This window comes from Pantherophis guttatus, chromosome 1, assembly GCF_059756535.1.
Source record: "Pantherophis guttatus breed Tessera chromosome 1, ASM5975653v1, whole genome shotgun sequence".
Classification (NCBI taxonomy): Eukaryota; Metazoa; Chordata; class Lepidosauria; order Squamata; family Colubridae; genus Pantherophis; species Pantherophis guttatus.
Window position 1 is genome coordinate 43,155,812 of NC_142063.1, and position 72,089 is coordinate 43,227,900.

General features: G+C 36.6%; 1 long non-coding RNA gene across 1 annotated transcript; it reads right to left on the reverse strand.

The window, feature by feature from the left end:
- Positions 1-6,591: 6,591 nt before the first annotated feature.
- LOC117665967 (uncharacterized) lies at positions 6,592-42,076 on the reverse strand. Its single transcript, XR_004591534.2, has 2 exons — positions 41,935-42,076; positions 6,592-6,802 (listed from the first exon to the last, which is right to left on the reverse strand). It is a non-coding gene; the product is annotated as an uncharacterized LOC117665967 (long non-coding RNA).
- Positions 42,077-72,089: the final 30,013 nt, after the last annotated feature.

Genomic DNA, 72,089 nt, shown 5'->3' on the forward strand with positions numbered 1-72,089 from the left:
CTGCATTGTTACATATTTGGAAATTGACATGGGGGGAAAAAAGGTTCCTAATCTCCTAATTGGGGGTGGAACTATTTTCTATTTATTTTTCTTTTTTAAAAATGTTCCATTTAACAAATGTTCCATTTGCCAAATAATTGGTTTGTAGTTGAATTTTAAGTGACCTAATCTGTGGGCTCCATGCAAATCAGTAATCAAAAGGAGACAAAGCTCCCATCATCATGCTCAGGCTTAATCTGTCAAAAGTAAACCCTGTCAATACTTGGCTTACAATAACTCCACTTAATGTCCACTCTATCGCTCTTTCTTAGGATCCTGCTGATAAAGGAGTTGGTTTCATAGAATCAGAGATTGTAAAAGGCCATAAAGACCATCCGCTGCAACTCTCTGCCCAATGCAACCATCTCAACAGATGGCTATTCAGCTTCTCTTTATATATCTTCAGTCAAGGAAGGTTCACCAGCTCTAAGATTATTTATTCCTTTGCTAATTAGCTCATACCATTAGGAAATACTGAAATCTACTTCCTTATAATTTAAAACCATTGTTTCTTGCTCTGCGTTCTGGAACAACTTTGAACAATCCTGCACCATCTTCTACATGACAATCCTTCAGAAATTTGAAATAACTGTTGTGTCTTCCCAGGATCCTCTTTTTTTATGCTAAATCATTTTGAATGTTTCCAGATATCTCTCACTGCAATCTTCCAGCTGTGGTCTGAGCAACAGAGAATGGAGAACCATGAAATTTACCACCCCATTTTTTTCCATTAAATAAGAAACTGGTATTTAGTTCTGGCCTCATATTTATATGCAACTTTAGAAGCAGACCAAGTATACAGAAAGGATTGTGCGGCTCTATGATGCTAAATGAAAATAATCCTTAGGTTTTAATCTAATGCTTAGAATAAGAGTGGAATGTAATGACACTTGCTTTTAAATAATCATGTATAGTGCTGCTTCCAAGTAAAGCATTTGTACAGTTCAAATTATAAATACATCTATAATCTACATCTATAATATATTATTTGTTTATTAAAGATGTCAGCTGATCTTCTAACAACTATGCTCAAAGTGGCTAATAATAATAAAAAAAGCACAATGAAAAGTACAAATTGCATGCAGTGTTAATATTCCAAATGATTTCAAGGTTTTGAGCTTTCACTGAAAATGTATGAATACTCCAAAAAAGAAGCTTAAAAAGTTAGAACAAGTTAAGCAAACTTGAACACTGGGCGCTAGCTAACAAAATGAAATTCAATGGTGAAAAAAAGTAAGGTTCCACATTTAGGCAAGAAAAACAAAATGCACAGGTACAGTATATGTACAGTATATGTGGTACCTCACTCAACAGTAGTAACTGTGAGAGGGATCTTGGAGTCCTAGTGGACAACCATTTAAATATGAGCCAGCAATGTGCAGCAGCCAAAAACAGTTCTAGGCTGCATAAATAGAGGGATAGAATCAAGATCATGTGAAGTGTTAATACCATTTTATAATGCCTTGGTAAGGCCACACTTGGAATACTGCATCAAGTTTCGGTTGCCACAATGTAAAAAAGATGTTGAGACTCTAGAAAGAGTGCAGAAGAGAGCAACAAAGATGATTTGGGGACTGGAGGCTAAAACATATGAAGAATGGTTGCAGGAACTGGGTATGTCTAGTTTAATGAAAAGAAGGGCTAGGGGGGACAAGATAGCAGTGTTCCAATATCTCAGGGGTTGTTACAAAGAAGAGGGAGTCAAGCTATTCTCCAAAGCACCTGAAGGTAGGACAAGAAGCAATGGGCAGAAATTAATCAAGGAGAGAAGCAACCTAGAACTAAGGAGAAATTTCCTGACAGTTAGAACAATTAATCAGTGAAACAACTTGCCTCCAGAAGTTGTGAAGATATTGAATAACCATTTGTCTGAAATAGTGTAGGGTTTCCTGCCTAAGCAGGGGGTTGGACTAGAAGACCTCCAAGGTTCCTTCCAACTCTGTTATTCTGTAATCCTTCTGAAAGGCTGGTAAACCTTGTTTATGTACAAGTAGTACTCTGTTTGGTGACTTTGCCTTACTAGAAAATGTTCCTAGTTGTTATTGCATGGGTTTTCAAATAAAATCCATACCATTAAGGTCCTACTACCCTGGAAAGAAAAATAGTCCTTTGGTTTAGGACAATTTGGATAAACAAAACAGGGTGGTTTGTGGAGTAGAGGATATGGGGAAATTAGTTACCACTGCTTGCAATCAAAAGTATTTCTCATTTAGGCAACCTTCTTTGGACTTTAATACATTTCAGTGACCTCATTCATTTTTGCACAATGTAGATAAAATGACTCAATTAATAACAATAAACAACACAATAGAATATTCATTAAAATATTTGAATATTCATTAAAGCATATCTAGGGTTTTAAATGCATCTTCCTTCCAAGATGTAAATTAAAGTCAGGAGAATGCTCAAGAAAATAAAATTATATTCACTCTATTGCCTTAAAAAAATCAGTTGATGTCAGGTGGACTTCCATGTTGAAAAGGTTTGATGCAAGAAGCCTATACATTTAGTATATAAAGTAATTTATACTGCTTGCAATCTAAGTCTAACAAGTAGGAAAGTGCTTAATTTCCTAAATTGCAAGGCCCAAAACGTAAGATTATGGCCTGAGAAGGGTTTAACAATGCAAGATGATTCTTCTGAATTGTGGTGAAATGGGTAGGAGGAAGATCATGTTCAAGCTTGCTCCTGTCCCTTTTCCCTGTCAGACAAAGGACCACATGCAACCACAGGTTAGGTGAGTGCCACAGATATTTTTACATGCTTAACATGCTTTATTTCTAAGGGTCCTTTCTCAAAGTAGAGTATTATGACTTCCTGTGCTGCTGATGCACCAATGTTCTCCACCGTCACCATGTTCACAGGATCTTCTCAAGATACATCCCTAAGATCTAATTACTCCAGAGGGAGAACAAGTGACAAAAAGTGTGTCGTGGCACTGTGACACAGATTCTGCCTCTTCCATAGTTGCATGTGATGCTGTAGTACAAGTATGAAAGGATGGAACATGTGACATGATACAAAAGATGTTTTCTCACTTTGGCGTTCAGTTGTGGATGCCTCAGCCTGAGAGGAAAACAATGAGGGCATAATGGCAGATGCGACAGTGGAAGTACAATCAGAGATGCAGCTGGGTAGGAAGAGAGACATTGGCACACCAGTACTCCCCAAATCCCCAATGGAAAATTGACTTAGCAGGTGGATCATGAAGAAAATATTCCAAAGGCCTTGATAGCATTTGTTGATGTTATGGCTCTTATCCCTGCACATCCCAAGAGAGGTGTTGGGGCCCTGGGCAGTAAGCAAGGCATGAGAAATGATTGTTATGAACATTTTGGGTACATTTTCATGGCATTTCAAGGAAGGTCTTCTGAACACTCCTAGCGTGGAAGCATAAACTTCTTTAGCACTGACAGTAATAAAATGCCTGTATACCTCCAGAATAAAAGTGACCCCCCTCCCCAAAAAAAGAGCAAGTGAGAGCAAGGCAATTAGAAGACGATAATATTCCCCCAAGTAATTTTTAAAAGGATGCAGGTTGATGGTGGGAAGCAGAGGCTGCCAAAATGTTCATAGCATGTAGCATTAGCTCAGTCCTGACAATGAGTACAGTATGGCATAATTTGAGAGCTGTAAAATTATTTAAAAGATTATACCTTCTCCATATTTTCCAAAGTATACATTCAACCGTACACTGAATATCTCCTGAAGTCTTGCTTCAGAATGCGACACTACCTTTTTTCTTCCAATTACTTTGTCACTCAGAATCCCTAAGTGTAAATCTCTAGCACACATTAAAGAGAAAAATCACGCTATTATACCATTAGAGTTAAAGGAAATGAGGTGAGGAGGAGGAAGAGGAAGAGGAAGAAGGGAAACATTCTCAAAAACATATATAGGTAATATTTTATTTGTGAAAATAGTTCCATTTTATTATTTTTCTCATTACCCTAGGTAGCTTCTTTGGCCCCACAAGGCAGATACCCAGACCACAAAATATTTAGGCTTTTGTAGTTATACCAGAATTTGAGAACTTTTTTGACCAAAGATTCTCAGGACCACAGGGAGAGTGACTGGTGACGCAGTAATGTTACTATAGTGAGGAGAGCCAATCTTCCTTTGCTGGATTTTGGAGCCTGTGAAAGGAGTGCCCTTAGAGAAACAATTTGTGTTAAAATAGACTCACTAAAAAGAGCCGTAGTGGTGTAGTGGTTAGAATGAAGCAGTTTAATCCTAACCAGTTCAAGGTTGATTCCCTCAAGCGTTCCATCTTTCCGAGGTCTGTAAAATGAGGACCCAGTTTTTTGGGGGAAATATGCTGACATTTGTAAATTGCTCAGAGAGTTCTATAAAGCGCTATGAAGCAGTATATAAGTCTAGGTGCTATTGCTAAGCCCATAAAAACTTCATTTATGCTGAATGGAGTATTCTATGCTGCTCTTGGATTGGCCAGCCTTGTTTAAACTGAGTAGCCCTTTCTGACAACACTGAGATGCCTATAAAGGAAACAGCAAGGAAAAATAAGCATGTTGCCAAAATATTTGCCACCCTTCCGCCTGCTTCCCTGCTTTTAATTTTAAACAGATCAAGTCCTTGTCTCTTCCTGTATTTATATATATTAAACATTATACACACACACACTTATACACACACATATACACTCTATGAGTTTTCTTTTCCCTAGAATTGCCACAGGAGATCAAAGTGACACAGAGTGGTCACTTCTGGAACTTCTGAAGCTGCTAGTCAGAGAGTAAATGCCTCCAGATAGAAAAGTCAATTCAAAGCAGAATTGTTCAAATTACAATCTTTGAATCTAAGATCTTTGCCAAAGTGTATTGGGACACAGGGAAACAGCAGATGGGACCCTAGGGAGTCTTTTTAATAAGTTTCTTTTATTAATGGTTACATCTAGAATAGTTTATTATTTAAATTTCATGTAAAAGTTAAAGACTCTCTGGAGCTGAGGTTGTTTCCGTGTGACTATGTTTTCCTTTTCAACAGTGCAAAGTCATTTACCTCTGCATCCTCTCCCTCCCTCTCTTTCTCTCCCTCCCTCCCTCTCCCTCCCTCCCTCTCCCTCTCTCCCTCTCTCTTCCTGTCTCCCTCTCTCTCCCTCTCTCTCCAGTCCAGTCTACAATTCTCCTGTTTCCAGGTGGTTTCCCCTGCAAGTACTAACTAGTTCTGAATCAAATTGACCTTTTGGTCTCAGCAAGAATGAAAACATAGATTATAGAAAATAGATTACAAAATAAGGGTTCAGCATGTCAATACATAATTTAGATTTGGAAGTTCAACAGCAGGTTCTACTTTAGCTACTCTATAAGGAGAAAATGGATGCTACACAGAAGTCACTTGAACTAATCTTAAAATCAACATAGTTTCTTCAAAAGCGAGAGCAGTGAGAGAAATACAAAAGACTTGGGAACTAGAAGGGCAGAGAGCAAGACAAGCAAGCAGCTGAGTCGGTGGCACATTCAGGAAAAAAAGGACGATGTGCAATGCTGAGAGCTGATATCACTGCCAAAAGGTGAGAGTTGAATCTCCATTCTTTACTGAAATTAATAAAGTCTCAGCTGAATAATGGGAAATCGTATCTACATAGGGATATTTTCCACCATAAAACAGCAGAGCTGTAGAGATGAATTCCTTCCATCATTGGAATAGTTCTCATCAATGGAATGAGTTGGTGATTCCCCCTTCCATATCTTTAAAATATGCTCCTCATGACAAGGAGGAGCATATAGAAGAATGTTGCAGGGTAAGTGCAGCTACAGGCTAAAAGGATGGAAAACTCTTATCACAGTAGCACACATGTAATGTTGGATTTGCCTGCCTGCATCTGTGTGAGGGAAAAAAAGGGGTTTGAGGAAATGCTAGGAGGAATGAGCAAATCAGGAAGCAGCTGCAGAAAAAACTTGCATTGTGGCATGTCCTTCTTCAGGTTTTCAGCTGTGCAATAAAGGCTTTTTCTGGAACACCAGATTTCCTGATCCCACTTCATGTATTTATCCTCTCTTCTGATATACCACAATTCTAAGGCTTCTGAATTTGTGCCATTCTCATCAGTACAATCTGCTTCTTTATTATACTGTTGGAAGAATTTCCATGTGTTTGTGGTTATTCTTCAGGTCCAAAAGCTGCTTGTTTAAAAGCCGTGTCCCTCTCCTCTATTTAACTGTCTCTTCTTTGCCTGATTTGTGGCTCAATCAACATGTATTGTTGACCTTGATTCATGAGTGACTTCCTCAGTCTGTAGTAACTAATTGTAAAATTTGCACTTGTTGCACTAGGGCCATGGTTAAATTAACAAAAAATGCACAAAGCAAAACAATTTGGGAGTTTGCACTAGAATAACTCCAGTGCTATTCCCACCCCCAATCTCCTCCATATTTGCATGGGAGAAGCAAAGCCTTTCGTCTCAGCAGTTCAATGAAATGCATTAAAAACATGAGTATTTTATTTAATGGCTTTCGTAGATTTTTGTTGTTGTTAAAATATCTTTGATTGCAGACTATTAGCCTTAATCAATTTCTATACTGAGACCAGAGCTCATATTAGCACAATCCTATTTTAATCAATTCAGGTTTGCATTTTAAGAGTAGCTTTGAGGTTTTTGCTTGGTTTATGCATCACATTTACCTCCACGTGCCGCAGGTAATGCTCATCTGAAATTCCATAATCAGAGCATGATAGAAGAACTGTGAGTGAAAGCCTGGGTAATAGGTTTGTTTTCATTGTTGACCACCGTGGAATATCATCTCTGCCAAAAAAAAAATACCTGAATCCATTATTAAGTACTCTACATAACTGCTCCGTCATATAAAACAAGCCCAAACTACAATTTTCAATAACTACTTATCCGCAACCAAAATAATGCTATTTGACAGACGCAGCCAGTTTTATGATGAGTAAACATTAAAAAAAAAAACCTCCTTACAAGCTGATAAATATTATAGTAGGTTGTGGCAAGTTGCAGTCTCATTTTCTGATGCTGCAGTGCATGTATGCTATTCTAAGTTCAGTCCTTTTTATTTTTGCAGAAGACTCTGGCCTAAAATGTTGGAGAAATCACAGATCTATCAAGGTAGAAGCTTCCCGCTGGGAGGATGGTGGCAGTAGTAACGTAAAAGCCAAGAGATGATCACAATCACAAAATAATCAGAAAATCAGAATGATAAAACAGAGAACTCCTAAAACTACGAAGCTGTGAGTTGAAAATGTCTGGGAAGTTAAAATGAATCTTTTCACTCAGAAAATCATGTAAACGAAACACTGGCATTTTTTTTTTTTTTGCTCTGGGTTTAAATGTCTTCCACCTTTCCAGAACGTTTATTGTTTGAATGACAATTTGTAATATCCCTCTTCTTTAAAAAGTTTGGAAATCAAGCCATCTAAGGGCCCCCATAGGGGAGGGGGGCAAGAAAAAATCAAGGTGATAACTGTATGATTAAAGTTTGGCCTTTTTCTATGTGCCTGATATGTGTAACCCTTGTAAAAAGGGTCTAAGGCTTAAGTTATATGAACAGGCCCATAATCTGGACTTTTTGATTTCTGCAGATGCTCCTAAACTTCCATTTCAAAATCCTGATCTTATAGAATCACTGGTTGGCAGAACACAATAAACATATTATTGTTATGCATTTGCATGCCCAATTTTGGGGCTTTCCAAAAAATGATAACACTGTGCATTTGTCCTCATTCAGTTTAATATATGAGCATCTGAATTTGCTTTTAATATTGCTTTTTTTAAAAAACTGTCACCTGATTTGGGGCTTTAGCTTTGTCTCTCTCTCTCTCTTTTAATCCTCTTTGTTTTCTTTTAAATTAGGAGTTGCATATAAATGGCAGAAATAAACAAAACCAAAATTCAAAAGATTTTGATTAATTTTTTCCTGAATGAAATTTGCCATTCATACACTTTGTTAGAAGGTGGCCAGCGTATATGTATGTCCTGTCTTTATGTAATTATTTTTCCAGAAATGTATATTTTTCTAAATCTCCACAACTTTATTTAAAACTTAAGAGATCACATCATGAGAATTTTCCTCCCATTATTTTTTTTCCCAAGCTGGAAAGAGTGAGCAGACAGGGAAGCTTGCAAGAAATGGAAAAATACATGAAAATCTGCAGGAAAGTTCAGAAAACAACAGTGCCAATAATCTCAATGCTATTGTAGCTTCTTTCCCAGCTCTGAATAAATGCACTGATGTTGTTCTACACCAGGGGTGTCAAAGTCACATCATCATGGCAGATTCATGTGATGTATCATGACCTTTTCCCCCTTTGCTAAACCAGGTGTGGACATGGCCAGCATGTGATGAATCAGCCCTGCAGCTCACGAGTTTGACACCCTTGCCCTACACAAATTGGCCAGCTTCCAGTAATACTGAACGTGATGCCATACTGACTTTCTTTACTCTTTTGGTAGACACTGCTGGAAAAATGCATATCAGAAAATATGAATAGCATATACCACCACCGATAATCAAGCAAGCTTACAAACATTGCCGATAGAACTTTGAAAAAAGTTCTCCAGCACTTCACAATAAGCATCTTTCTCATGGGAAGAAAATGTGTGGCTGGGTGATGTGCAAAACAGGATGCTGGATTAGACTAACCATTAGATCAGTCAGTGATTCTCAAGTTCAGTGCCTTTGAGATGGGTGGACTCTAACTCACATTCTGGGAAATCAAGTATACCCATCTTAAAGGTACGGAGGTAGAGAAGAAGCACTGATTTAGATTGAACAAAGAAGAAACTATATTCTTAGGAACGAGGTATATAGAGATTGCAGGCCTCTCTGCAAAAGACCAGAAATGCAAAACTAAGCAAACAGCTGAAACTAAACAGCTCTATTCAATGAATATAAAAGAATGTGAATTGTGTTCTGTTCCCTTTATTTCAGAAGTAAGTGGCATCAATGAAGGCCTAATACAAACTGGGGGCGGGGATCAGGAAACAGGAAAATTTAAAAAATCACACCAGTACTTCCTCCAGCAGTCCATTCACTAAAATGTTTTATAGGGTTTACCTTGCCTATCATTCCCCCCATCATATTTACATTTAAATTACTTCTTCCTTAGCATTATTCACACAGTTTTGTTAGAATTTTCCCCCACATACGGGGTTGTCAAATAAATAAATAAATAAAAACCAGCCATTAGATCTGTATCTTAATTAATGGTAAGCTGTTTTAAGTAGTGAAGAAATTAATTCATTTCAAAGTCTCGTATTTTTCTTCATTTCAAAGATGTAAATACCAGAAAGAGCAGTTAGACTTTAAAGGAAAAATTTATGAATATTTCCCTCTTGGTATTTCTTTCAGAGCCTTCTAATTAAGGACAAGCGGCCAACATAGTATCATATACCAATCTGGTATTTATTAACAAAGCTTGTCGTGATTTTTAACTGATTATTGCTCAGAGAACCCTCCCCTCATTAATATAAATGAATTAGGAGGAATACAGCCAAATATTTCAAATGGGAATTAACATGAGACTGCAAGGTATAATTAGCTAAAAATACTAAATACATCAAAGTATTAATTTATATGGGTATATGTCAAATTTGTCTAGTGTGCAATAAAATATTACAGTGACATACAGAGAGATAGATATAGATATAAAGATAGAAACAGAGATGTAGGTATGATATATCATTCAGTTGGATATACAGTATATGCTTATTTTGCAGTTTTATTATTTTGCAAAAGATTGGAACTTCGGAGTTAAGATTTGAACTCAGCACTCAGCATTAGTAGACCAAGTAAGTTAGTTATTCTACTTTTAAGATACTGATCCAGCAACGTTCTGAATTTATTTCCCCCCAGATTGGAGTGCTATACAAATTAGTATTGCACCTTTTAGTGTTTTTAAATTTACAAGATAGTTAAACAATTTGCTTCCTTATTTTTAAAAAATGACTAAAAACCTTGCCCACTTGCAATAGCACCAGGTTCATTGAAGCCTGGAGGTTTTCTTCTAACAGTTCCTGAAATAAATCATTACAAATGAATTACTTATGAAGTGTGTGGTAAAACCAGAAGAGGCAGGGTTAAAATATAATGGGGCCAAAATAAATGTGAATTGAATACAATAGTGAGTGGTCAATGCTAAAACAAAAACAATTGGCAACTCCAAATCTCAACCAACAAATGCTCTGTTTTACACAAAAAAACTCAGAACACAAAATACATGCTGAGTAGACACGACCTTGTAGGTGACCCTCACTCTGTCAAGGATCTTGGAGTACTCATATCTAATGATCTAAATGCCAAAGCCCACTGTAACAACATTGCCAACAAGGCATTAAGAGTTGTAAACCTAATCTTGTGTAGCTTCTTCTCCGGTAATATCACACTACTAACCAAAGCATACAAAACATTTGCTAGACCAATTCTTGAATACAGCTCATCTGTCTGGAACCCACACTGCATATTGGACATTAATACAATTGAGTGTGTCCAGAAATATTACACAAGAAGAGTCCTCCACTCCTCTGCTCTCAACAAAATACCTCATGCCACCAGACTTGAAATTCTGGGCTTAGAAAATTTAGAACTACACCACCTTCAGTATGACCTAAGCGTAGCTCATAAAATTATCTGCTACAATGTCCTACCTGTCAATGACTACTTCAACTTCAACCACAACAATACACGAGCACACAATAGATACAAACTTAAGGTAAATCACACCAAACTTGATTGCAGAAAATATGACTTCAGCAACAGAGAGGTCAATGCCTGGAATACACTACCTGACTCTGTGGTTTCATCTCCAAACCCCCAAAATTTTAACCTAAGACTGTCTACTTTTGACTTCACCCCATTCCTAAGAGGTCTGTAAGGGGCATGCATAAGAGCACCAGCGTGCCTACCGTCCCTGTCCTAATGTTTCCTCTATTTGTATCTATTTTATGTAGCCAATCCATGCTTATACTTATTACCAAATACGTTCTTGACAAATAAAATAAATAAATAAATAAAATAAAAAGTACATTTGGGTGATTTGGAGTTATCCAGAGAATGAGGATCAAATAGCAAAACCAATGTATAAAGGAAGCATGACTTTTCCACAGCAAAGAGAAAACTGATCTAATTAGGTTTAGATGCAGTTGAAAAAAACCCACAAAACAGAAGAAATAAATAGCTTAAAGAACAAATGTAGCAAATAGCGTATAGCACAGCCATAATGTAAGTGAGGGTGGTTTGCAAAGGTAAAAAAATATGGAAAGATGTTAAATGGCATTGCTGTAAACTGTAACTAGCTATAATAACTTTTCTTATCTCATATCTTAAACCCGTTGGTTTACTGTTCCTTATTCTGGTTCTGAACTTTGTGTAACACTGCTTAACCCTAAAGAGGTAAGACTGTGTGTATCTATGCTGGATTCACTGTGCAGTCACAATGTATATCTAGATTTCATTCCAGTAAGATTTTAGAGGACTACTGTATCAGTGGTGGGTTTCAAAATTTTTTACTACTAGTTCTGTGGGTATGGCTTGGTGGGTGTGGCATGACTGTGCTAGGGATTTGAACCCCGAACTGCCGACCTTTCTGATCGACAAGCTCAGTCATTTATTAAGATAACTCTAATTCCTATGAGCTCAGGATTGCCTGATTATACTTTGAAGAGGGACTGTAGGGATAGACCAAATTAGCACAAAAATATAGCTGCATCATGCTGAAAGAAATCATATAATCCCATTATATCCAAAAGTCCTTTGCTTGCCACACAGATGTTTTCAATTATACAGTAGTAAGATATTACCAGTCATTGTCTTACATTGTAATGGATTTCACTTTTCAAATACATTAAATTTGAAATGTTCCAAGGGGCTATGGAGAATTATTCAGGCAAGCACTGTTCCTCAGATGGTGATGTATGTTACAGTCATACACCAGTGCTGCTGTTTCATCAGCAACTTTTTAAAAGAAATCTAAAGATAAATTCAGAAAAAAATATTTCTTCATTTATAGAAAATACATTGCTTGTTTGCTTCCTTCCTTCCTTCCTTCCTTCCTTCCTTCCTTCCTTCCTCCCTCCCTCCCTCCCTCCCTCCCTCCCTCCCTCCCTCCCTTCCTTCCTTCCTTCCTTCCTTCCTTCCTTCCTTCCTTCCTTCCTTTTTGGAATTGTAAGTTTATTTATGGTGCATTTAAACTTTTCCTTCAATTAATTTCCTGTTGGGCATCAGCAAAAGGAAGTTGATCAGTAAATCAACTCCAAGGCAGTTGGCAATTAATTAACTCTTTAAAAATAATTAGTGGAGAATTCTAGTATGTATCTTAAGGTAAACAAGAAGGGAAAAAACCCAAGAAAGCAAAATACATTTTAAGCACATTACAGTCAATCTGATTTTACAATACAATATATAGAGGTTTTGAAAAAGAAAATAAATGTAGAAGTAAGATATCAATATGAAAAGTTCAATATTTTTATTTAACATCTTATTTTGAAATTGACAAGTTTTTGTTCTCAATTTCCTCCAAATATTCAGTATATTTCTTATTTAAACAGCTCTCATAAAAAATCTATATCAGCTAGCTGCCATTTCTCCCCTCATATATAATAGAAATAGATGTCGTTATTTTTTTACAAATATTATTTATATAGTTATTTACAATAAAAATGGTAGAACTATTAAATTTTAATCTTCTGAATAGCGTATTTTTAGTCATGTTTTAATAGTGTGGAAGCAATAAAACACATGAAATACAATAGTTCAGAAAATACATTATGAGCTTATATCATTATATCACATTTCTTTCATATTATGTCACATAGATAAGAGTCTGTGTTTATTCCTATTTTACATTATTTTAGACTGTGCCTCCAGTTTATTTTAGGGGTTTAGTGCTTATTGTAAGCAAAAATATATTGGGTATTTGGATGTAGCTCTAGCTAAGTTTGCTATTGTGAGAATAAAATGAGGGAAAATTCCTATGCATGCCACTCTGAGTTCTCCCAGTGGAAAACACTGGATTAAAAATAGACATGAAATATCTGCTTATGTAGTTACTTGTTACAAAGAAATCCAGTACAACCAGGTATGTATTCACACATACATAATTAAGAAAATACCTTATAAATGAAAAACAATTAAGAGGGGATAAATCCCTTTGTTCCTGCCCCCTCAAAAATTGTTCCAGAGGTTCCCCTATCTCCTTGGAGCAGGTTTTGTGGATGGAAAGATGAAACTGAAAGCAATGGAATATGAGAGCAAATGCAATTGCAGATTTGTCCCTCTCTATTAGATGTAGATTCTAAGACCATGTTGTCAAAGGGATCAGCACCTCACCCATCAATCTCTTCCCAAATATCTGCCTTCTATTTATATTCCTGCCTTGCATGGTCACTGAAATATCAGAAAGGAGATACTACTTGCATGTTATTTTAGAGAAGTAGGTTCTCCAGGATGCAGAGCAATTTTCTCATGGTTGAACAGTATATTGATTACAAAGATAGGCTCACATTTGTTATGTTAAACTCAACGATATCAAAACACGTGGTTGAATATTATGTAGTATTCAACCATTCCTTTCATAAGAATGGCATGTGTGTATGTGTCTCTGGGTGTGTGTGTGTGTGTGAGTGAGAGAGAGAGGGGGGGAAGGGAGGGAGAGATAGTATGAGTAAACAAAGACATCTGTAACTCAGATGATGGATATGCATAATATTATAGGCTGTGGTAAAATAGAGTTGATCAATTTGTGGTTTATATACTGAGGAAAACCTGCTATAGTCTCAAAATATGCATCAAATTTATGACCAGGTTAAATAATTTCCTTACATTTAACATGTTTTCCCAACATATCATTTCTATTTTGTTAAGATAAGTTTATGGTTTAATATGTTGAGTTAAGTCAGATAGTGTAATAAATACAAAAGATATATAAAAAATATTAAAAAATCTAAAAGCTATGAGAACCAATATGATGTAGAAGTTAAGACACCAAGTTAGAAACAGGGAGATCATGCATAGGAGTCCCAGCTTAACACAAAGCCAACTGAGTGACTTTGGTCCAGTCATTCTCTCTCTTGGCTCTAGTAAAGAGGTAATAAATAGCAAACCACTTCTGAAACACTTTGTCAAGAAAACTACAGACACTACTGGAATCAAGATTGACTTGAAGATATTAAATTCTATCTATCTGTCTCTCTGTCTCTCCCTCCCTTCCTCCCTCCCTCCCCCCTCTCTATGTATGTATGTATGTATGTATGTATGTATGTATGTATGTGTATTAAGTGTTTTTCTGTCAAAGCACCTGGTCTACTCCAATATGGGAGGGAGCAGACTGCTTCCCTTTCACCTTTCAGCTCCAATCCAGGAGCCCTCAAGCAGTTGCATTCATGACAAACCATTTTTATATTAAATTTATATTTGCTGATAAAGAAAAACAAAGGAAAACTAGTATAGATCTATTTCAAGCTATTTAGCTCTCATCAGCTAGCCATACCCTTACTCGGATTCGAACTTGGGCTGCCTGCAAGATTATATATATATATATAATCTATTCATCTTTATCTGCTCCCCAAATTTTTGCTCTAAACCATGAGACAATTTATCTTCACTATCTGCAATGCCTTTTTCCAGTTAACCTTTAACCTAAACAGTACCTACTTCTCTTGCTTCTTATGCTTTTTATTGTAGCTTGTTGCTATGCTTTGGCTGTGACCAAATTTAAGTCAAGTTACAGCCCATTTTTCCTAGTCCACCAATTGAAAACTAATAACAATTCTGTAGAATTCAATACATTACTGTCTGGCATTTGTGAAGGAGACATGGCCCAGAAAAGGAAAAGTTAATCTATCTCATCCCTAACTTCCAGTAATTGAAATCAATCACTGACTTTTTTTTTTTATTTGATTTATATGCCGCCCTTCTCCGGAGACTCAGGGCAGCTTACAATGCGTTAAGCAATAGCCTTCATACTTTTGTATATTTTATACAAAGTCAGCTTATTGCCCCCACAAACTGGGTCCTCATTTAACCTACCTTAGAAAGGATGGAAGGCTGAGTCAACCTTGAGCCTGGTAAGATTCGAACCTGCAGAAATTGCAGGCAGCTGTGTTAATAACAGGGTGCATTAAACCACTGTACTACCAAGGCTCAACTTGATTCATTCATTCCCATAATAGAGATCAGCTATCAGAAAGAGTAAGTGTGATATACAAAACAATCTGGATAGAATCCTGGTTTTCTTATTTCCTAAGGCACCCAAGAATTTGTGGGATGTCTCTGCAATCATTTCTAGAGCAGCTTGAGCTAGTTTAAGAAGCAATAAAAATGGATTATTGGAAATAACTGTCTGCCTCCTCATTTCTGCTAAAGAGTAGCTGAAATATTATTTCAATGTGCAAAGGGACAATTCAAACTGCAGGCCAAGAATCCCCAACTCAGTTTTTGATCTGGGAAAACCATTAACCGAGTTAAGCAACGTTGTTCATACTGTAGTATCCTCTCATTTAGATTACTGTGCTCCGTCTGAAGCTGCAGAATTCAATTTGCTCAAAAAGTGATGGCCAGGTTGCCAATAGCATCTGGGCTGAAGAAACTATGCAGGCTTATAGTTAGCTGGTGAGCCAGATTCAAGGTTGTGATTTTCATCTGTAGCCTTCTCCACAACAGCCCATGGACTCTGCAGATAGTTTGCCGTGGTTTCCCTTTAATGTTCATGAGATGCCTACAATTTCATCTTTCAAATCCCTGTTGATGATGCTTTACAATTGTCTTTTTCCCCCTATGTCATAATGTTGAATGGTTTTACTTTGTTTTGTTCCCCTCCCACTTTTCAATAAAAGTATTTTGATATTTTTAAAATCCTTAATATTTTTTTCAGAAGTATAAAATTACTACATAATTAAGTATAATATTATTAAATATAATATTATTACAACTAGACACAAGGACAGTTTTTTCCCAAATGCAATCGCTCTGCTTAACAACTAATTCCCACATCACTGTCAAATAATTTACTAAGATTGTATTACTATTATTCTTTTCTTTCTTACTAGTATCTATCTCTTCCCACTTATTACTATAATCATGTTGCTTGTACCTCTCAATTTATATTGTTTTTATTTGTTTCCTAGTACGATTTGATAGCTTATTAGTAACCTTGACTATCACTAAGTGTTGTATCTTTTTATTCTTGATGAATGTACTTTATTCTCCTTATGTACACTGAGAGCATATATACTTAAGACAAATTCCTTATGTGTCCAATCACACTTGGCCAATAAAGAATTCTATTCTGTTCTATTCTATTATCTGCAATAGAAGAGAATTTGAGAAGATGCTGTTGTGGATCAATTTAAACAATATTCTCCAGTGAAACATTTTTCTCACTCTTAAAACCAAAAGAGAACATTTTTTCAATGGCAAAGCATCTTCTTTAGCATACTCAACTCAATTCCATTTACCTCATTTTATTTGAGTTTCAGTATTTCAAGAATTTTTTTTCAAAAGTTACATATAAATGTTTTTAAAAATTGGGCCAGGATAGTCTGACTGCTGTATGAAAGTAGCCATTAACAGAAAGGGTTTTTTTCTCTCCTACTTTAAAACAGTTTTTTAGAATTTACTTCTATAATTTGTGGGGAAATTCTAGGAACCTTCACACTGCAGATTCTTGTTTTCTAGCTAAAAGTTTGGAGATATTCCCTAATTTGTTTACAACATTTGTATGCCTATAATGGCATTGATTTGTATTTATTAATTAAATTAGTGAGGGGAAATTTTTCAAGGCACATATAGCTGCATTCAGATGTAATCAGTGAAATAAAGTGAGCTATTTTCTTAAATACTCTGCAGATTTCATTGCACTACTCTTGGTATAACTAAAACCTCAACTCTATAATTACTTATTTGAAGCAGGCTTTGTTGAAAAGAGGTTACTTTTGAATAGATATATAGAATGCATTCTTAAGTGTGTACTGAACTTATTTTTTTAAACTATGTTTGTTATTGTATTTTATTGTTGTGATTTATTTCATTCACTGTTTTAAAATCTACATACATACAATCAGAATAAGACTCAAATTTTATGAAAAAGTTAGAATATGGAGAGGTAATTCAAAGCTCGTAACTATAATTATGTCTGGTTCCTAGGAATAAACACATAACACACAATGGGTAAAATAATAACTGGTAGATGAGAAAGCTGTAATGATTTGCTCATTTTCTTAAAAAATCCAAATAGTGATGAATCTCTATGGTAAAATGTATTTATTAATCAAATTTATACACTGCCCATCTCACTGTCTAAGTGACTCTGGGAGATTTACAAATAAAAACTTGAATTAAATAAGCATTAGCAATTGCAAATTTACAAGAAATCTTTCATAAAGAATCTGGTTTGTTAGCTAACATTGATAGAAACAGAGTACTACTGTAAATAGTAACCTCTGCGTTACACTGCTTTCCCCTCACTCCCATTTTCAATTCAACTAAGAAATACTTTAAAATAGTTCAAGAACTGAGAAATTTAGGTTTTTATCGTCTTTTCCTCATGGTGACCCTTTTATGTCCCTCTACATAGAAAATGAAAATATGGTCATCATTTTTTGAATGAATTACTATGGATGAAAAGATTTTCCCGTTCAACATTTATTACTCTGATTTATCTTTCTGTAAAAATCACTCTCCTTTCTTCATAAATCTAAACCCAAAATCAAAGTGAGCAGTAAATTTCTGCTTTTTGCATCATTCTTATTCATGTGCCCATTGAGAAAATGCAGTGTAAAACAAGTTTGGTTTTATTGTATAGATTCCTTGATAAAGTTTATAAATATATACATGCAATCCTGCACGTTAGCAATTCATAATTTAAAAAGAGCATTGATATGATATCAAACTAGTCTAAAGAATTTTACTTTAGTAAAATTCCATATCAAAGTAGTTTTGAGCTTATTATGTATTAAATAATCACAATTTAACTTTTTTGTAGTGTTTTATCAGTTTACACTTATAGTGCAAGAAGGGGAGAAAAGAAGGAAACAATAATGGGTAATAAAACCCAGTGAACTGTCAGAGAGGCACTATTACTCCATTGTGGACTAGTGTGTTGATTGTTTTTTTAAAAAAAGTTTATAGTAATTACATAGGCATTCTCTGTGGGTTCCATGTAACTCCTCAAGCATAATGCTGCCATATTCAACCTGCTTTTTCCTTGCATATCAAAATAAGGTTATCCATATGTACCAGTTTTCTGGCAGTGATTTCTAACTGGAGACTTTCCAGAGCCTGGTTCTTTGTTTATGAAGTATGCTTTTCTTCTTCCTGAAATAATGCAGAAAAGCCACCCTTTGATTTGAGCATAATAAAAAGTGCCGAAACAGCAGAAAGTGGCCATGCAACTGCAGTTTTAATGAACAGATACCCAAAGCACCAGTCCTCTGAGTCGTCGTGTCTTCTTTCAACTCCTGTCCTTGCCTCCCTTTCTTCCCTCATCAAACCCAAGGAAAGGAAATACTGATTGGCAGGTTCTACAGCTTGAGTGAATCACCATGACTATATATCTTGTCAAAAATCAGTATGGACTTTAAAAAGAAGAAGAAGAAAGTAAAATGCAAAGATGAGAGGCATACTCTCAGGGTCTCTCATATTCTCATTCAAATTTCTTTTCTATTTGGATATAACTGTATTTCCTTTTTTTTTTTTTTAAGAAAACTTTCTCCGGCAGATCTGTATATATAGACACCCCGCCCCCCTTTCTGTCATTTAAGGCGTGATGAGAGAGCCCAAGGAGGGATTATTTTCAGCTGTTTCTCATTAGAGTATTTTTTGCCACTGTGATAAAAGCTGATGCAAAGAAAGACGAGTCATTGATGAAGATGAAGAAGCATTTTTTATCAGCCATCTGTTCAACCCATTATATCTCCAAAATGTATGTTATATATCTGGCCACCATATAGACATTAACCTATACCTATGTATGCTACCTTTCTCTATATACAGTATATCTCTGTATTTATGTATATACATATACATATACAGGCAATCACACAGATAGCTCACAGATACATGGAACAGGCATGTAATATATCCACGATGTAATATATCCAAGATGCAGAAAACAACTAATTATACTCGAATGGCAATTTTTTTTTCTTTCAAATTCTACATAGAATTTGGCCTTCTGGAGAACAAAGACTTCTATTAGTAGCCTTTTCTTTTAATGGTCTTTGTGCAATAAAAATAAAGTCCGAACACTATAATTTTACTCGAGAAGTTACAAATACTCTAGGTATCTTTAGAAACAGCTGCAAAAGTGGATTCACTTTTGATGAGATTGGTGTTAATTACCACTAAGGACTTCAGTTATAATACTATTTAAATCATTTTAAATTATCCTTCTCAAAAATTAATTTTTCATCAAAGATTACACACTCACAGAAATCATGATATCATCTCTGCAGCTGCGATTTTAGTAATAATTTCATCTATTATTACCAATGTCAGTTAGATAAAAGAAAAATGGTATCCTACTGTGCTGATTCCAGCATAGGCCATATATAGAAATTTTTAACTATCACTTATAATCGCCTTGATGAGCTTAAACCGCCTCTCAATTAACACCCTAAATGACATGGAGACATCTTAATGGAAAATGTAAGAAAAGGGGGGAAGGGAAGTATTTAATCAAAGGAATAAAAAGCAGAGATTTTTTGCTAAAGGAGAGGTTCACACACACCTCGCTGTCCCTTTTCGTACAAATCCTTTATCGTGCTTTGAACTTCTTGTTATATTAGCTAATAAGACATAAGGTGTTGCAAGCTTGCCTCAATACTTTTGAGGAAAAGAGATTTTTTAAAAAATAACAGACAAGAGAAGACCTGCCTACAAATCCAGGTTTATGACTGTGTAGCTCAAAAGAGATCTGCCTTAATATTGGAGGGGCTACGTCTACCATCGCTGCCACTGTATCTCATCCTTAGGCAAAACCAAACACTGAAATATGGAGACATTGTCAATAATACACAGACGGTTGTTGCAATACTACTTCTTATAGTAATATCCAATATAAAGCAACATGCTGGCTGGGGGATTGTAAGAGTTAAAATCCATGCAATTTAAGAGTTGCCATGTTTGGAAAAATATAGATATAAAGCATAAAATAAGTTCTTTAAAAATGTTATGAATTTCCTCCTTTAAAAAAAAGATGTCAAATAGAGTTAAGAAATAGATCATCAGTTTACATTTAGGGACTTAACAAGTATAGCAAATATACTCTTTTGGGGTGGGAGACAACATTACAGTATATTTTGAAAAAAGAATGTAGTGCAAAGCAACATCTGTTCCAGAGGGGAATGGGCAAGGGAGAAGGGCCTGAAGGAATTTAGCTCAGTAGTTACAGATCCAGTCACTTCAAATATATATTCCATAATTTAAGATTTAAGATTCCTACCAAAAATATAGCCATTTTTGATTAGGCAAGTAGAGGTGATGCCAGGTCATTGCAAACAGATCCAAAACTTTCTTTTAATAGCTCAGCAGGTAAATAATAGGCCATAATTCCATGTAATAAATCCTAATTTCTTCTAATAATGAACTCAAATGATGAATGGCACTCGTTTCAGATGGCAAAGCAGAAGGGGTGGCAGATTGAGAATAGAAAGCCTGCTGTCTGCTTGGGTCCTTGTTCCACTTGTGCCTCATTTTCATCTCCACTAAAAAAATCTATACAGTGTAGATTCCCCAACCGGTTCTTGTGGTTTACTTCATAACATTGAAGTATGTTATGCCTGTCTGAAGCTCAGCTATATGGTACTCCACCCACTCACCCCTTTAACCTTCTGGAGAGCACTGAGGACCTGGTTCCCTCCCCCCACTCACCAGCATTGTGATAGGTACAGTCAGAACAATCCTCTTATTATCTATATTGATCTTCTCTGCACTCTTTCTAAGGTCTCAACATCTTTTTTGTATCATGGTGACCAGAATGGGATGCAATATTCCAAGTGTGGTCTCACCAGTGCAGTATAAAGTATTACTATCACTTTATGTGATCTTGAAACTATCGCTCTATTGAGGCAACCTAGGACTGCATTGGCCTTTTTGGCAGATGCAGCACACTGCTGACTCATATTTAAGTGGTAGTGTACTCGGATACCTACTAGATCCCCCTCACAATTGCTATTGTTGATCCAGGTATCACCTATTCTATATTTGTGCATTTCTTTCCTATGTGTAGGTCCTTACTTTTTTCCTATGTGTAGGTCCTTACTTTTTTCCTATGTGTAGGTCCTTACTTTTCTCATCACTGTATTGCATTTTTGCAATACATTTTTGCATTTTTGAAGCCCAGTATTCAAGTCTGTCAAGTTATTCCCCACTGATCAGCTGAGATGAACTGTATATAGTGAGACCTTTCATAGTGAAAATTCATTAACCAGTTCTAAGATCTTCCAGAAGATATTATAAAAGAATCATAAGAACAGGATTGTCATTCAGGACATTAGTATCAAAACGTAGACCTGTTTGCAATGGTCATGTAAAGGGAACAGTTCACTGTTTGGAGAGAATTAAAGCAGTTTTTGACAGCTACAATCCTGTTTCCTGAATAACTTTCTCATTGGAGAGCCAATATGTTAGATGTGGATATACCATTTATGACTATTCACTTTCATTTTCTCAGATAGAAGCAGTGGCAATTTTCTTAGAAAAGAATGAGATAAGGAGATTGTAGACACAGTCATATGCAAATATGCTTACCAATGTTTCTTTTTTTGTCTTTTTGTTTTAAGATACTACCAACAAGATCTCTTAGCAGAATCCTAAATCATTTTAGGTTCATTTAACTGTAGATTGCAATTCTTCCTTTGTTATATTTTATGCTTGGCTCAGCCCATGGCTAACTGAGCAGGTAGAAGAATGAATCATAATTACTGATCTCATTAGCAAAGAATTCCATTTATATCTGAGATCTTAAATGAAAACACAGGATATATACCAATTTCATTTATTCCCCAGAGCAGTCAAAGAGAAATAACAGGGTGGTGAAAAAAAATAATATGATTATTGTCTGTTACAAAGGATTCTGCAACAGTACATAACCAGCCATCCTCTAGTTCTCTACGATTGTAATCATGGTGAATATGCTATTTCTTGAGAAATTGGAAGGGATTATTGAAATAAAGATTATACATGAAACCAACAAGGATTAATTAATGTGTTTTACTCTTCACAGCTGAGATTCACCACTGATAAATGTAATTTGTGAAAAGTAGCACCTCTACATGTGAGCCATATATGTGACTATTGTAATTTATAGGACTGTGGATCCAAAATAAAGCTGCTGTTATTTGGGATTTTTGTTTGAAGCAAAGCAGAGTCAGGTCTGATTATAATAGTACTGTACCTAGAAAGAAAAATGCTAGGGAATACCAAGGCTAAAATATTATTAATAATAAAAAATCTAAGAAAGCATTTTGGCAATGTTAACCACTTGTAAATTTTTGCCAAGAAAACTGTATAGCTGTGAATTTATTGGTGATATTTTACAGAGATTTATTTTATTATTGCCAGCAGAAAGATGCCAAGTAATATTTTATTGTATTGTAGATTTTTATTTGTTTTAATTGTTATATTCTGGTTGATTTTAATATATTTTAAACCACTGGGGGTCTGTAGAAGCACAGTGGCCAGGAGAAAAAAAAGTAAACTTGAATTAAAACATAGCAACTACATTGGGTGGACAATTTTGACAGATTCTCCAGGGATGAAGACAGTTTCTTAAAGAATGAATTCCACATTGTAGGAAAAAGTAGCATTGCTATTGAAAAATTCTTAATGCTTAGATATTACCAGGATGTTGAGATATGTTCTACATCTTTCAGTCAACCAGGTTCATTCAACCACCCTCAATCACCAAAAACAAAACCAGGGGGGGGGCTTGCAAAGGTCTAGAGAACAAAACAGGAAATCATCCTTCTTTCCATAATTCCATAATTTCTTGATTATTCTTCAAATTAATAAAGCAATTCCAGGATATTTTATTAATCCACAGAGCAGGTGGCCTACACTTTCCAAACATTTCCAAAATGGAAAGCATTTTGGAATAATAGAGAACAAGTTTTGAAGGATCTTTTTCTACCCTGACCTCATCTTTCATGCTGCTATTTAGTGATTTGGAAGATGAAGATTATTAGTAATTTTAATGAAAAAAAGAGGCAGCAATAAAAAAGTCATACCAGATCTGAAAAAAATAGCATATTCTGAATATTATTCAAAATATCAATAAACAAGTCACAAAATGTTTTCATAGGTTTCTGCAATTAGATGATAATTCAACTGTCACCTGAACATCAGTACTTCCAATATTTTCTAATCAGGATAAGTATACCCTACTTATAGTTAGTTTAGTATATCAAAAAGGACAGCAGAATTTTTTTTTCATTCCATATTCTTGAATGTATCCTCGAATAGATATCAGTTAACTATTACAGAGCCGAGGTGGCGCAGTGGTTAGATTGCAGTACTTCAGGCTACTTCAGCTGACTGCTAGCTATAGTTCGGCAGTTCAAATCTCACCGACTCAAGGTTGACTCAGCCTTTCATCCTTCCGAGGTGGGTAAAATGAGGACCCAGATTGTTGGGGGCAATATGCTGACTCTGTAAACCACTTAGAGAGGGCTGTAAAGCACTATGAAGCAGCATGTAAGTCTACGTGCTATTGCTAATTATCACTGGGAAAACCACTGCTTCAAATATTTGGAGTTTCTTTAAAAATCATATAAATATTCTGATCTTTCATTAACTTGGGCAAATCTGTCACTGTGTTCCTTCTCAGAATTAATATCCTCTTTATTTCTCTAGCACACATTTTTATCTATTCATCACTTAACAAAATTAATTTAGTTATTTTTTCACATCTTTGCAATCAACTGAATTCATTAGGCCTGATGGTTGATGTTATCTTTGTCTTCTTCACATTCAACATCAACCAGATTTTTTCACTTACTATTCTTTACTTTTCTAATGAACTCTTCTAAATCTACATTCAGCCAACCAAGTAGTGTCATTTTTGTAGCTCAGATTGTTAGTGTTTTGACATCCAGTTTTGATTTGAGCTCTCATCTCTTCCAATCCTGCCATTCTTATAATATATTCATTGTTAAAGTTAAACAGATATGAAGAATGTATGTAATTTGTCTGAATCTTTAGTCTACACCTCCCTCTTTCTCCAAATTCAGTTCTTACTGCAATATCTGGTTTATTTTAAATATTCCACAAAATAATTAACAAAAATCTAGCTTGACCTACACAAATAAGTTCTTACATTCTTTTGTTCTCTCTTAACATCCTCCCTAAGTAACCTAACCACCTTTTCTCAAGTCTGTCTATTTATTTATCAAATTTATATGGATATCCCTCTCACAAGAAGTGACTCTTGTGAGCAGCATACAGCAAAGTATAAAAACAATAAACACAGTCATTAAGAAACATACACAAATAACTTGTTTCCCCTAAAATAAGACATCCCCTGATAGTAAGCCAATTGGGCTTTTGAGTGCATGCGCTAAAATAAGCCCCCCTGAAAATAAGCCCTCCCCGAAAATATTTAAACATATGTGCAGCCGGTCCCTGCCATTTCCTCTGGTTAGGGTTAGGGAGACAGAGTTGGAAATCAGGTAAGATGGCAAGAGGAGCCCCATCTTGCTCCACGTGCCCCATAATAATAAAACATCCCCCAAAATAAGGCCAAGCCTTATTTTGGGGTTCAAGAAATATAACACAGGGTCTTATTTTCAGGGAAACAAGGTATTCATATACACACACACGAGATTTGATTAGCAACAGAGCCAACTCAACATGTCACTGGCCTCCTGAAAAGTCCCCCTCTAAGTCTAATGACAAAGCCAGTTCTGGATGGACTTTCAGAAAATAAGGAGCAATGGAGCTGACCTCAGTTCAGAGGGGAGATTTTCATGTGTCATGGCAAAGAAGGTGCAGTTCCTCAAGTACTCCAAGTGTATTTCCCTGAGAAATAGGACCCATCGTATGCCTCTCTTGCTGGATTTTATGGGTTGACTAGATATAGTTGAAAAGAGGCAGTTCTTCAAATAACCCACCTCTTTTGCCATGAAGAATGATAACCAGCATCTTCATTTGGACACAGAAGCACACTGGCAACCAATGAAACTTGTGAAACAGAGAAATAACATATGCTGTTTAGAAGTACCGGTATATATAATTACCTGAGTTGCTGCTGAAGCTCCTGCATATTCTTCAAGGGCAGCCCATGTAGAGTGCATTTCAATATCTAATCAGGAGGTGACTAGAGCATGAGTACCAATCCAGGAACAAGTGTAACTGTCACATAACCCAAAGCTGTGTAAAGGATTTCCTAGTCATGACTGCCATCAACTCTTCAAGCAATTGTAAGTTCCGGAGAACCCCAAAATTGTGCACCAGGTTTGCCAGTGACTGTAAAATTGCGTCCGGCATCAAAAAGGGCATAGTCCTAGAGTTTCCCAAATCCAAAGCTATGCAGTCTTGCCAAGGTTCATCTGAAACCTACTTTTCACCATTCAGACCCTCACAACCACAAGACATTGGGCTAAAGCATTCACAATATCATGTAATTTGCTTAATTGAATAGGAATGGGGAGAGCACTAAACCCTGAAGCACAGTTGGGACCAGGGACAGGATCTCTCCTTCCCAATCACCACTGATTGGAACCAGCTCTTAAGAAAGGAGAACCAACACAATACAATGCTGCCCCCTCCCCAATCCTCTGAGCCAATCCAGAAGGCTTCCATGGTTGATGATAAAAGTTGTAGAGAAATCAAGTAGAGCAAGGATGGATGCACAACACTCATCCCACTCACAACAGAGTTCATCTAAAGGCATGGCCAATGTCATTTCCACCCCATTTCCAGTTCTGAATTCTGACTGAAAGAGATCCAAATAATCCATTTTGTACAATGTCCTATGACATTGTTCACTTCCCAGAAAAGGGAAGTTAGATGCTGGATAAAATCCAAGTATAGTGGGATCCAGTGATGGCTTTTTGAGGAGAGACTGAACCAAGGTCTCTTTAAGAAGTAAAGGAACACACACATACGCATTCAATGAAGAATTCACCGCTAGAACCCACTCATAAAATACCCTCTCAGGAATGTCGTGCGAGACGCAATCAAAACACACTCACTCACTCCTCACACCTCCCCTAACCCGAAACTCTCTTAGTCCCACGTCCAGGTCAATAGCTGCTTTATACCACTCAGACAAACGGGGTGGCATGCCCCGATATACACAGGCTTGTCTTAGGTCACGATCCAGTCCAAGATGGAATTGATGAACAAGCATGCATTCGGGCCAACCCCTAACTCTCCCCGCTAGCCGACGAAACTCTTTTACATATTCCTTTGCCGAACGGCCCCGTTGTTTCAGGGCCACAAGCTCCCCCTCAGCTACTTGTGTTCATGTGTCATCTTCAAATCGTACCCTGAGACCTTCCAGGAATAAGCCAACATCAGTGAGCTCTCGAGCGTGGTCGTTATGCAAGTCCGCTACCCAATCCGCAGCTTCACCTGTTAAAGTCATTGTAATGGCCACTACCATGGACCACTGAGTTGGATATAAGCGCCCATATAAATCAATATAATTGAGTACCTGGCTCAGGAACAGGGCTACACGGTCTGGGTTGCCATCAAACGTGGTCTGCAAGGGGGGTGGTCCCCAGACTGGTTGGGGTCCCCATACCCCAGGTTGTCCAGCCGGTACTGGAGGATAAGCTATCTGTCCTGAGACCTGACTTGGCCCCTGCCCCGGAGGGGGGCGAAGCGACCCGATGCTGTCCCTGTAGCCATGCCCGCCATTGATCCAAGCGATTGGGTTGCAGCATATTGTGTGGCTGGTGGTCGGGGATTGCTTTGGGAGGGACCCACCCATAATTTGGGGCTAGCCAGGTGGAACCGGGTCTCTGTCCCTGTGGAGGATGTTGGCCAGCCAGGGTTAGGTTCCGTCCCCGTCATCCACGGTTGCCATGATTGTGCATCCCTGAAGCTGGCTTCACCAAAATGCTCCCGAAGGACTTTTATGGTGGAGTGGCCCAAACCTGTTGAATAGCTCCACTCCCCGTCATCATCTTCCACCCAGCGCCGTTCTCTCCAGGGGTGGAAACGTTCACTGTAAGGGGGCGACACCTGGTCCTTCGGGGCCCCTGCTGGAGCAGCCAAGGCGGGGCTCTGCTACCACTCTCCTAGCAATGCCGGGGTGCCCCCCCCTTGCTGCAACAGCGTCCTTCCCATCCACTCGCTGGCTTTGACAGCATTCTTTCGGATGAACCGAGGGCTGAGCTTCAGCCGGGCTTTCCTCAGCTGCAGGCAGCTCCTCCTCCTCCGAGGGCGGCGTTGCAACAGTCGTATCCACTCCCTCTGCCATTCCATAGGCTTGCAAAGGGTAGCACCGATTTCCTCTCAGGAATGCCGTGCGAGACGCAATCAAAACACAGCTACAGCTTATTCAGCTCTTTTGGCACGCTGGTTTATTTGCATCTGCATCCGGCTACACACTGTGATTCGTAAACATGATTGAAATTGGTGCTACGTTACACCAAGAATGGGGTGTTTATATAGCCCATCTTTCCATTAACTCATTAGGATCGCGCCCTTGTTTATTACCACACCCCTCTTTTAGGGGCGTAATTGGTCTTCAGCTTGTTCTGGAAGGTACTGCCGCTGTGTCCTCCGGAACGGCCCTAATCCCGTCGCACCCGATACCACCACCCCACACCCCGCATACGGCCGCCTTCACCCAGTGCCACCACCACCAAGTATGTATATGTCCCTCGATGCTTTCAGCACGCATTAGCGATGTCGAGCAGGTTGCCAGGCTCGACATATCCTTTCTGCCACTTTAACAAGCCAGGAGCAGAATGTATTTAAAGAGATATTGGCTGAGTTTACAGTCCTGTGGATCTATCCTTTTCCTCAGGCCTAAGAGGTTCAAACTGATCCCAAAAAACTGGGCAAGACTCCTCCTCAGACATTTCCTCTGGACCTGCAACAAGGCTGGCGTCTAACTCTGAATGAATTTGAGCAACTTTGTCCGACAGATGCTGCACAAATTCTTCCACACATCTCTGCAAGAAGTTCTTCAAGCCCTCTCTATCCAAGAGGGCATGTCCCACCCTAAAGAAGGTGAGATGCCAGTCTGTGGACGTAATAAGGTAGAAAAGTAGTGATACTTCACCATCCTTACCACCACAACATAGTAGCAGTCTATCTTTTTGTTGAGCAGTCAAGCCTTTTGTTGAGCTTCAGCAGCACTCTAGATTTCTCTCTTTTCATCTCCCTCACCTCCTACATGAACTACAGGTAGTGATGGGATCCACGAGAGGGCAGAGAACACATAGCCACAGTCCAATCCAAAGCTTTGGCTGCCCTCTTATTCCAAGTGGCTTTTGACTTTTCTCTCTTCCTGTATGGTTATGTTCTTTATCAGTTATTAAGCAAAATTGGTTGCATGAGAAAATAATGGAGTTAAAGTTTGACAGTTGCATTTTCTCTTGCACCTTCTTTCTCTAACATCATTTTACACTCTGAAAACGTCCAATCTCTAATCATGCTTTACTTCTGTATATGTTGTTTTAGGACTATTAGCATTTTAAATATCTTTTCTGCAACTGTAAACAGCGAAACAGGTGCTTTATCTCTGCTTATAGCTTTTCTATTCAACAGGTAGCATATTGCTTCTGTATCTCACTTCGTAATTAAGTTCCTGAACCTATCATTTTTCTAAATTTATCAGTTGTTTTATAAGCCCATATGTAAAATTTCAATATAATTACTTTTATCTTCATATAACTTTTTCCATCTGTTTTTCCTTATCTGTAACTGAACTGTCTAGTAATCCACCTCTTCTTAAAAATTTTTTTTTTCTATTTTCCTCTATTTCTTGACATCCCTTTTTCTGCTCTTCCTTATTTGATATTGAAAGTCTGCATTAGTCATCATATGTTCTTATGTCTAAGGGTTTTATTCTCTGTTTTTCACTGGCAATCAAGATAATTTCTTTTGAATTTCTATTTTTTTTCCTTTAAAATTTTGGAAATATATTTTCTGCTTTGGTTTTTGCAATGTTTCTTAACATCTCATATAACTCCTTTGGTTGTACTTTTCATAACTTTGGTATATTGAAATATATATTCTGTATATCCATGTCTGTATATATAGACATGGGCATATGCCACGAGAGTGGAATATGGTGGGCAAATGATAAAATGAAGGTGATACCACACTATGTGTGTAAGGAGTGCGTATGCATACACACACACATGCATACACATAGATGCAAACATACACATGATTATGAAGGGGACTGTATTGAAAAAAGCAAAGTATTAATGCAAACAGAATCAAATATAATTGCTTTGCAATAAAGAGACACTTTTGAGGGCTACAAAAACAATTATCAAATATTTACAGGAAATCCTGAGATAATTACTTTATTAATTAGTAATATTATTTTAAAAAGAAGCAAGAGTAGAGTGAATAGAAGAAACAGTAATAGAGAAAAGTAAAGGAAGGAGCTATGTTATAGTCTTTAACACACATTCTGACATAATTAGGGAACATTTAAATGTTTGCATGCTAAATGTCTTAGTCAGGCAAGAGGTTAAAAAGAGAGAGAGATAATATTCACATTACTTCAGAATAACATGAATTAAAAAGTTAAGTTAGTTAAAATTTCTGTTTGGTAGGGCCTGAGGCCTACAACTCTACAACTCTATTGGGAATATACTGTAGTCAGAAGGTTGATGAATGCCCCTAATGAAGTTGGACAACCTGGAATACATGCATAAAATGATTTTAAATATTGATATGATGCCATTGTGTGTCTGAAAGTATTGAAATGTTCATTTTCTGATCCAGACGTTTTGCATTTAATTAATTAAAGAGATAGATGGTTATTTGCTTTATAGTAAGTAGATGAAAGAGAGAGAGAGAGAGAGAGAGAGAGAAAGTTTATAAATTAACATCTATGCCAGAAGCCAGGACTAAGAACATGCATTTAATAATAGTCAGTTGTTTGTTCTCCTGAAAATTGCACCATACTTTGCAAAAATTTGTAATGAAAATGGACTATATGACAGGCATCAGTTATAATTAAACTGCTTTATGCATACCAGAGGGTATGTCTATAATTGACAGCTGGTGCTCAACACAAACCTTGTTTGTAAAGTTGAAACAGGAATTCAACAGATTTTAAAATCTGACCATATTTTTCCAGCTCGAAGCTGCAAAATTAAAATCCAAATTCAGGAAAATTGTCAGTAGCAACAGCAACAACAAAAATATACAGTGTAACCATAAAGATTTGAGAGCCCAGAATTGGTCTGCATTTTTAAAAGATTCAGAAATTGTTTGAAAACTCAAGCAACATTCAAAAAGCTGATATGTGAATTAGGATCATTTTATTATCTGACCTTAGAACATTATTGTTCTCCATCCTGAATGGCTTTTGTTCTTTTTCATATTTCAGAGTGCTAGATAAGACCTAATAATATGAGGAATTACTATTATTTTTGTTTTGATGCACACTATTTATACAAGTAAATCATGTTATTTTACATGGCTTGAGAAATTCTCACTCACTCACTCACTCACACAGACACACACAAAGGGAGAGAGAGAGAGAGAGAGAGAGAGAGACAAACATACACACAAAATAAACAAACATATCAGGGAAGGGAAGGGAAGGGAAGGGAAGGGAAGGGAGGGGAGGGGAGGAAAGGAAAGGAAAGGAAAGGAAAGGAAAGGAAAGGAAAGGAAAGGAAAGGAAAGGAAAGGAAAGGAAAGGAAAGGAAAGGAAAGGAAAGGAAGAAGTTGGAATCATTTCTTTACAGTTAACCCCTACCATCTTACTTTCAAACATTTAGATAAAAGCATGTAAGTAAATATGACTGATTAATGTATTACTGGATGAAAATATAAGATACACAGACTTAAGTAACGAATTGTGATTGAACTTAATGTATGCTGGAAATGATTAATATTATGAAATGTGTTGAGAATTAATTTGGAAGAGTATACTGGGAAATAGCTAAATAATAGACAGATATACTGCAAGGAAAAACGTAAAATAAGAGATACTGGGTACCAACGAAACAAGAGTTGGAGTTCTGGAGGAGAATATGCTGGAAATCAGCCAAAATAAAATATGCTGGAAATCAGCCAAACAATAGTTGGAGGCTTGGAGGAGATTATGCTGGAAATTAGCCAAAATAAAATATGCTGGAAATCAGCCAAACAATAGTAGGAGATATGGAGGAGGATATGGATTTTGAGATAAATCTGTGTAAAATGAAATGTGTAATAGACGATAAGCGTGAGAAAATTAAAGGTAAAGTGATAAAGTCTAAGATTTAAAGATTTGATGAAATGGGCCTAGAGATTAAGAAATATGGATAGAATTTTGTTCTAAAAATTGAAACAAAAATAGAGTTGTACTTAATTTGAAAATAAGATTTGTGGTGATAAAATTGTAAGGTAAATAATTAGATTAAGAGGTTAGACTATTTTTTAAGATAAATGTTTTGTTATTGATGCTAAAAGATGTATTGAAGGAAGCTTGGGAAAGAACCAGATATAATTTGGATTTATAAATGGCTATAAAAATGAGTTAAGTTTATTTGGAAATTAATTTGTGGTGATATAATAGAATGGTTTAGATTAAGATGCTAGAATTCATGTTAAAAAATTTATGTTCTGATTTTTAATTTTAAAAGATATAATGGGAAATTGTGAATGGAGCCTGTTAAAGAAATGTAAGCGATTGTATCTATCTATGACCGGATCGAGACTTCGTTCTTGAAAGATACATTTTATGTTTATGTTTGAAAAAATTAAAAAAAAAAATTTTTTTAAAAAGAAAGAAGGATCTTGTTTCACTAGAAAGAGTGGTAAGAAGCAGCATAACCACTTTGTCTCCTTATAAATGAATGGTTTGTATAGGGCCACACTCAATGTGGTATCTATTTAGTTATTGTTAGTTGCCTTGAGTATTAAGCAAAGTAGAAAGGAGTGATACACATCAAATAAACATTCCTTCATCTAAGTCATTTATGAAGATATTGAAAAGTACTGGGCCTAAAATGGAGCCTTGTGGTAACCCACTACTTACTTCTCTCCATGTGGATGTAGTACTATTGTTATTTTATTATTATTATTTATTTGATTTGGACTACTCATTGAGTATGGGAGGGAGAGAGAGAGAAGGAGGGAGGGAGAGAGAGGGAGAGGGGGGGACAGAAGGCAGGCAGGCAGCAGACAGAGTCTTCTTCCTGTTGGGCACTTTCCATTAATATCATGTATAAACAATATTTAGTGCTTGATTTTCCATAGAAAAAGAATATTTTTAACAAAACAACAAAAATTCCTTTAGTGAAAGCATTGGTCTGCCTCATAAGAATTCTTTCTGTTTATAAATGTTGAATGCAATTCAGTTGAACATGTGAAAAATGAGCATGAGAAAATAATATATATTGAGAACATCAAATGCTTTTTTAAAAAAAGACTAAGACAGATCCATAAAATCATCAGTGACTTAAAACTTGTTTAAAAAGCCCACTGTCAGTTGTCATTTGTAGGTATGAGTGTTTCTCAAATCCTATTTAACCCTTAATTGTATTGCATTCAGGTATTTCAAGCATTTTTCCATCTTTTCTTCTTTTAATGTTATTATAACTGCTACTTTTGAATATATAATTCGTATTGTTCTGAGGATTTCTTTTTTTCTTTCCTGAGTTAGTTTAGCATTATTATACATGTGTGAGTCTCTCTCTCCCTCCCTCCCTCTCTCCCTCTCTCTCTCTCTCTCTCTCTCTCTCTCTGTGTGTGTGTGTGTGTGTGTGTGTGTGTGTGTGTGTGTATGTAGATATGTATAATATATGGTTTAGCCTTTCTCCTATAGTTTAATTTCTTAAATTCGATCTGTTAAAAATCCTTCCACAGAATTTGTCCAATCTCACCACCTGATACAATGATGAGTCCCTGGATGTTTATTGGCCTAAAATCTGGGAGATAAGTCCTTTCCTTTAAGAAAAAATACTTTTCATACATTAAAGCAAAAGGTCATTGTAACTCTCACTCAAACTCTGTTTCACCCCAGTTCACTATAAAATGAACAGGAACTGGTAAATTCACACTAATCCCAAACGTTTTATAGTAAGATATTTTACAACCACTGTGTCTATCTTAAATTCAACATACTACTGGAAAGGTAAGATATCCAGAAGTATGTTCTCTTATGAGGTACTTTAAAAGCTATATCAGATTGGGATTCCCCCCCACCCCTCTCTATATTTCTTAGCTAGGGAAGTAAATGGTGTTCAAAGTTATGTCCAAACCAGCAGCAAAATCATCTCTCCTCATTTTCAGAAGAAGAAACATTCTTGTTCAATTTATATTTTACAGTAGCATCTCATGGATTATCTCAGGAAAGATGGAAGATGAAATAACTGGTATTCTTTTCTTTAAGGGATTGGCTCTATGTGTCGAATGATTTTTTGAGTCTAATAGGTAAGAGTACTTCCCAACTTTTTTCTGCTGTTTTGGAACAATAGGATGGTACCTTAGAAAAAAAAAAACTACACACTCTTAGCCAGTGGTGGGTTCCTCCCGGTTCAGCCCAATTCGCGCAAGCTGGTAGCGGTGACATTATTACGTCACCGAACCGGTTCTCTTTCTTTGAGAGGTGGGCCCTCCCGCCCACCCCTGCGTTATTCTGACCTTATATTTCTGCTGTTTTCGCCCAGCTGAGAAGTGCGGCAGAGCAGATTGCCACACCTCAGCTGGGCAGATTCGCAATGCGCTTGTGCGAAGTGCTCGTTTGGTGTGCCTGCGAGCAAACTGAGCATGCACGTGGCAATCGCGCGCAAAGCGCATAACCGAAGAGGCGATTGAGTGCAAAGCACGCACACAAAGAGAACCGGTAATAAAGCCGGTTAGGACCCACTCCTGATCTTAGCCCAATAAAACAAAGCAAAATGAATATTAAAGTTGATTTGATGAGTCATATGTGACATACATAAATAGAAATTGTTTTTAGTTTGTGCGCAAGCACACACAAACATGGAAGTATACTGATTCCCGTCTCTATATGATCCCATAATAATATGCATATCTATTTTTTTCTCCCTCTCAATCAAACAATGTGTGATTAAATAAAGGCCTAAATAAAAAATGTAAAGAAATCTATCAGAGGTTTCTCAGAGTCAGCCAAACTTGACTCCACCATGGCATATTAGGAATATTTGTTTATTTATTCTGCCATCTGTTATTCTTCAATACAAAAGTTTGCACAGGTTTGGGATAGAATTATATCAAGTCAGCATATTTTAAAGAAAAACTTTAACTGAAAGTTAATATACATCAGGATTTAATTGCTGTTAAATGGCTCCCACGACTGGATAAAACTGTCTAGGAAAGTGCACACATAACTGATAGAAATAAGCATGAATAAGGGCTATATGTATCATTATGGGCTCTTTATAAAAATTAATTTTTTTAGAGTACATTGTTAATTGTTTGGTGACAGTGGCTACAGATATCAGGCCTTTTAAAGAAAAAACATTTTAATTGACAGGCTAGGATAACATACATGCATTTGGGACACTTAAAATTGAATTAATTTGGAAAGATCTAATGATCCAAATATTCTTCATCTACACATAAAATCCAACACACATTAGAGCCAACTGAATCTCTTTATTTTCTGAGAAACTAAATGCAAACAAATGATCCAAGGCACTTTACAAATATATGCAGTATTAAACATAGCACTTCCAAATAAATCGTTTGGCATGTAACAAAAGAGGCACAGTAACAAGACTATAAGTCTTACACTCATTCTTCCTGCTATTTCTTGTCTTAGGGCTTCGTTACATCTTTTCAGCAAACTACTACAGAGAGAGAACTTTGCATGTTGTTTATGAACTGGTTCAGTTTTCCAGTGTTATACTACTTGGGTAGGTCATTCTGATGGGACCAATATTAAGAGCACAGATTGAAAGAAGTGAATGCTGTGAGCAGTTGCAAAAGAATATCCCAATTCAAAGTGATGTGGTCCTGCCAGAAATGATCCACAAGCATAATTTGTGTCAACTTGATGCTGTGTCTAGAGCTGAACTAGAAGGAGCCCAGTTAACCCATTTCCTCCAGACTCTGAAATTATCAAAGACTATCTTCTCAACAACCTTCCCCCAAAAAAGTTTGGAATCAAAGCCAAAATTATTTAACACTGTTAGATCCTGGGATGCCTTCTTAAGAGAGAATCTGAAAAAATATCTCTGTTTTGCTGGCCTTACTGTCTCACTGTAGTTCTTAATGAAGGGCCTTACCTTGTTCAATTAGACTTGCTTTATACCAGTGGTGGGTTTCAAAATGTTTTACTACCAGTTCTGTGAGTGTGGCATGGCTTGGTAGGCATGGCAGGGGAAGGATACTGTAAAATCTCCATTCTCACCTCACTCCAGGGGAAGGATACTGTAAAACCTTCATTCCCTCCCCACTCCAGAGGATGGTTACTGCAAAATCCCCATTTCCTCCCGATAAGCTGGGACTTGGGAGGCAGAGAATAGATGGGGGCGGGGCCAGTCAGAATTTTTACTACCGGTTCTCTGAACTACTCAAAATTTCCACTAGCGGTTCTCCAGAACTGGTCAGAACCTGCTGAAACCCACTTCTGCTTTATATCATCCTTCAGCAGTGACCTCTTCTGCCACTTTATCACTACAAATTCATATCAAAGCACTCAAATTTTGAGTGGTTCAGAGAACTGGTAGCGGAAATTTTAAGTAGTTCAGAGAACTGGCAAATACCACCTCTGGCTGGCCCCAGAGTGAGGTGGGAATGGGGATTTTGCAATATCCTTCCCCCAGGAGTGGGGAGGGAATGGGGATTTTGTAGTATCCTTCCCCTGCCACGCCCACCAAGCCACACCCACCAAGCCACACCATGGCCACCAAGCCTTTCCCCAGAACCAGTACTAAAAAAAATTGGATTTCACCACTGGTCCTATGATTTTTATATATGTATTGATGGCTCTTTCATAGGTCATGTTTTACCTTGTATTATCACTTTGAATATCTTGTACAGTGAAGAGTATTGTATTTTATAGAAAATAATCATGAGTAGTAAGTATGAGAGTTGTAGTATGATTTCAAGCAAAGCCACAACTATATGTATTTTTTAAAAATTCATACTTAAACATGCTTGCATATGCTTCCACTGACTGCATCTACAAATCACAGGAGCTCTCATGGAAACTGACAAACTTAAATGTGTCCTCTTCCTTTAAAAGAAAAAAATAGGTTGATTTTTAAAAACCCACACAGTTTCAGCCAGAAATGAAAAACTAATTGCTTATGGTTGCCGTTAAAATGAAGTTTGAGATCCACTCCCTTTTATAACACAATTTGCACCAGGAGCTACTATTTGGTTATGGAATTTATCTGTAAATATAATTAAAAATTCAACCACTGAGTGCTCTGAATGAAGGGGTAAAATATTCATTGCAACACAGAGCACTTGAGCTACGTGATTCCCATTAACGTTAATGGGAGTCCTATGGCTAAATCCCTGAGCAACGTGATAAAAATTTACCCCCTAGTGTTTGCAGATGGAACAAAAGGATTATCTGACATAGCAACAGAAGAAGAATAAAATGAAATTTTAAAAGAGCCTCTGTGCTGATGTTTTGACCAGGAAATGATCAGGTTGATCAGCAAAAAGGAGAGTTTAATGAGAGATTTCTCTGTCATTTTCTTGACAGATTCAGCCCACTTCAAAAGCTTTCTTTAATATATTCTCTTTTAAGGTATGTTTTGTGTGACACACACCCACACATACACACACACATATACATGCACATAGCCACATAAATAAATAAAATGGTGAGATATTTCAAATTGATGGTTGTCTAATTTTCAAAAGCTGATGGACTGCAGATCATCAGTGTCAGTCTCTGCTTTCCCTTTGGCTTCGGAACGAAGAGAAAAAAATCTCACTATTTTCCATGTGTCTCCGGCACTCAAATGTACCAGGAGAAGAATCCTAGCATATACAATCAGACTGGTTAATTGCATGTGCAAATGGTTGCTGGGGTGTGCAGTCACCCACTGAGTATGTAAGTGCTAGCTTTCACAAGGTATACCCCATTTTGTAAACAGGACTTTGAATATTCTGAAAATGCTACTTACAAACGTCAGTAGCCAAGAACGGTCTTAAGTACCCAACATTCATTCTTACGCACAACAGTAACTCAAAAATGGCAAAACTGATTTGTTTATGCTTTTGTGCAGACTGGGCTCCAGTCTGAAGTGAATTTTTATGGGTGAGCTTTAAAACCTTCAACAATAGAGGGTTTATAATGGAAATGCTGATAGATGATTATTATAGTGCTGGTCATAAATACAATACCATTTCATTTTATGTAACATCTTTCATACAAACTATCACAAAATGCTTTACAGTGAGTACTATCAATCGTAAGTCAGACAGAAAGAGGAAGTGAATTTAAAGGTGGTATTTTCTTCCACTGAGGGGAAAGAAGGATAGATTGAAGGGACAATACTGTAAACAGAGTCCTTACATAGACAGAGGAAAAAACACACTCTTCCTGACCATAGAATGAGCTAAGGCTCATATCTGGAAAAGTGGTGGGCCAAATTGTGACTTCAAAATGGAGCAGTCAAAATTCTTAGCTATTGTTATACTGGGATTTATAAACTGGTGTATTCTTATTGACTCCCCAGGTTACAATTTATTCCTTAATGTTTCCTATATTAGGACTCTTTTGCTACAATTTATTTATTTTATTCCACCCATCTCAAAAAGTGCATGCATGGAAGACACGCATATGAGCGAAGAGCACGCGTGCATGCACGCTCACATTTTCGGTGCTGGGTGAACCAGTTGTTAATTCATGTACCCGTCCACCTCTGTATATTTTCCTATAGTAAAATAGCCAGATACTTTTCTGGAAATTATTAATCAGGAATAGGAAATATTCCTACTGCTAAGTATTTCCAATCCAGAAAGAAAATATAACAAAACCCTTGATCTTTCCATTCTGCTCTGCCAATCTGGTATCTGGCTTTGAGTATTTAGATTTTTGTTCATGAATGGAACTTTTATCCATTGATGATAAGATCTTCTCTTGGGGCTGTTAGCCAATACAAAATGCCAATACAAAAACTGGGAGGGGTCAAAGCAAGATATCTGCAGATAATCTCGAATTTTCATCCTTTCATCTTTTTTTCTTTCCTTTTCTTTTAGATATTCATCCTTACAATTATTCTATATTTCCAATGATACATATGAATTGTTTGCAAGTACTATATTCAATTAGTCCAAAGACCTTGGATTGCTCCCATCAGCACTCTTATGATCCAGAATCAAATCCAAGAAAATCAGGGAGAGAAGGCTCAATTGATGTGCTTGGGAAGAGATGTAGACCTTTGCCTAGATCTATGATGGTGAACCTATAGCACATGTGCCAGAGGTGGCACGCAGAGCCCTCTCTGCTGGCACTCTATCACCCCAGGGCAGATCTCCATGGAGTTTCTTTCGTGAGCTTCTGTTTCCCGGCAAACGACGAAACAGAAGCTCATGAAAGAAAAAGAACTTACCTCTTGCCACACCGCCAGTGTTGGGATGCCCTGCCACCCGCCGGCCAGATGGTCTTTGGGTCTCTGCTGCGCATGCGTGCATGTTCATGTATGCGCACATTTGCCTTTCAGTTTGGGCATGCACACGTATGCAGTTTGAGCACTCGGTGTCTAAAAGGTTCACCATCACTGGCCTAGATACTTGCCTTACTGAAAATATCTTACAGTGGTAAAACCTTGTTTTACTCAGAATAATTTATCTGGCTTTGACTTAGTTCATGATTAGCAACTATGGATACACATTTCTTTTAGTTTATGCCAGGTATCTGCATTCCATTCCAAGGCATGTGGTTGGTATTTTGTAAATTTATTTTCAATTGAATTGAATATATATTTTGTAGCTTATTTGTTTCTTTATAAACAATAACAACCAAACCTATGATAGAATAACAGTGTACATCATCGTAGAAAACATTCAATGAATATAAACCCCTAAAAGAAAATTTCTACCTACCCTAATCCAAAGCCTAGGAGGAAAGCTATGTTTTCAAAAACTTTGTAAAAATACGTAGAATAGAAGATATCTGGGGGCTGCTATTCCAGAGATCACTCATTATGACAGAGAATGCATGGCTGGGCAGAAGCTATTGGACAAAGACGGTCATTCAGACAGACCCAATGCATCTTGCATTATACCCAGAAGTTAACTATCAGCCAGTAGAGTCTCTGGAGCAGCAATGGTATGTCCATTACTTTCTGTGCCTCCTAGCTTCCAAGTCATCTTCTACAATCTCCAAATAGTCTTCAAGGGCAGCTCCAGGTATAACACATTACAGTACTCCACCCACCAGATAATAGTACATAAGTGATCATATGGAACTCTGCCCCTCCACCCCCCACCCATCCAGGACTGAGTACAACTGGTCACTAAATGAATATGTGCAAAAACTCTACTGGCCACAGGAAAACCCTCAATCTGTGCACCAGTTCTGAAGCAGGAGTGCTACTCCTGCCAGGACTATGTATGGAAAATTTTCAGGACCAGTATGTCAAAAATACCCAGCCACTTAGTGTTGCTGGGGTTGAGCTTCTAGAAGTGGGAACAAGTCTTTGGCAAGCCTTTCACTTGAATAGCCCAGGTTATAAAACTTCGTGTCGTCAGCATACTTATGATATCTGGTCTCAAACATGGATCACCTATCTTATTGGCTTTATGTAGATTTTAAAAACAAGCAGTGGGAGTGTCAAATGGTAAGGCATCTCACAGATTAGGAATTTCAGCTGTGATCTCTTCTCACAGCCAACTCCAAATGGAACTGCCCTCAGAGAAAGGAGGAGAACCACCATAGGATGCTCTAACTCCCATAGGTTGCCCAGCGGATTTCTTTTTATATATATATATATATTTATTTATTTATTTATTTTTCAAAAACACAAACAAAACAAAACATAAAAACATTATCATTCCATACAATTATAAACAGTGTATCAATTGGTGGCATTTTTGTGCTCCTCCTCTCTTCAATTTATCACTAAACATGCTAGCTTATTTCCAAAAATTTCAACATCCATTTATATCATAATTATTTCCAATTCTTATTCTCTATCCATTGGTAAAATAAATCCCATATCAAATAGTATTGTCTATCTTCCTGCTCTCTTATTTCAAATGTCAATTTACTCATTTCAGCACATTCCATCATTTTCTTAATAATTTCTTCATCATTAGGTAACTTTTCTCCTTTCCAGTTTTTAGCAAATACAATTCTACAATTGTACAGAATTCTACAATTCTGTCAAGAAATTCACAATTAAATATTGCAGTTCTTTATTATATGTCTCCGATATAATCCCTAATAAAAATATCTCTGGTTTAAAGTCAATATGTTTCTTTATCATTTTTTCCAACCACGTGTGTATCTTAGTCCAATATCTCCTTGCTTATGCGCATGTCCACCACATGTGGTAATAGGATCCCGGGGTCTGATGACCCCAGAGGATTTCTTGATCAATGGTATAAAAGCTGCTGGAAGTTGAAGGAGATCCAGATCAGAGGCATCAGTCCCATCCCAGTTCCAACAGAGGTTATTCACAACACAGTCAGTGCTGTTCTTCTCCAAGGATTGAAGGAGACTCACCAGTAAATGTAAAGCCTGTCAATCTGAATTTTCTTAATAGTTGAAAAGCAATTAAGAAGCAATTCCAAAAGTGAATAAAAAATGAGGCTTGACTGAGCTTTTTATCCATACAGGCTATGTTAATGATTGTGAGCTTGATGGAATTCCCTTAATGCCCATTCACAAGCCAACCACAAAAACTTCAGTTCCTGCAGTATATTTGATGTCCCCTTTTTCCGGAGATATCAAAAGTGGACCAGAAGATAACACCTTCTGGTTACTGCTTGCTGCTGCAACACCTTTCCTGCTCTACAAGGATATTCAACTCAGCATGCCCAAACCAGAAATGCCAAACATGTCAGGCTTCTCAATTTACTTCTGTGAAACCCATTCCCATATGGCACCAAAAAGGTTTCTTAGTCATCTTCTCATGAAATCAAGAATAAAAGAAAAGAGCTTTCAAATTTACCACTAAATCAAAGGCTCAAATCCTGACCAGGCACCACGATATAATCCTGATAGAAGCACTGCAAACCCCTCTTCAAAATTTTCATCCTTGTTATAATTCTGGTCACTTTATCTTCTAATTGTTAATCTCTTTTCAAGAACATTTTTCAAGAACTGGAGGAATTCTGCATAACCATACTGATAAATTATTTGCCATTAGGCAATCACCTTCAAATTAATAATTCCTTTCTTCTAGAGAAATAAATAAGTAGATATAGGTAGATACTGATATAACGAAGTAAGCAATGCAGTGATTATCTGATGGCCAACATCTAGGCATAGGGATCTATTAAAAATGGATTTTGTAATATTACAAGGTAAAATACTTTGACTCTTGGTATTATGAATCCTGCATTCCTGCTTCTGCTTTATGATTTGTGTACATAATTGACGGCTTCTTAATAACTCATTAAAAGCATTGAAAATCATATGACAAACACAGAACAAATACTATAGAGGAAAAAAATGCAAATTACAAAAATACTTAAATAATAAGTTCTAAACAGGTCCAAAAAATCCAACCTAATTTATTCATTAGAATTAAATAAAAAATAAAGAGATGAACATGTCATTTTTAGACCTTTGTTGTACACAATATGAGATTGCATATAATCAGGAAATTCAGTATCATCGCCAACTAACCTTCTCACTCTGTGGCTCAGGTTTCAGTGCTGGAGCTCCAGTAAAAAAGGAATCCTTGTGGATTTTGCTCCACTAGTCATGGTCAACCATAGAGAACTGTGTGCATCTTCATTTCAAGGCCATTGAGCCAGCACTGTCCATTTTCTGCAGTCATGTGGACAGCATGATGTCACAGAGCACTGTTACTTCCCACCATAGTGGTACCTATTTATCTACTTGCATTTACATACTTTCGAACTGATAGGTTGGCAGGAGGGAGGATGGGAGTTCATGCTGTCATGTGGCGCTCAGGTCTCGAACCTGGGCTGCTGGCTTTCCAGCTGACAAGCCCAATGTCTTAACCACTGGGCCACCACTCTGCCCTTGGAGCTCCAAGGGGCAATCATGTAAAAATGATTTCTCATGAATATTATATATATAAAGTCACATAGCTAGAAGAGTAAATGTAGGATAATACAGTAAGTATAGGATAATGCCATGATAGATTATATTTATTCATATAACAAATATCCTGAGAACAATGGTTGAAATACAGAAAATATGCCACTTTATCCACTACATGCATATCTGATGTTCTGAATGTTGATAAAGCTAGATCAGTTATAAATAGGTAGATTTTCCCTATGATCTTAAGCCTGATTTTTTTTAAAAAAAAAACTTTTGAATAAATGGTTCAATGTAGCTTCCTTGCAAGAAGCAGCTCTCTGGAACTCTTTTGGGAGATTCCAAGTCTTCTCCCTGTCTGGAATAAAATTAGTCCACTTGCCACCTCTACATTCTACCTACAGTTGTCAGCTCCATTTTTCACAGAGCCATCTTCAGTCTGCCATTTCTTTCATGGAAGTCCAACAAACAATATTTTATGAATGTGCAGACCAGATAGCTGCATTCTGTCAGATCATTAAATATTGTGTAAATGTAAGAAATGTTTATGATTATCAAGTTCCTCAAACCAGGAAAACAAGAACCCTATAGATTTCAGGAAGGTATCTTTAATCTTTAATAGTAGTCTTCAAAACTAGAAGAGGAATTCCCAGCAGAGTTGTAGTGACTTATTTAAGGCAGATTCTCTGACCTTGAGAATGGCAAAGAAATAAGCGAGCCATTAAAACAGACTTTTAGAAAATCCTGGAAAAAAGAAAGTGTGAGAAAGAAACTAAGACTCTTCCTATCTTGATTTTGTGAGGCATAAAATGGGTGAAAGAGAAATTCTGACTGGCTTCAAGTTTCTATAACAGTGATGGCTAAACTTTTTGCCATCATGTGCCAGGAGGGGGGAGGGGGGTCATGCACGTGCATGCTCACACTCATAATTCTATGCACCCTGCCCCACGCATGCACTGCAACCGCCCCCCACTCCCCCCCACTCCTGACATGTGATGGCCCGGTAGGCCTGTTTTTCTTTCTCACCTGGCTCCAGGACTCTCTAGGAGTCTGGGGAGGGCGAAAATGGTCTTTTCCACCCCCCTGGAAGTCCTTCAGAGGCCAAAAATGGCCAGTTTAACAACTTCCAGTGGGACTGGAAGGCCCGTTTTTTGCTGTCACCAGCCTCCGGGGCCTCTCTAGGAGTCTGGGGAGGGCAAAAATGCCCTTCTCTACCCCCCTGGAGGTCCGCTGGAGGCCCTACTTCTGGTGGGCCCAGAAGACCCAAAAATCAGCTGGCTGGCTCATGCATGCATGCTGGAGCTGAGCTCGCATGTCCACTGATATGGCTACATGTGCCACCTGTGGCACACATGCCATAGGTTTGCCATCATGGTTCTATAACAATGAAAAACATCAATGGAATCTCCGCCACTTCTTTCTTTACCTTGCAGATTTTCAAGCTTAAGCAAGAAAGTTGTTGAGTTTGTTAGTACATGGACTATTGTTAAGTGAGAGAGGGAGACATGATTATCTCATTATTGTTACTGATGAATTGCCTGGTGTGAATTTGCACAAGAAAGTGGGGGAATGATTATAGCAATAGCACTTAGACTTATATACTGCCCCATAGCGCTTTACAGCAGGGCAATTTATGTGTCAGCATATTTCCCCCAACAATCTGGGTCCTCATTTTACCAACCTCGAAAGGATGGAATGCTGAATCAATCTTGAGCCCCATCAGGATCGAACTCAAGCTATGGGCTGAGGTTACCTGCAATACTGCATTCTAACCACTGTGCTAACAGGGCTCCTATTATGACGAGAAATTGGTGTAAAGATATATAGACCTGATTTGACGTATAGAGAAGAAAATGAGCGAGTGGTTAAAGGGGACTTTTAGGAGATTACTCAGTTCAGGGAATAATGACAGCATGAGAAAAATCCTAAAATAAGCCTACCCCAATTTAGTTTGGTGTAGTATTGGACAACGAGAAACACAGACAGGGTGTCCAGATTTTGTATACTACCCTATCACAATAAAGAACATCTCTGCCATGCCTGTTTTTTGACCATGCTTACCTCAAAGGGCTGACACTTTCAAACCCTTTCTTCCCATGTTTTTCACATGTAGACTGTCATGAGTCTTCTTACATAAACAAAACTTTTCCCCTCTTTCTTCTCACAGTGTCTAATAACTGTATTCTCCTGGTTTCAATGCTTAAAGCATTTGTGTATAAAGATGCGTTTGGTGATATTAAGGTGTCTTGATTTAGGATATGAAAGTATATGTATTTTTTATGCAGATGATGCCATATTGCTGGCTGAGAACCTACATAATCTGCATCAAATGCTAGATAGATTATATGTATAGTGCAATTAGGAACATAGATCTGAACATTAAAGTGTCAAAGACCAAGTAGCTGTTTTTGACAGGGAAAATGGAGTAAGTGATTGTAAGTTGCACATAAATGGTGAAAAACTAGAGTAAATGCATGCATTTGTGTATCTTAATAAAATGCTCACTCAAGATGAGGAAAATGGCTAGAAAAATATTGGTAGATACATTGTGTGAATACTAGTAGAAATGTAATGTGTATTATGTTGCAAGGAATAAATATCTGCTGCAAAAAAGGGGAAGTATCTATAAGAGCATGCCTCTATCAAATGAGAGATGGCTATGAAAATAGAAAATTAAGTGTGTGGTAAGAGAAGAATTGTTAAAAATGTTGAAAGAATGCAGACTGAAAACATCAGTGATTGACCAATATGAAATAAAATATTGATATGACTTGGTCAAATAATGAATGACAAACAAATTGCAAAATAAATATACGAAGAAAGAGTAAATGGCCTGAGCGGAGAGGGAGACCTAGAAATTTCTTTGGAGATAGAGTGATGAGGACTGCAAAAAGAGAGAAGGAAGAAATTTAAAGAACAAGCAATGATGTAGAAAGTGGCATATGGACACAGTGGAAGGAATAATGATTTGCAATGATAGAAAGGTATGGAGATCTATAATATACACTATATACCCTTGGATTCCTTTTTTTTATGCCTTTATTTATTTTAGATTACACTTTTTCACCCTTTTTCTACATTCTGCATAATGTTGCATATCTCAAGAGCCAATAGCATAAACATAGGTATGTATGTATGAATATATGTATAAAACAAAATAACCTAGGTATCCTCCAGAACAGAGGTCTCCAACCTTGGCAACTTTAAGACTTGTGGACTTCAACTCCTAGAGTTCCTCAGCCAGCTTTGCTGGGAGTTGAAGTCCACAAGTCTTAAAGTTGCCAAGGTTGGAGACCCCAGCTCCAGATGTTTTGGTCTATAATTTTTATAACCTGTAACATTTTTGTCTTAACTTCACATAATTCCAGGTATTATGAAATGTGAATTTAGAAATGTCTACTGCTGCTATGAACTGATTTTTGTCCATCATGTTCAAAATCTTTTTCAAGCAACAGTCCTTATCTCTTGCACTATTTGCTTGTTTTTCCTTTACACCATTGTTTTGCATTCTTTCTACTAAAAGCAGTCCCAAATAATGATAAGAAATGTTTTATTTTTACCACTTTTTAACTTTAGTTTCATTCTTTTATTTTAAATCCTGATTTATGCCTCGGTTAATATCAAATCCTTTGACTGTGCATCCTAATGATATTGCAGTCCTGAGTCTGGGTTGTTCTTTTAATCCTTCTACATAATTTTTGCTTGGATCCTAGTTATTATTTGGGCCTGATTTGTTTTCAAGTTTCCTCTGATAGGATTAAACTGGATCCCCATGTTAAAAGAAAAAGTATTGAGCAAATGTGAATGTGAGAAATATATGTTTAACACCCATGTATATGTAGGCATTTTTGCTAGAGAGTATCTGATGGTGGCAACTTCTCAGTGACTCTCTATATATGGACAAACAACTTTTTTGAAATGTTTACTAAATCATGAGGAAAGATGAGGCAACACTGTAAAGTTGGCTAAATTGTTGTTGTGTTTTCACCCATGATAAATATAATATTGAACATCTGATCTTTGAAGTTACATGTTCAGTTTTAAAGCAGCTCCCTGCTTTTATCAACATTGTTCTAGTGACACACCTTAGCAGTATGTTTCAGCACAAACTATGGTGTTGGAGTGACTTATATAAATGCCTTATTTCCAACAGCACACATTTCTCTTTGAAGTTAAGATAAACACTGGCATTTTCTAGCTCCTGAATCCTGGTTCTTCTCACCTCCGAAGAAGCTCAAATGAGTTTTTGTTAACTGGGAGTGTCTTCCATTTGTCCTCATTGGCATTGAACGAAGGCCGCCTCTTCTCTTTTCCCTCTTATGTGCTGTTGCAGTGACAGGGTTAAATTGCTAATAGAGGTTTCATGAGGTCTGCCAAAGCCCACTTTTCAACACTTACATCTGTTCAACAATTATTACAGCATTTTTGTCATAAAAAATTCAACACCCTGAGTGTCGTGCTAGCAAAACCTGAAAATTTATGCAGTGAATAGAATAGCTAATTTCTCTAAGGAAATGGGGGTGGGTGGGTGAGGGATGGGGGAAAGAGAAGAAAACTACAGATTGAACTAAATTCTCCAGCACGGTATCTGCACACATCTGACTCCCTCTTTAGGTTTTGTCACCATGTAGCAGATGCCTGAGAAACACTAGACCTTGCAAAACAGATTTATGCCTTCGAAGAAACAATGTTTAAAGCTCAGAAGGGTGCTGCTGTGCCCAGCTCACTATGTCATGATCAAATTGCATTTAAATTGCAGACTTGACTTAGGACAGCATGATGATTTTGCTTCTTCACTATACTGTATCACTATCGAATAAATAAAGCTTTCTAGAATGCGTATATTTTATTAAAAGAGAGAAAACAGCAGATATGAAAGAGGAATTGTGAAAAGGGACAATTGAGGAAAAGGTGGATTATTTAATCTCAGAGATTTTGTATAAATGCAAGAGAATTTTCCATAGAAGGAAGACATTTCTTTTTCCCCCATAAATGATGTTACTTCCTTTTCCCATAAGGCTTGGAATATGGATTCTATATGGAAATTAAAGCTGTCTAGTTAGAATGCCAATGGACTGGAACAACAGGCCAGAGGCAATCACCTTCAATTCTCAAGGCTCAGCCTTGTTTCCAGGACTGGTGGTTTCAAGTCACCATGATAATTGCAACAGTGATGAAAGTCTTAAAGCACTGCAGATGTAGCAGAGAAGATAGTGAATGAGGGAACCGTTTGTTTCTAGAAATCAGAGGATGGCTCAAAAAGGATTTACCTTACATAACTTACTTCATTAGTTCTATGTATAATGTTATCCACCATAATAACTTAAGTTGAATATGTGCAACTCAGCAATAACAATACAACATATTAATAATGTGAAAACTTTATCATAGGTATAAAATGTAGATAAATTTATGGATAGGTCTACTCCAACATCCAGATATTTGGGGATTGAGGTTCCAACTTCTCCAGAGGATTCTAATTTTGGAAAGTTTGCCAACAAGTTCAACAAAATTCAACTATTAATATTTGTAGATTCTTTTTTTTTGTACACAAAAAGTACCCAAGATGCTTTACTTCTTTACTTTATCATAGAAAATAAACATTAGAAATCATTTACTATTTATATAGACAGAGTATCTTTTGTGCCAACCTTTGAAACATACTGAGATTAAAAAACAAAACTGAGCCAGGTAGGCAGATTTAGATGTCTATAAAATATACTTTCTTAAATAAAAAAGGGCCTGCGAACCACCCACAAGTGATTGTATTGTTTTTTTTTCCCATTGAAATACTTTTTTTCCAAATAGCAATTAAGTCCTAAAATAAAATGCTCCGTTGTGATAAAAATGATCATGAAAAAAAATAAGCAGAATTAAGTGCATTTCTTCCATAAACACACATATGCCTTTGTTTCAGAACAGTTTATATGTCCAAATATCAAAACATGAAGAAAAATTAACGTAAGTGCTTAGTTACCGGAACAAAATTCCTTTATTGGGATAGAAACAAATATGAATACAATTTATTGTACAAATCTTCACCCTGCCATTTCCCAACAATTTTGTACAACAGCTTTATGCCCCTGACATATGCTATTGGAAGAGAAAATTAGGGATTTGATATAAATATGCAAACATTTTCATAGATAATTCAACAAATGGAAGCAGGTTTAAGAACTATTGGAGAACTGTTATAGCTTAGTTCTACTCTTGATGTATTCTTTGAGTTAGCCCTAGTTTCTGGATAGGCAACAATTTCATTTGTTTACACATGAATTCTATTGAGTTGATTATTAATATGCTCATTTTGCAGATAAGGGATTGTGTCTTAGGATGGATGATTCATCCAAGCTGCAATTAAGCATCAAATCCATGCATCAGTTGTGCACTAAACTTAGCTCGTCACAGCTCAGTCCAGAATGCATCGCTAAACTACATTAAGAACTGACAATATACACTATTATTTAATGAAAGAATGAAAAGTTATCAGTTAAGTCAGATTAAAGGATAACTATCATTATCACAAAATCATATCTTCTTTATCAGCTGTTTTTCTATTCCAGGCAAGGTCAAAATATTATTAATGTTTCTGGCTCCATTGATCACCTTACCAAAACACCATTTATATAAATATTCTGATTATGGAATTTATGATTCTCATTTACTACTACTATTTAGTACTTTCTTAATTCCCCTGCCTATTTCAACATCCATATTTGTCCTTCCCTATTACAAACTTCTCCAAATTGTATGAGGTGATTGTCATTTTTTGTTCCAAATTTGATCCTAAGAAGCCTCAGAATATTTAATACACAGTTTGAGCCAAATGAACTTTTAAAGACAAATGAAACTGATTCCCTCCAAAGTATTCTTTTTAAAATAACATAGAACACAATTACATTTACAAGAAAAAAAACATTTATATGTCATGTATTACAGTACATAATGCCATAAATATTATAAATATACAGTTGCCTAAATGTGATTTCCAAGTAGTGTTTTACAAAAGCTCTAAGGAACTTTTAATCTGGTTCAATAATGCTAAGGAAACTGGCAATCTATTTATTTTTGATGGTATTAACAGAATAACAGGGCTGGAAGAGACATTGGAGGTCTTCAAGTCCAACTTCCTGCTCAAGCAGGAAACCCTATACCATTTCAAACAAATGTCACTGAGTATTGGACATGAATGGACTAAATATTTCTTGATTTGAAAACACCGTGCAGTCTTTCTAACTAACTTCCCCTTATTACTCAACCAAACATTTTTTCCTTAACCATGAACTACAGTGATATTATGTACAAAGTGCCTGATAATGTCATAAAAATACACATTAGAGTAAAATATGTCTGCGCTTCTTATGAGAAAACAGCCAAACAGACGTTTAAGAAAATGCAAAATGATTTGAGGATAAATCACACAAAATATTTGTGCACGCCTGGCAATGAAACCAGTTGATCATAGTGATTTGTGAAGCTGGGGGATCACATATCTATCATTAAAACAAATATATATCAGATGCACTGCATTCCACAACATCTATTATTACTGAACTAGGATAGATTCCCATGAGAATATTGTGACAAAGAGTAATAACATCACACTTGTATGTTCCATAGAGTATGATGTTTATATGAGTTGGCCTTTGTATATTTTCAATTTATTTTATTCATAAAAATAGGTCACTCAAGAGCACAGTCCAGCTCTCCATTGTATGCTGGCAACAAGCACTGACTTGGTGAAAATATATTTAAAACACACAGTTAGTAAAGAGACAGAAATAATGTCTGCATATTTGTGACTTTTCCATTTCCATGATAGCTTCTTACCAATAAATATCCCCATGGAACCACCTTATTACCAAAGGAAAGAGCATTAATCAAAGCAGGGTCTCAAATGCAAGGTACATACCATATACCATATTCAGCTCTGTGGTTGCAAATCAAATGTAGCAAGCAAATTGAGTACTTCCACACTACAGCTTGACTTAATCCTTTATGTCAAAAAATAAACATGGAAAGAAATCTTTAATCTGTTCAAATGCAAATGTGGATGAATCTTTAGATGGCATTGTCAAGAACAGGGATGTACAGATTGGTGTGAATCCAATCTATTTTACTTCCCATTTTACAGAGCAGCTTTCCACGTGACAGATTTATGCCTAGATTTCTAATTAAAACATCTGGACATAAATTTGCTGGTCAGTTTATGGATTTTATTTTTTTGGAGTAGGGGTGTAAGTTACATTTGAGAATATATAAATAGCCAGGATTTTTTTTTTAAGTAATATTGGTGTCTTTTTTTATTGTATCCATTTGGGGGGGGGGTATGATTTTATATTTTGTATTTGGTTTTGTTGTACACTGCCTTGGAATGTTTCTATAACAAGAAAAGTAGGGCATTAATTTAATAATGAAATATATATATATATATATATATTTAGTTTAATTTTTCTTAACCAAATGTGTATGTGTGTGTGAGAGAGAGAGAGAGAGAGAGAAGGAGGGAGGGAGGGAGAGAGAGAAAGAGAGGCAGGGAAGGAGGGAGGGAGAGGGAGCTGGAAAGGGAGAGGAAGGGCAACTATTGCTTATGTAAATGACTTGATCTGAAGACAATTCAGTCAGATTTTGAAATCTATTTTGTGAATAAGATTGATGACTCACATTGACTTGTTCAAGTGCATGCAATACTCTAATCCTAATTAAACCTGGAGTTGAAGTTAATATTAAATCATATTATGTTCTGCTATCTTGCTTGGCTCATTTTTTTCACTGACCACTCATTCAAGTGCAATTTGTTGTCTTGGGATATTGTATGCAACAAACTGAAGTTAAGCAAAAAAGAAAGAAAAGTAAGTAAAATCTGATAACTCCTCTCAACAATGTGGAAATGAGAATGTCTAAGCCACAAACTTTCTGCAGCTAACTCTGTGCATGCATGAAATACCAAACAACAAATACCTCTTTATTATGAGGAGAACAGTAATCATACCAATACAATGGTAGTAATCATACCAATACAGTGCAGTTTCATACAATCTGCATGAAACTTTACAATGCAAAGTTTCATGCAGATTAAACATGAAAAAAAAATTGGAAGGTTTTAGAGATGCTAATTCCATTGATGAAGTTGTTCAACATACATTACATGCCTCTTAAAAAAAAAAAAGAATGTTCACCTTTGTGGCCTCTTATCATAGAACTTACAATAGTTTTCCCATTCTTTCCCCCCAAATAAATCCAAATTATTAATCTTAAAAGAAAAACCAGAAATCATTTTACAGGCAAAAGGGGTGATCATTAGAATGCCAAAATAGTTTTATTTTATTTATTTGTTTAGTTTGTCAAGCATTTATGAGAAAACAAGTATGAACATAACATATAAACATATAAGTATAAACAGGTATAAGTATATACATATTAAATGAGTATGAATAAATGGAAACAGTAGGACAGGGACGGTAGGAACACTGGTACGCTTATGCACGCCCCCTTACAGACCTCTTAGGAATAGGGTGAGGTCCACAGTAGACAGTTTTAGGTTAAAGTTTTGGGGGTTTGAGGATGTAACAACAGAGTCAGGTAGTGAGTTCCAGGCATTGACCTCTCTGTTGCTGAAGTCCAGAAGTGGGTTTCAGCAGGTTCTGACCAGTTCTGGAGAACCGGTAGTGGAAATTTTGAGTAGTTCGGAGAACTGGTAGTAAAAATTCTGACTGGCCACGCCCCCATCTATTCTCTGCCTCCCAAGTCCCAGCTGATTTTGGGGATTTTGCAGTAACCTTCCCCTGGAGTGAGGTGGGAATGGAGATTTTACAGAATCCTTCCCTTGCCACGCCCACCAAGCCACGCCCACCAAACCATGCCATGCCTACCAAGCCATATCTACAGAACCGGTAGTAAAAAAATTTGAAACCCACCACTGCTGAAGTTGTATTTTCTGCAATCGAGTTTGGAGTGGTTTACTTTGAGTTTGTATCTATTGTTTGCCCATGTATTATTGAGGTTGAAGCTGAAGAAGTCATTGACAGATAGGACATTGTAGCAGACAATTTTAATAAAACTGCAGAATGGGGAAAAAAAATAAATTTTCAAAATCTTTGTTATTATAGCAGTACCATGAATGAATTTCCTGAGTACAAAATATCTACAGAATCAATTAGGCTTCCAGGATTGTGCAGTTTTCATAAATCAACTGAATGTGAACACTTATGTTTTAATTTCCAGATATTTTATTAACCAGGGCTTTAGTTGAGTCACATATACACAAAGGGAGAGATAAAAATGTGCCCATAAGTAGAAAAAAATATTGAAGACATTAACAAAGATGGACACCAAATGACACCAGTCCTGAATGAAAATGCCTTGAACACCAGAGAGGCTCTGGTGAGAAATGCATGCATTTTATTTTAGATTATTCATACCAAATGGGAAAAGATAGGGCACTACTCCTTCTTCAGTGCCCTTCCTGCCATGTTGAGAGTCAATAGCCAATCACATCAGTAATTTTATGCAAACCTTCACAAGAATGTTTATTTCTCCAAAATCTCTTAAGTAGCAGAATCTGCTGTGCTGTCAATGGAGAGATTCCGGTAAGGACATTTCTGACATCCATCACAAGTCTGTCACAGTGAATATTTCAGGTGACTGAGCCAACACAGAAGCACTTTGTGTTCAGTATCATGGGAATCTGGATTTTAAAATAGATGACACAAAGATGCTTTCACTTCTGAATTTTTTTAGTGTAAGATGTATAGTACAATCCAATATGTCCACTCAGAATTAAGGCTTACTGATTCTGGTGAGACTTATTTTTTCTTTATGCATGAATACAAAATTACTGTTGCTGTCATCAGCCCAAATCAATCCACTACTTCATCAAACCTTTTAAACAGGGGGCCAATTCACGGTCCCTCAGACTGTTGGGGGGGCTGGACCGGCTGGGTGGGCGTGGCTAAATCATCATGTGACTGGGTGGGAATGGCCAGATGTGACTGGGTGGGGGCGGCCAATTTAGCAGTCCATTAAACAATACACAGCAGCCCCCCTTTCTATTCCTCTTTTTAATACTGCAGGAAGTTTTTGCTCTAGGTTTTTTGTTTTTTGTTTTTACTAAAGGAGAGGTTGGCAATACCTGGGGAAGGAAAGGCATACTGTCCACTGGTCTCATGGCTATATTTAAAGGGCCAACTAATGTCATTGGTGTTGGGAGATTCATTGGTGAGGTGATAGTGACTGGATGTACGATATTCACTGGTGCAATAACTGGAGTTGGTAAATTGACAGGTGTGGTGAGTGTTAATGGAGAACTCATTAGGCTGGATATGTTAACCGTGCTCAAAACATTGGCTGGGCTTCTCATATTCATTGCAGCAGCCACAATGCGAGGAGCTGCTCCTTTGGTACTCGCCCCCCCCTCTCAATTGTCAGCAGCTGCGCTGCTTTCTCATCCTTACCTCAGGCCTTACCTTCCAGTTGCAGCCCACTGGGCTCATACCGCTCTGCTCACCATGGCTCCCTGCGAAAATAAGGCCTGTGCTCAGCCGAAGGGTGGGGGCTGGTGGGTGGGCAAGGCAATGTGGGAGGGGCAGCTTCATGGTGCCACACGGGCAGGATTAATTGCTTCAGTGGGCCATATCTGGCCCACAGGTAGTATTTGAGGAACCCTGCACTACAGGATGAAGGCCTCTTTACTGAAGGTTATGGATGGCAATCTACCCAATGCAGGTTGATTGATAGGTGTCTTTTGATTTTCCAGTGTAGAATTGTGAGACAATGACTGGCACAAAGTCAGCCAGCCAGCTTCTGTGCCTAAGAGAAGACTAGAACCTGTGTTTCCCTACTCCTAGTCCAGCATTTTAACCACACTGACTCTTGTTTATGGATATGTGTCTGTATATTTGTATGCTGTGTTTGTGTGTGTGTGCAGCACTCATATGGACAATTCATCTTGAGAACCTAAATATGTTAAATGAGATTAGATGTTTGCATATGCACATTTTTAAAAGTTTTCTTCTTGTCCCTATGGCTACAAATCTATTCTTGAAACTTGTTGATCTCGCCTATGAACTCCCTGAGCAGGACTTCACACTCTTAGTTGCACGAGTTTGATTATTCAAAATAAGCAGTTCCATGCAGACTGGCATAATATAAAAAATTAGTCACATCTGCTCTGGTGCCCTTTACAGATGTGTATTTGCTTTGCACACACAGAAACAGTACTAAAATGGTGTTTATTATTAGACAACACCAACTATTACTGTACTGCATGGGTATCATGCAAAACTCTAACAGGACAAGTCATTTAGACTAGACTAGACTAGACTAGACTAAACTAGAATAGACTAGACTAGAATAGACTAGACTAGACTAGACTAGACTAGACTAGACTAGACTAGACTAGACTAGAATAGAATAGAATAGAATAGAATAGAATAGAATAGAATAGAATAGAATAGAATAATTCTTTATTGGCCAAGTGTGATTGGACACACAAGGAATTTGTCTTTGGTGCATATGCTCTCAGTGTACATAAAGAAAAAATAAAATATATTCGTCAAGAATCATAAGATACAACAGTTAGTGATAGTCATAGGATACTAATAAGCAATCAAGTCATACTAGGAACCAATAAAAACAGTATAAGTTATAAAGATACAGTTCAACTAAACCAAGCAGATATGTAAAGAGAAGTTGTGTGGCATTTTTACTTAGAGATTGGAGCAGCCAAACTTTTATTTCACATGCTCCACTGTAGGCAATTCCCATGGTCTTTCTGAATATTCAGAAATATCTTGCCTCAAAGCAAATAGGCTACTCAAGACAGATTAGCCTTGCCTCAACCGTTCACAGTTCATAGTTCACAGGTTCACAAGGAGAAGGGAGGCTTCACTTGAATCACTTTGAGCAACAAATCGTATTGTATCTATTCTGATACGCAAAGTGTTGACTTGGGGTGCACCCACTTTGCATATCCCTATTTTTTTATTATCTCATATTCAAGCAGAGAATCAAGAAAGAGAGGAAAAGGCTTGCCTGAAGCCATTTAAGATAAAGTAGGAATTTAAGGATTAACATCTCAATTTTAGTCACTGTGCTACACCATCTCTCTGCTTCTTTTCCTGAAAATGTAAAATAATAGTGATCCCAAAAAGAAGCCATTCCCCCCCCCCCGTCCCCCCAATCCAACCCAACCCAACCCATGCACTGTGTTTAATCAAATCCCTCAACTTTTAGGAAAATAGTAACTCTCTCTTCCTCTCTGATTCTTTTTTTAAAAAAAAAAAACTTTATTCTCTCTGTAAGCCTTAAAGACAAATTTTGAGAATGAAAAATAACAGCTAACCCAACTGGCTTTCTCTGAAAAGCTCCACTTGGCATTATTTTTAATTCTAAACACAAACAGGTTTGCCAGCAAATACTGGCTCACTTGAGTTTCGTTTATAAAATGGTCATTAAGTTCATATCAAACATGTGTGTTTTGGAGTTAAATCCTTTAAAACAATGTGATAGAATAAGTAATCATTTGACAGAAGTGCTTCTAATGAATTAGATTTCAAAACATTGGAAAGTCATTCAAAGAAAAGCTTTTTTTTTTTTTTACCTTACTGAAAACATATCATTAGCCTTAATTTAAGTCAAGGTGAGGTTGGAACACACATTGCAGAAAATTGTTGAGTAACTATTGTTTAATCCCATTTACGGACACTTTCAACAATGACATAGATATAATGAGATATTTAAAATCCTTGGGCCAATTTTTTACTAATGCTTTTTACAGTGTAAAGAATGAGTAATTCAATATACACAAGTGAATCTCTTGCATGCTTTTTCTTGATTTGTTGGGTGCATGTAACATAAATTGTGAAATCAATCTATTAATGACTCAAACTGGAATCTAGTTTCCTTTCCTTTACATAGGGGCCTTCAGCGATGAGTATCATAATAAGTAGATCAATAAGATGTGCTTTAGTCAAACATTTGTCATGTGCTAAAATTAGAACTGGGCTGCTGCTATTGAATATTCTGTCAACAAATTTCCCTCTCAAGGAAGATAGCAAAAGTATTAGCAAATGGCAACATTATCTGGTCAAGTATTCCTTTGTCTACTTTCTCCCCACCCCCCACCCCCCAAACCTCCTTTTTCCCACTGTCTCCATCAGAAATGAACATGTAGAGTAATTTATAGGGTCAATAAACAATAAATGTATTAATACATTTAATATTAATACTACAAAAAATCTTCATTATGTTCCATATATTTACACTTGGCAATAACTCTTCAGTGGAAAGCTTCTGAGATTTGCTTAAGAGTTCTAATGTCATGGCATGACTTCCATATTCAGACTTTTTCGCACCAGGATTTATGAGATTAGTAATCCCAGTTTTATACCCTCTGGGAAAACTTTTCTTCAGGACTCCAGAAGCACCAAATGCTATTCTCCCCACTTTCATAATAATCATGCATGAATTCTTTGGATCTTTGGCATATGAGAAAAGCCTTGAATTTCTGTGAATGCTACAAAAACTTTTGGGAATGCTCATATTGGTCCTTCCTAAAGTTGATAATTTTCTGGATGGAGCAAGGAAACTCTCTTGCATATTTTCCTGTAACATTATAGGTAGTCCTCAAGTTGTGAACACAACTGAGTCCAAATTTTCTATTGCTAAGCAGCTGTCCAATGAGTTTTGCCCCACTTTATGACATTTCTTGTAATAGTTGTTGAGTGGATCACTGCAGCTGTTAAGTTAGTAAGAGGGTTATTAAGTGAATCCAACTTCCCCATTGAGTTTCCTTGTCAGAGGGTCACAAAAGGTGATCATATGACCCCAGGAGTCTGCAACAGCCATAAATACATGCCAGTTGCCAAGGGTTGAAATTTTGATCATATGACTGTGGCTATGCTGCAATGCTTCTAAGTGTGAAAAAAAATCATAAATAACATTTTTCAATGCTTTTCTAACTTTGAACGGTCACTAAATAACTGGCTGTAAATCAAGGACTATCTGTAGTTTAAATGTAAATAATGTTAGGATAGTTAAACAAGAAACCAAATGCACAAAGGTAGGTGTAACAGTCACAGACAAATTAGGAAATAATTTCTCTGTTCACAGGTTTTGAATTTTCAGCAAGTATTTTTCAATCCTCTTGATAGCTGACATTTGAAATACATTAGTGTATAGAATAATGTTTTCTCAAGTACCTGATGATCATTTCCTCATTTGTCTTTCGTTAATCAAGTATCACTTAACTGCAATGAATGACTTTAAGAATAGTCATAGTTATGAGTAGCTCATATGACTGAATCTGATTTTGCAAAAAAAAAAAAAAAAAAAAAGCTCACCAGAAATTCTACAGAGAATGGCATAAAAGAAACAATATAAATTAAAGAAGAAAAAGAATTATTATGGAAATAAAACACTGCCAAAAATATCTGTATTTGGCATATAGAAAATAAATTTAGTTGGTGAATTGTTTCCATGTTATAGTTCTACAACTAATTGTGAAAAGGCAGACAAATAAAATTTTCATTATTAGAATTTATAAAATGCTGACATGAGTAAAGGAAATAAAAGAATTTAGTACAAAGAAGAAATATTGCTTTTATTTTGTTTAAGTAAAACATTTTTTTCAGATTATGTTATCATTTAATCATTACAACTGATACATATGAATCAGTTGTAATATGAATTATTTTGCATTTCTCTCCCCAGATCTTGATAAATTAAGATAAAGAATACTGATTTGACTTGGCCAATTTAGATGACACCTTATTCAACTTCTGAAGTGAGATTCAGAGAAAGTGAAGATTTTTATCTCCTTTCAGTTAGCAAAGTATGTCCCAGGGAGACATAGAATTTTACCACTGAACAGAATTAAAATTTGCAGATATAGTAAATCTTTTTGAATCAGGTCTAGGAGTTTTGCTGATAGACTTGTGTGAATTGGAAGGGGGGAACTGGGGAGAGTTAAGAGTAGTGTCTATAACATTTTTTATTATGACAGAATTAGATTACATTTGTCAGGATTAGAAGATATGTGGCTTTAGCTGTCTCTTCTTTTGGGATAAAGTTTGCAGATTGTAAGTGAGATAAATTTGGAGGTTTTCATATGAAGATAATATTTAAAAATCTCTATTTTCCCTGTTTGTTGGGTAATTTCAGATTTTGGAAACCTAATCCTTGGGAAGAATTTTTTTAGAAAAATAGGTATAGGGATTTTTATCAAAAGTTCCGACTGATGAAACCAAAGCAAGCATGACTGAGATGGCCCAATCTGTTTATGCAAGACTTTATTGAGTACATCATTTCGGCCCGTTTGAAGGCAAAACCAGATCTAGAGCTTTACCGTGCTAACCCTTATAGTTAACGTTCAAATTCCACCCCCACCCCCAATTAATCAGGCCACATTGTCCAAAGCAGTCTCCGGATATTGTTATGGGAAAGTCTTTTTTGGCTTCAGTAAACACCTGCCAAAATGTCCTTGGTTCTCATGCCAACATCTTGATGTGTGGGCCATTTTCTGTCTCCCTCTCCCTCCCCCCATAGTTCGTTGGCAAGCTGAGATGCGATAATAGTTGCAACAGCAAGTCTTTTGAAGCTTGACACTATCATGAGATGAGAATGAGGTTTGGTGCAATGGACTCATTTTCTATATCCTCAAGCTGTGTTTAATTTTTTTTTTTTTTTAATTTTGATTTATATGCCGCCCTTCTCCGGAGACTCAGGGCGGCTTACAGTGCGTTAAGCAATAGCCTTCATACTTTTGTATATTTATACAAAGTCAGCTTATTGCCCCCACAAACTGGGTCCTCATTTAACCTACCTTAGAAAGGATGGAAGGCTGAGTCAACCTTGAGCCTTGGAGAGATTCGAACCAGCAGTAAATTGCAGGCAGCTGTGTTAATAACAGGGTGCTTTAAACCACTGTAGTACCAAGGCTCTTGCAAGTCAATAATTGTCAGCCCTTCAAGGTAGACCAAATCAGTAAAGAAATACTGCAGGGATTCCAGAAATACTAATATTATCATTGTAGAGCATAGGAACAGACAAGCCAAGTCCATGTTTCTCTGTGTCCCATGTTATATTAAAGAAAATAAAGCTGGGGTTATTTTGGTTTTCTTTACTACATTTACTTCAATCTCTAGAGACTGTAATATTTTCTGCAAGCCATTATATTCAGTATGAATCATTACTAAAACTCTCAAGCTTATGTGATGGGGCAGAATGGGATCTTTCTTAAATCCCCTTATGTCATAATGGCATCCATTCAACTATTTATCCATTAAATTTCAGAGATTTTTTTTTGTAGAAACATGCAAAATAAAATCTGCCACTTTTGTTGTGCATAATTTACCCTAGTAGTCAGGTTTAATATACATTTTCCATAATATATACATATTTTACTGTGTTAACACAATGTACCCACTGTATTTATTTTGTGTGTGTCTTTCTTAAAACAGAGCAGATTATGTACATGAGCCTCTAGCCTACACTGTCAAACTCCATGAATTACATGCTATGCAGGATTTCATTTTGACAGATCTTGAATCCAAAGACAGAGTCAGATTGTTCTCCTTGCCAATTTGCAGCAAACACTTGTTGACAACAAAAGTTAAATAGTTTTCTCTTGTCCTCCTCTCCCTCCCTCCCTCCCTCCCTCCCTCCTTCCTTCCTTCCTTCCTTCCTTCCTTCCTTCCTTCCTTCCTTCCTCAGCTCTTTCTTAAATTATGCTACATCCAATGGTTAACAATAGGAAAAAGTTATTACAATAACTTTTAGAGCTGCAGTAAAATTCAGTTTGCATCTGTCCTCTAAATTCATTTCTTGCACAGATAAAGGAGTAAGGAGAACGATGCCTGTCTGACTGACAGATATTTTATACAGCAGTTGGGTAGAAAGTACAATAATATGAGGAATCGATATCTAAAAGTAGCATTAACACTTCATTTGTTTGCATGAAGAACATTCTGTTCACTTTACTCAACTGCTTTAGCAGGCTTAGTACAAGAACAAATTGATCTTGATATCTGTGAGGATGGAAGACAAATTTAAAAGAAAATGAAGATAATTTATAGCCAGGGATCTTTCTCTGTCAAAGTAATAAGATACAGATTCCTTTCTGTAGGATAATGGATATTTTATGGATGCTGTATTTCCGGAAGAATCTTTTTCAGTCACTGATTTGACACTGACATGTTGGTTGTTCCATTCCTTTGTGTGTCTGCTCTAAGGTGACAGGCCATGGCATGACAACTCCATGACCATTTTATGAAATGCAAAACCATGGAGGTCTACCACTGACTGTAGTGTAGACAGTCACCACCGTCATCCCAAGATGTCATTTTAGGAAAGGTTTTTAAAAAAGAGAAGGAAATCTTCAGATATTTAAAAGGCAAGGAATATGTTAAAGGTAAAGGTTCCCCTCACACATATGTGCTAGTCGTTCCCAACTCTAGGGGGCGGGGCTCATCTCCGTTTCAAAGCTGAAGAGCCAGCGCTGTCCGAAGACATCTCTGTGGGCAGCATGACTAAACACCAAAGGCACACAGAATGCTGTTACATTCCCACCAAAGGTTGTCCCTATTTTTCTACTTGCATTTTTTACGTGCTTTCGAACTGCTAGGTTGGCAGAAGCTGGGACAAGTAACAGGAGCTTACCCCATTACGCAACACTAGGGATTTGAACTGCTGAACTGCCGACCTTTCGATCGACAAGCTCAGCATCTTAGCCACTGAGCCACCACATCCCTAGGAATATGTTACCTGGTTCCAAAAAGCTAACAAAATGGATATTAGATAAACCTCCTTAAAACTGGCATTCCATTCACAAGGAAGTATAACTACAAACAGTGTGTGTGTGTGTGTGTGTGTGTGTGTGTGTGTGTGTGTTACACAAACACAGAACCAGACAAAGTTATGATTGATGAAATAAGTTATTCTGGCTATGGGAGATGATGAAGATAGAGAGACAGATGATGGAGATAGATAGATAGATAGATAGATAGATAGATAGATAGATAGATAGATAGATAGATGATAGATAGATATAGATAGATAGATGATGGGGTAGATAGGTAGATGATAGATGATAGACAGACATAGACATATTTTGACCTTTGTGTTCACTCCCAACACTCCCAACTTGCAGGTGATTTAAAAACACAAAAATACAAAGTACAAGCAAAAAGTAAATGAATACAACAAAATTTTACATTAAAATATTAACCTTTAAATGCTTACTCTGCTAACTACTGGGATAGTGGAATCAAATGCACCTCCTTAGGAAATGGAATCCATAAAGTGGGAGGCACCAAGGAGAAGGATCTTTCTCATGGACCCCAGAGTCAATCTTCCGGTAGTGGAAGCACTTTCAAAAAAAGCCTCTCCTATTGAATAAATAACCAGGCAGATTCACAGTAAGAGCTTTAGTCCTGCATTCAGTCAGGCAACGTAGGATTTTAAAGGACAACACCAACATCTAAATTTATAGGAAACTGGTAGTGAGAGTAGATCTTTTAGTACAGGAACAATATCACACCTGTAGTTTGCACCAGTCAGCAGCCTGGTTACTGAATTTTGAACCAATAGCAATCTCCAGAAAAAGTTCAAGGGTTGCTCCACATCAAGTGCATTGCAATAATGAAAGCATGATAAATATAGTAATCAAGGCAATTTCCAGAAAATGTTCAAGGATAGTCCCACATAAGGTGCATGTTCCTTCCTTTCAATTGTGTCCAATTGATAACATGGATAACTGTTGCTAAAATGAACAGGCTCAGGAAGGATAGTACAGTCGCTATAATTATGCAAATATACATTTTGCTATAGTTTCTGCCTGCAAATCCAGTGACGGAGGGGGGCAGGGGAGAGGTCTTTTTAAACGTTATAATTGTCTTTTTTTTTTTCCAGCCTGCAGTCAGTGAGAGCAGCATTCTCTTAATCACCTCCCTTAATCATGGGGCCACATTTAATTAATCAGGAAAGACAAAAGTCAAATAAGAAGTCCTCTTGGATTATTTAGTGGCTTATATATCATTGAACATGGTATCCTTCTGGACCATCTGGTGGGATCACTCATTGGTACCAAAAAATGAGTGAGTGGACCAAGAGAACTAACAATTGCATTTCATCTAGTTTCTGACATAGTTCAGCTACCAAGACGATCAAAGCCATTTAAAAAGCATGGGGTGAGACATTTGGTTTATCAGATCAAGCGGCAACATAGTCCAGATGTGAGAGACATGGGGGAAAAAAGCTTTTCAAACAGGCTTTGCCTTAATTAACTCAATGTATCTGAGGCTGGGAATGTACTCTTTCAATTTCCAAGATTCTGCTTTTTACCACAATCAGCATTAAATATACATTCCTGAAATCCATACTCTATTCTCTTCCATGGTTTGCCATCTGTATGGGATTTGGCAGATGAAATCCAAGTTGAAATAGCTTCATAATGTTATTTTTTTTAAAAAAAAGATAGATGTGAACCTTCATAATCTTACCTAAAAATAGCGTATCTGAGACTGGCTAATCAAGATGATATTCCGTTGAGGTTAAAAGAGGGCTTTTCCAATAAAACCTTTTTTAAAAAATAAATAAATAAATATTAAGTATTCAAACATACATACACCCATAAGATACCATATGTCTTAATACAGACTCAGACTACACAGGATTTTAATATAGAGTCCTGACAGATGTAACTAACCAAAAAGGGCAAGGATCACACAAGCAAGTGGAATCCCTTATCTCCCCCTGCATACTGCTCATGTCCTCCAGATCTACAAGCTGAAAAGAATCTGTAATAACCCAAGATGCAGTTGCTAAGATTACTTATGATCTGACTCAACAATGGAGTACAAGTAGGGGACAAATCCAATTTATTTTATCTGAACAGAGTGGTGAAAATTGCTTACACTAAGCCCCTAATAGTCCCACCTCTCTTCTGCCAGTATTTTGATGAAGATGCCAGATGTAGCATTGAGCTTTCTGTGCAGGTGCAATAGAAGAAGAGAAATAAACTCTCTTCCCTGCATCCACTGATGCAAAGTAGCATTTCAAATCCCCAAAAGACATCCCCATTTGATATTTGGTCCAACGTAAACAAGAATTCCTCCATTTTATCTCCAACGTTATAATTACTATCACTCCAAAATCAGCTTCCTTGTAAACTAAACTGCTGGCTGAGTTCTGCAAGAAGGAAATGTCAAACCAACCTAAGTGTCAAACCAGCCTAAGTTCATTATTTATTTATTTATTTATTTATTTATTTATTTATTTATTTATTTATTTATTTATTTATTATATAACAATTAATCAGTGGAACAACTTGCCTGGTCACCCAACTGGCTTTCATTCTTTAAATGGGACTAGAACTCACAGTCTCCTGGTTTGTAGCCTGGTTAACTTAACCCCTAGGTCAAACTCATTTTTGATAGTATAGTGAAATAAACACACTTTAATGTGTCCATTCTTCTGTGACTGTTTATTGCTGCTTTCATCTCTTACTATTGTTTCTTAATTTTATTGCTTAATTTATTTTGTATAATTTAGGCTGCATTTTAATATATGCATTTATCAATTGTTTTAAATGATTGCTTTAATTGCTTGAATTCTATTGTAAACCACTTCAAGAATTTTTAAGCAAAGTGATTCATTCATATTTTTAATCAGCCTGTTGATAATCAGTGTCTGGATATTCTCGTAGAATCTCTGTACGATTTATTGAATCCTGTATCATATAGGCACTTATTTTTTAAAATATAGCAGTGGAGGGCCAATAGACTTTCTTTTTTGCTTGAGCTGCATCTCTGAAAAGGATAAAAGTCATTTCTTATAAGTACTAATAGAGGATAATCAGTTTTTTCTCTTGTAGCTATTGAAATAATTTTAAACTAAATTTGGGAGCATTAGAAATTATCTCAGTAAGCATGGAACAAATATATAGATCTTTATGGTAACAGCATCAGACATGACACTGATCTTTAGTGACACAGTTCTGGGTGGAATAAAAGAAACAGGAGCTATCTTCATACTTACTGAGAATTAATATCAAAGCATATTACTGGTTAACATGCATACAGCTGCACCCTGAAGAAGATATTGATCTGCAAAATAAAAACAAAACACAAAAAAAAATCCCATTAAGATGCAATCAAAAGAAATGGAATATCCATTTCTATCTCCATTGGGAAAGAGCTGTACATATTAATGGTAGACAATAGCATTTTCATTTAAACCTATTTATTTTACAAGAGCTTCTGTGTTTTCTTCCAGAGGGTAAAAAATGTACCTGTTAAACATATCTGTTAAACAATCTGACAGTAAAATACGACACAGCCACATTCATCAATTTATTGATTTTAATGACCTTATGTATAGTTCAGGCATAGGCTATTTTTTTTTTTAGCACATTTGGCTTTTCAGAGCATATAGTTAAATGTAGTTGCAAAATGACTGCCATGGGAGATTTGCTTGATCATAAAATGGCTGTGATGGTAGTGGTGATGAGTCCCAGGACATCCATTGATCAGAAGCCTTCAGGACCTACTTTGTAGCCACCAGTGAGATTTGTGTGAGGCTTAAAGCATTTCTTGGCATAAAAGGTGATATAGACTCAATATCTCTGATGGTGATTTTGTCAAAGTCAATGGTGTTCCTGGGGTGCTCTAGATGTTTTGGGATTGCACCCGAGATGTTATTTACTATTGGTACTATTAGTTGCTGTCTGTGGCTGACTGTGCAATGAACCATAATAATAACAATAATGATTAGGTGCCTTGGGTCAATCCCCAAACAGCTGGAACACTCCTTGGACACCATTGGCATTGGCAAAATCATCATCAATCAATTGCAAAAGGCAGCTTTACTCAGAACAGTTTACATCCTGCGCTGCGATGATACCTTTAGCAGCATTATACATTAACATCTTCCCATCAAGGTCCTTAGAAGGACTCAATAGGTGGATAAAAATGCCAAACCCAGTCTGAACATCTGGCTGACTCTGTATCCAACCAAATAATTTGTTCTGTTGAAAGCTTTGTTTGTATGTAATTAGACCACTATACGGGCAAGGCTCCTGTACAATAATCAAAGAAAACAAAATAATAAACCAAGGTGTTGCTGAGTTTTTTATTGTCATTCATAAAAGCCAGTTCTAGGGAGTATTTCAGAAATACCACCAAGTGCATATTTCCAACACAAATACATGCCATTGTTAAAATACATTCTGTGTACATGTATCTCCTATGGTACTTGTTGTAAATCTACATTAGGGGTAATATAGAAACAGAGCGGGATATGTTTCTTTTTATGACATCCTGAGTAAAAGCTTTCACACAGCTCCCAATGTACAGTATTATGATGTGATAGCCTTGCCAACACATTGTAAAGTTGCTATTGTGACTTTTGCCTGTACCTGAACAGTACATAGCATAAAGTGATAAGATTCTTTTTTTTAATTAAAGCAAATCTTTTTGAAAGTTGGTTTTTTACCCAGGAATTGACCATTTCATTCCGTAGCATAGTTGATGGTGACTGCCTTTTAATAAAGTGTCAATTTGTTTGCATTGCTTGTTTGTTTGTTTTTTTTAAACTGGGTGTGGAGGATGAGAACATATGTTGGAGGCTATTTGATTAAAGAACTAAGCAAAGACTCTAAGGGGAAAGGTAATTAAATTTTAACTTTATGGTAATAAAAAAGATGCCCATGAAATCAGCCAAAACTAAAATTCAGAAGCATGGCTTTCTCATCTTGAAATGTTACACCTATAAAAGAAGCCCGTAAAATTAATCTACCTAGCAATCAGCTCAAGGGAAAAAAAACTTTTAAGCACTTATGGTATAATATCTAAAATTCCATCTTCTTTTCTCAGTCATATATCAACAGCCCATGTATTTGGAAAAATAAGATCTGCATTGCACAGAAATATTTGCATTGTAAGAAAAAAGACTGGTAAGGTATATCATTTCCAGAGAGAGTTGGCATGTGTAAGTGGTCTCTAAAAATGCAATCAATGCTAGACAGATGGGCAAATATATAAAGGCATGAGACAGGGCCTGAGATTTTCAATTTTCTGAGGTATTTAGAATGTAGAATGAGAGAAAAAGGAATGTTGTTGAATTAATTTAACTTAATATATGTGGCATCATATAGAGTGATGTATAAATTAATGTTGTAAAGTAGTCCTGATAATGTAGATTCTTTTGGATGAAATTTGGGGAAGATAGTTATTTAATAAGAGAAGAAACGAGAAAACTTCCAAACAAAGCATGCTTCTTTTATATATACATGTTGCAAAGTTTGAATTGATAGAGAAGAGAGAAGAGGAGGGAAATGGAGAGACTTCTACTGTTTTAATTGCCAAGTTATTGACTCAAATCAAATAAAGTTATTTTAGATCCACTTGGAAAGATACTGATATTGTGTTGCATTCAGATCTATCTTTAAAATGCAAATGCACACACAAAAAAGAAACATGCATATCTTACATTTGGGACCTTGCCAAGAACTTTGTTCTGCAGATTTATATCATTCTAATAAAAGGCTTTCGCTTGCACCCATTCTTCCTTCTGTAAATAAATACTTGCTTGTTATGAATTACCAGTCTTGACAGAAATCTGTCAAAAATCCTGTTTGCATGGAACAATGGCAGTAACATCATACAGGCTTGCTCTTCCCCCACATATTCATGGCAGCCAACTATGCATTCTAGTCCTGGCTTAGGTGTGAAAGTCACTCTTCCAGCTATAGAAAGGAAAGCCAAAACACATCTATTTACCAACTTGCGCTGGATAAGCATGGTAGATGATTGTCCATAAACATCAATGAAGAACTCTTCATTCTCAAGTGGATTGATTCAGGCTGACTGTACATAGACAGGGTAGTTTTCAAGATAGTAAGACTCAAAATTACCCTGTAAACCTCTTTGGCTGAGGATGAACTTGAAGTTGTCATAGCAAGCAACAGCACTCAGCTGACATTGGCAGATCACAAACAACAACAATAACAAAAACAAAAAACCCTATGTTGGTCTTAATCCTAACTCTAACCCCTAACCCTAACCTTTATCCTAACCCTAACCTTGGCTAGTTGCTAGAACAATTAATTAGTGGAACAACTTGCCTCCGGAAGTTGTGAATGCTTCAGCACTGGAAGTTTTTAAGAAGATGTTGGATAACCATTTGACTGAAGTGGTGTAGGGTTTCCTGCCTAAGCAGGGGGTTGGACTAGAAGACCTCCAAGGTCCCTTTCAACTCTGTTATTCTATTGTATTCTAAAGGACTGATCATTAGGAAATCCCTGGGTTGTAGGCTAGATTGAGGATTTATTTTTTTTTAAGCCTGAAAGAAGACAGTGGCAAGCCACTTCAATATTGTTGCAAAGAAGAGAAACAAATACAGAGAGTCTTTGGAGTCGTCTAGAGTTGATTTCACTTTAGGGAACACTTTTACTTTCCAAAGTCTAAGGCTTTAATGAGAGAGAAGGAGAGAGAGAGAGAGAGAATATTTCATAACCATCTCATTCCATTTGTCTACTTCAACAAACAGCAGATACCCAAGGATTCAGAGACAGATCTTTCCTGAGTCCACCCAGAGTTTCTTGAAACTGAACATGGTCCTGATTTCCATGCAAAACATGTCTTCTTCCACTGAAGTCCAGCCATTCCCCTGTTGATAAACTGAAGTTTTGTTTCCATCAGTCAGTGTGATTTACATTCCTGAATTTGGGAATAAATGCCTTTCCAAACAAATTTTCTCATGTTCTTAAAATGCTGAGACCAGGCATAATGGTGGACTCTCTTTGAAAGATGTATGTGAAGTCTACTGAGGACCGCTAAAACCATGAAAATGCCTCTGCAATTGATTGCCAAAAAACACAAACCTCTCTGCAGATATATATTGGCCCTGCCAATGATTTTCTGTTTAACTTGTAATCAAAACAACTCAAACCCAGTTACCGTTTGCATATCTGCCAAGACTCTCAATTTCGGCAGTAGGCAGCAGACTCTCAGGATGACAGCTTGTCTTTCAGATTTAAGCTGAATCTGCCAAAGCTCCACTACAGAGGCAACTGGTAAATTAAATGCCAACAAGCAAGGACATTTATGTAACTTTATACTCTGCACATGAAGGGACATCACAGTACCTCTTCATTCTAATTGGGGTTCTGTCTGCGCAAGTCAGGTTGTTGAATAGCGATTGCATCCGCACTGAAGACATGGGATGTCAGTGCTATTATTACTGCTACGGGTGAGAATTAGACAGGGATAGCCCCAGACATTTTCCTGCCTAAGGCAGGAAAGGAAAAAAAAATAATTTCAGTTCATCCATCCCACAAATACAAATACATAGGCCAACTGGATGGACAGTTGACTGTTAACTTCAGCTTTGGCGAAAGGAGTGTCTATCCTTAAGCATGAGTTGAACAAGTCAATGTATTGTGTGCCAAGTAGGTTGTGTGTCTCCCCAGTTCTGATTTCCCCAAGAGAGAATTGATGGGAGAAACTGTTGTTGCAACTCAGCATCCACCATCTAGTGTGATTGGTAATACTGGTCCAGTCTTTATTTATTGAATGAATTGTTAATGACTAATCAAGGAAAAGCAAAGGAACAAATGCTAAATACTTTATTGAATTATGAAAACCATGACAACAATTCTATGTTGATAACTAAAATCAATTAATATCCTTATGTCTTAGGTTCAAAAATGTTCTGTATGTGTAGAAAAATAATGCCAAATGCAAGAAAATACCTGCATCCTTCCAATTTCTGCATACCACAGCAGCCCCTAATGGCATGTCTCATGTAGTTCAAAAGGATTTGTCTTGTCTACAGAAACAGCTATTTAGGCTTGTGGCAGTGACAGTGGAGAGTGAAACCACTGAATTTTGGTGCTGAAAGGTATCATATGGATTATCTAGTGAAAGTCTGATTTAATATTAACATGTCTCAGAATAAAATCACTTGAGATTTAAGTTTATTGAGATAATATGTTCTTGATGGGTACTTTTTGTGAAATGATAGAATTCTTAAAAATAGAAGAAGAAGGGACTAAAGTATTTGGGTTATAAAGTCCTTTTCAGATTACTTTTAGAAATTATGAGAAATTAAGAAATTTATGCAATCATAGTTCAAGCTGTAATGTCTGCATTCATCGCTGTAATTATACAATGCTTATCACACCCAAAAAAATTTTTCATACTTTCACAGTAGGACCTTTTACATATAGGTCAAGACTAGGAACACACACAAAAATGGCATTTGTTTCCATTTTTTAAAAATGGCAAAATTAAGATTTTTTTAAAAAAAAAGTGTAAGTGATCAGATTTTTTTTAAAAAAATTTAAAACTACACTTCCAAAGGAGAAAAAAAAGAAATCACAATGAAAATTGGGGCATTATTTCTTAAGAGCCAGTCCCAGAATGCAGAGACTGGCCCTAGTCTGTGCTGCAAATGATAGTTTTCTAAGTATCATAGAGTTTTGCCAAATTCAGCTGAATTCTGTATCCAGTATTAAATGCAGCTGGTTTGAAAAAGTTGAGAAATTCCATAACAGTGATGGCTTTTGTGAAATCAGTCAAATCTAAATTGCAACTCTTAGATAGCTTTGCTTCAGAGATTCAGTGGGCCACAGAGACACAGGTGATGTAACCGTATACATTGGTACATTTTTTCCAAGAGGCTGTTCAGTACTGTGATTGACAACTCTAGCTTTAATCACAGTCAGTGGCTTCACTAGGGCTCACTGAGCTATTATGCTATGTATGCAGGCAAACTTTGATCTAAAATATCACAGAACTATTCAGAAGACAGGACACTTACTTTCTGCATCATTTTTATAAATGAAAAAAAAAATGATGTAAAACAGTTTGGCAGCATGGGTGAATTCTCTTTATAAAGGAAAAGTAAAGTGTCCTTTTCCTCAAATTTCAGCCAGAATCCTAATTATTGATTGAAACTGTTTCTTTTGCACTGAATCCTGCCTCTCAAACTCCAGCACTCTGATTCATCCTAGTTTTTCTCATAATTCCCCAGCTCATAACCCTGGTTAGCATTTTAATGCTATATATTGCTAACATAGCATCTGCCAAAAAGGGGGTATTTGTATGAAAACTGAAGCTAAGGATCCATTTTTTAAAGCAAGGATCTAAATTTGATAAGCTTGGTGCTAATTAGAAGAGGCAAAAATATACTTACAAATTGTATCCAGTTATGCCAAGCATTTTTAAGTAATAGGTAAGCTTATCTTTTTATATATATAAAAGTAAAGATTTCTAGTAGGAAGATTATTAATCCATACCTCTGAACAATGATTTGCACACTTATCAAATATTGATGAACAGAAAAATTGCTGATATCAGTGACCAGTATAATGCTGGATCATTATAAATCATGTTTTACCTTCCCCCATTGTTCTGTTTGATGAAGGACCAAATCTGACTTTGATTTAGAACCAAATCTTTTGTCAGAATGCACATCTCTTGTAATTAATGATATGGCAAGTATTTGAAATGTTCTTTTCCTTCAACCAGTGGTGTGACACTATTATTCTGACCTTTAATTTTCTAACAAGGTTAGCCCAAGGCACTTTCTGCTTGAAACAACCTTTCATCTGCAGAATATGTCCAGTTGGCAGCTGAATCCACATGTGAGGTAGGCATTCTCCATGGTGTGAGTTGGTAAGAGATCCTCACAGGGGCCTCTGAATAGCCATGTGCAACAATAGCAACCTGTCACTTTGAACAAAAGTTTGTGTGTGTGTGGGGGGGTGTAATTGTAATATCTTGATAAAATAAAAAAGTATCATAGTTATTAAGTGGAATGCTATCATATACAACATTATCACGGTCCTTTTCCATATTGTAATGTAAGTTGACTCTGTTTAAGTCATAGAGATGTGGCAGCAAGCATCATGCGGACACATAAAAAGAAAAAGGGGGAACAGTCTCATGCTCTTATACAAACAAATATTCAGCGTGATTTGGCACATTATACTGTTGACATTGAAAATCTGTCGATGTTTCTTTTTTCTTTTCCTTTTTTTTTTATAAAATGCTATAATTTTCACAATCTTAATATTTGACTATCTGGGAATATTTCAGTAGTTTAATTCACAAAACAGGTTTTTAATGCTTTTACTGAAATGTAAGGAAATGTTTGATAAGTTGCAGTGCTGGTTTCCTTTATTTTATGAACAGAGATACTATCTGTAACTCTTTTTATTATATAAATGCAAAGTGTCGCTGAATATAAACTGAATCTACCAAGCCTGTAGTACAGAGGCAACTAGTAAATGAAATCAACATGGTTGAAATTAGACATTGTATAGAAGGAATAATATATTCTTAACTTTTTTTTTTCTGAAAATGCTATGAGAGAAATATTAGGAGTTCATGAACTCATAAAATTCTAAGGTGAAAATAATAATATTGATGATGAAAGATCCAGAAAAAAGGACATCACCAAGCAACCACAAGCCAATTACCTGCTGACCAACAACTTTGAAATTGCTAACTGGTGTGGTAACAGATACAGTCCAACAGCATCTAGTTGAAAATAAGCTTTTTCCACCTGAGCAGAAAGGAAACTGCTCAAACAGCAGAAGAACAAAAGCTCAGCTTCTAATCAACAAGACAATTTTGGAAAACTGCAAGAGAACAAAGACAAACTTGAATATAGCATGGATTGATTACAAGAAGGTGTTGAAATTCCAGAAGATTGGATAATCAAGTCCCTAGAAATAACAGGAGTCATTATAAACATCAGAATATGTG